This window comes from Lepus europaeus, chromosome Y (assembly GCF_033115175.1).
Source record: "Lepus europaeus isolate LE1 chromosome Y, mLepTim1.pri, whole genome shotgun sequence".
NCBI lineage: Eukaryota > Metazoa > Chordata > Mammalia > Lagomorpha > Leporidae > Lepus > Lepus europaeus.
Window position 1 is genome coordinate 17,612,882 of NC_084851.1, and position 72,089 is coordinate 17,684,970.

At 38.2% G+C, this 72,089-nt stretch overlaps 1 pseudogene; it reads left to right on the forward strand.

The window, feature by feature from the left end:
• Nucleotides 1-20,970: 20,970 nt before the first annotated feature.
• Nucleotides 20,971-55,414, forward strand: LOC133754124 (heat shock protein beta-1-like; annotated as a pseudogene).
• Nucleotides 55,415-72,089: the final 16,675 nt, after the last annotated feature.

Here is a 72,089-nt window from a genome sequence, read left to right on the forward strand (position 1 = left end):
GAAATAAATTATTTCTTTGTTCTGTAATTTTTCATTCTTGTTTTTTGTAATCTCTTACACAATATTAACAAAATTGCATCTTCAATTTTTTGTAAATATCCACACCTTTTTATGTAAAAGAATCATTTAGGGCCGGCGCCGCGGCTCACTAGGCTAATCCTCTGCCTTGAGGCACCGGCACATCGGGTTCTAGTCCCGGTCGGGGCACCGATCCTGTCCCGGTTGCCCCCTTCCAGGCCAGCTCTCTGCTGTGGCCAGGGAGTGCAGTGGAGGATGGCCCAAGTGCTTGGGCCCTGCACCCCATAGGAGACCAGGAGAAGCACCTGGCTCCTGCCATTGGAACAGCGCGGTGCGCCGGCCACAGCGCGCTACCGTGGCGGCCATTGGAGGGTGAACCATCGGCAAAGGGAAGACCTTTCTCTCTGTCTCTCTCTCACTGTCCACTCTGCCTGTCAAAAATAAAAAATTTAAAAAAAATAAAAAAAGAATCATTTAGGAAATAGTTTATGTGGTATTGTATATGGGAAAAGTACTTATGAAACTAAAATTCAGTAAAATAGCAAATTAAATTGTGTTAGTTTTTTTAAAATATATTTTTGACTATTGCTAGTCATAAGCAATCATCACCAAAGACAAAAACTAGACAAATTTGTTGTCATTCTTTATGAGATTTTGTATTATACTTGTTCCAAGTTGTTACTGAAAAAAAGAAACAGGAATATAGAAATTCGTTTTGTGCATCATTTTTTGAAATCCTAACCATCTTTTTTTTAATTTAAAGCTTTTATTTAATGAATATAAATTTCCAAAATACAGCTTATGGATTACAATGGCTTCTTACCCGCCCTGAATAACTTCCCTCCCACCCACAACCCTCCTCTTTCCTGCTCTCTTTCCCCTTCTAGTCACATCAAGATTCATTTTCAATATTCTTTATATACAGAATATCAGTTTAGTATATATAAAGTAAAGATTTCAAAAGTTTGCCCTCACATAGCAACACAAAGTGAAAAGTACTGTTGGAGTACTGTGACAGAGATCCTACATGACATTTTTTTTAAAAGTTGATTAATTTTCTATACAATTTCCAACTTAACACCAAGTTTTTTTTTTTCATTTTCAATTAACTTTATATACAGGAGATCAATTCAGTATATACTAAGTAAAGATTTCATCTGTTTGCACCCACACAGAAACACAAAGTGTAAAAATAATGTCTCAGTATTAGTCATAGCATTACTTCACATTAGACAACCCATTAAGGACAGATCCCACATGGTGCATAAGTACACAGTGACTCTTGATGTTGATTTAACAATTTAACACCCTTGTTTATGGCATCAGTAATCTCCTTAGGCTCTAGCAATGAGTTGCTGAGGCTATGTAAGCCTTTAGGGTTTGCCGACTTTGATCTTAATCCTACAAGTTCATAGTGAAAGTGGAAGTTCTCTCCTCCCTTCAGAGAAAGGTACCTCCATCTTTGATGGCCGCGTTCTTTCCACTGGAATCTCGCTCACTGAGATTTCATTTAGGTGTTTTTTTTTTTTTCCAGAGTGTTTTGGCCTCCATGCCTAAAATACTCTCAGAGGCTCTTCAGCCAGATCTGAATGCCCTAAGGGCTGATTCTGAGGCCACAGTGCTATTTAGGACATCTGCCATTCTATGAGTCTGCTGTGTCTCCCACTTACCATGTTGGATTGTTCTCTCCTTTTTTGATTTTATCAGTTAGTATTAGCAGACACTAGTCTTGTTTGTGTGATCCTTTTGACTCTTAGACCTATCAGTGTGATCAATTGTGAACTGAAATTCATCACATGGACTAGTGAGTTAGCATTGGTACATGCCACCTTGATGGGATTGTATTGGAATCCCCTGGCACGTTTCTAACTCCATCATTTGGGGCAAGTCCGATTGAGCATGTACCAAATTGTACATCTCCTCTCTCTCTTTTTCCCACTCTTATATTTAACAGGGATCACTTTTGAGTTAAAATTTAAACACCTAAGAATAATTGTGTGTTCATTACAGAGTTCAACCACTAGTACTAGAACAACAACAAAAATACTAAAAAGAGTAAAGTATTACATTGTACATCTAGAGTCAGGACAAGAGCTGATCAGGTCATCTTTTCTTATAGTGTCCATTTCACTTCAACAGGTTTACCCTTTGGTGCTCAGTTAATTGTTGCTGATCAGGGAGAACAAATGATATTTGTCTCTTTGGGACTGGCTTAATTCACTCAGCATGATGTTTTCCAAATTCCTCCATCTTATTGCAAATGACAGGGTTTCATTGTTTTTGACTGCTGTATAGCATTCTATAGAGTACATGTCCCATAATTTCTTTATCCAGTCTACACTTGATGGGCATTTGGGTTGGTTCCAGGTCTTAGCTATTGTGAATTGAGCTGCAATAAACATTAAGGTGCAGACAGCATTTTTGTTTGCCAATTTAATTTCCTTTGGGTAAATTCCAAGGAGTGGGATGGCTGGGTTGTATGGTAGGGTTATGTTCAGGTTTCTGAGGAATCTCCAGACTGACTTCCATAGTGGCTTAACCAGTTTGAATTCCCACCAACAGTGGGTTAGTGTCCCTTTTTCCCCATATCCTCTCCAGCATCTATTGTTGGTAGATTTCTGAATGTGAGCCATTCTCACCAGGTTGAGGTGAAACCTCATTGTGGTTTTCATTTGCATTTCCCTGATTGCTAGTGATCTTGAACATTTTTTCATGTGTCTGTTGGCCATTTGGATTTCCTCTTTGGAAATTAGTCTATTGAGGTCCTAGGTCCATCTCTTAAGTGGGTTGTTTGTTTTGTTGTTATAGAGTTTCTTGATTTCTTTGTAGAATCTGGTTATCAACCCTTTATCTGTAGCATAGTTTACAAATATTTTTTCCCATTCTGTCAGTTGCCTCTTCACTTTCCTGTTTCTTTTGAAGTACAGAAATTTCTCAATTTGATACAATCCCAAATGTTAATTTTGCTTTGACTGCCTGTGCTACTGGGGTCTTTTCCAAGAAGTCTTTGCCTGTGCCTATATCTTGCAGGGTATCTCCAATGCTCTCTAAGAATTTGATGGTTATATGTCACAGATTTAAGTCTTTAATCCATGTTGAGTGAATTTTTGTGTAAGGTGAAAGGTAGAGGTCTTGCTTCATGATGCTGCTCGTGGAAATCCAGTTTTCCCAGTACAATTTATTGAATAGGCTGTCCTTACTCCAGGGAATGGTTTTGGATCCGTGATCAAATATGAGTTGGCTGAAGATGTTTGGATTGATTTCTGGTGTTTCTATTCTGTTCCATTGGTCTATCCATCTGTTTCTGTACCAGTACCATGCTGTTTTGATAACTACTGCCCTGTAGTATGTCCTGAAATCTGGTATTGTGAGGCCTCCAGCTTTGTTTTTTTTTTTTTTTTTGTACAAGTTTGCTTTAGCTATTCGAGGTCTCCTGTGTCTCCATATGAATTTCAGCATCATTTTTTTCCAGATCTGAGAAGAATGCCTTTGGTTTTTTTTTTTTTTTTTTTTTTTGACAGTCAGAGTGGATAGTGAGAGAGAGACAGAGAGAAAGGTCTTCCTTTTGCCGTTGGTTCACCCTCCAATGGCCGCCGCGGTAGCGCGCTGCGGCCGGCGCACCGCGCTGATCCGATGGCAGGAGCCAGGTGCTTATCCTGGTCTCCCATGGGGTGCAGGGCCCAAGGACTTGGGCCATCCTCCACTGCACTCCCTGGCCACAGCAGAGAGCTGGCCTGGAAGAGGGGCAACCGGGACAGGATCGGTGCCCCGACCGGGACTAGAACCCGGTGTGCCGGCGCCACAAGGCGGAGGATTAGCCTAGTGAGCCACGGCGCCGGCGCCTTTGGTATTTTGATTGGTATTCCATTAAATCTGTAAATTGCTTTTGAGAGAATAGACATTTTGATGATATTGATTCTTCCAATCCATGAGCATGGAAGATTCCTCCATTTTTGGGAATCCTTTTCTATTTCTTTCTGTAAGGTTTTGATATTTCATCGTAGATATCTTTAATGTCCTTGGTTAAGTTCATTCCAAGGTATTTGATTATTTTTGCAGCTATTGTGAATGGGATTGATCTTAGAAGTTCTTCCACAGCGGTAGCATTGCCTGTGTATTCAAAGGCTGTTGATTTTTGTGCATTGATTTTATATCCTGTTACTTTGCCAAACTCTTCGATGAGTTCCAATAGCTCTTAGTAGAATTCTTTGGATCCCCTAAATAAAGAATCATATCTTCTGTAAAGAGGGATATTTTGACTTCTTCCTTCCCAATTTGTATCCATTTAATTTCTTTTTCTTGCCTTATAGCTCTAGATAAGACTTCCAGAACTATATTGAATAGCAGTGGTGAGAGTGGGCATCCCTGTCTGGTACCAGATCTCAGTGGAAATGCTTCTAACTTTTCCCCATTCAATAGGATGTTGGCTGTGGGTTTTTCATATATTGCTTTGATTGTATTGAGGAATGTTCTTCCCAGTTTGCTTAGGGTTTTCATCATGAAAGGGTGTTGTATTTTATCAAATGCTTTCTCTGTGTCTATTGAGAGAATCATATGGTTTTTCTTCTGCAGTCTGTTAATGTGGTGTATCACGTTTATTGTTTTGCGAACATTGAACCATCCCTGCATTCCAGGGATGAATCCCACTTGGTCTGGGTGGATGATCTTTCTGATGTGTTGTTGCATTCTATTGGCCAGAATTTTATTGAGGATTTTTGCATCTATGTTCATCAGGGATATTAGTCTGTAATTCTCTTTCAATGCTGCATTTTTTTTCTGGCTTAGGAATTAAAGTGATGCTGGCTTCATAGAATGTGGGAGGATTCCCTCTTTTTTCTATTGTTCTGAAAAGCTTTAGGAGAATTGGAGTTAATTCTTATTTAAATGTCTGGTAGAATTCGGCTGTGAATCCATCTGGTCCTGGGCTTTTCTTTTCTGGGAGGGCCTTTATTACTGTTTCAATTTCTGTGTCAGTTATGGGTCTGTTTAGATTTTCTATGTCTTCCTTGTTCAATTTAGGTAGGTTGTATGTGTCCAGGAATCTGTCCATTTCTGATAGATTTCCCTGTTTGTTGGCATATGAGTGCTTGTAGTAATTTCTGATGATTCTTTTTATTTCTGTTGTGTCTGTTGTTATGTTTCCATTTTCATCTCTGATCCTATTGATTTGGGTCTTTTCTCTTCTTTTTATATTTAGTTGGGCCAACGAGGTGTCAAATTTGTTTATTTAAAAAAAACCAGCTCCTCTTTGGCTGAATTTTTGTAATGTTTTTTTTGGATTCAATCCTGTTGATTTCTTCTCTGATTTTAATTATTACTCTTCTCCTACTAGCTTTGGGTTTGGTTTGCTTCTGATTTTCTAGATCCTTGAGATGAACTGAAAGCTCATGTATTTGGTGCCTTTCCAATTTCTTGATGTAGGCACCTATTGATATAAACTTTCCTCTTAACACTGCTTTTGTTGTATCCCATAGGTTTTGGTATGATATGCTGTTATCCTCATTTACTTCCAGAAAATTTTTGATTTCTCTTTTAATATCTTCTATGACCAATTGTTCATTCAGGATCATGTTGTTCAATCTCCATGTGTTTGCACGTGCTCTAGGGATTCCCGAGTTGCTAATTTCCAACTTCATTCCTTTATGGTCTGAGAGGCCCCATGGTATGATTCTAATTCTTTTGAATTTGCTGAGACTTGCTTTATGGCCTAGTATGTGGTCAATCCTAGAGAAGGTTCCATGTACTGCTGAGAAGAATGTAAATGCATTTCTGTGTAAGATGAAAAGTTCTGTAGATATCTGTTAGGTCCATTTGAGCTATAGTGTCATTTAAATCTACTGTCTCCTTGTTGATCTTCTGTCCTGTTGATATATCTCTGAGAGTGGAATATTGAAGTTTCCCAGTACTATTGTATTGGGGTCTAAGTCTCCCTTGAAGTCCCTTAACAAATCTTTTAAATAAACCGGTTCCCTGTAATTAGGTGCATATACATTTCTTACATCTTCCTGTTTATTTGATCCCTTAATCATTATATAGTGCCCCTCTTTTTCTCTACTAATAGTTTTTGTGATAAAATTTATATTATCTTATAAAATTAATTAATTTTAAAAAACATCATGTAGGATCTCTATCTTTAATATGCTGTACACTGTTATGCAATGCTATAACTAGTACTCCAACAGTATTTTTTCACTTTGTATTGCTATGTGGGGGCAAACTGTTGAAATCTTTACTTAATATATACTACACTGATTTTCTGCATAAAAAAAGAATTAAAAATGAATCTTGATGTGAATGGAAGGGGAGAGCGAGTAGGAAAGGTCAGGGTTGCAGGTGGGAGGGAAGTTATGGGGGGAAGCCATTGTAATCCATAGCTGTATTTTCGAAATTTATATTCATTAAATAAAAGTTAAAAAAATTATGTTAAATGATATCAACATGGCTACACCCACTCTTTTTCCTTTCTGTTCGCATGGTATATCTTTTTCCAGCCTTTTCATGTTCAGTCTGTGTGCATCTTTGCTAAAAAGATGTGTTTTTTAAGGAGCAAAAAATGGGTTTTGTTCCTTAACCCAATCAGCTAATCGGTGTCTTTTAACTGGACAGCTCAGGCCTTTAACGTTTAATGTGACTATCGATAAGTAGTAACTTTGCCCTACCATTTGCCAAAGATATTTTCCAATATATGCTTTGAATTTCCTGTGATCTTTTGCTGTGAGGTTTCCTTCCTTTACCTTCTTTCTTTTTTTATTTTTTTATTTTTGACAGGGAGAGTGGACAGTGAGAGAGAGACAGAGAGAAAGGTCTTCCTTTTGCCATTGGTTCACCCTCCAATGGCCACCACGGTAGGCATGCTCCGGCCGGCGCACCACACCGATCCAATGGCAGGAGCCAGGTGCTTCTCCAGGTCTCCCATGGGGTTCAGGACCTGAGCACTTGTGCCATCCTCCACTGCACTCCCTGGCCATAGCAGAGAGCTGGCCTGGAAGAGGAGCAACCGGGACAGGATCGGTGCCCTGACCAGGACTAAAACCCGGTGTGCCGGCGCCGCAAGGCAGAGCATTAGCCTAGTGAGCTGCAGCACCTGTGATCTTATGCTGTGAGGTTTCCTTCCTTTACCTTATTTCATATTGATGACTGTGTTTCTGTGTTTCTGTGTGTAACACATCTTTAAGCATCTGTGCAGGGCTGGATGAGTGGCGATGAATTCTTTCAATTTCTGTTTGCTGTGAAAGGTCTTTATTTCACCTTCATTCTCAAAGGAGAGCTTTATAGGATATAATATTCTGGGCTGGCAATTGTTCTCTCTTAGTACCTGGGCTATATCTCACCATTCCCTCCTCACTTGTAGGGGTTCTGATGAGAAGTCAATCTAATTGGAGATCCTCTGAGAGTAATCTGACATTTCCCTCTTGTACATTTTAAGATCTTTTCTTTATGTTTCACTGTGGTGAGTTTAATTACAATGTGTCATGGTGAGGATCTCTTTTGGTCATGTTTATTAGGGGTCCTATGAGCTTCCTGTACTAGGATGCCTCTGTCCTTCTCCAAACCTGGGAATTTGTCTGCTAGTATCTCACTGAATAGGCCTTCTAACTCTTTGTTCCTGCCCATACCTTCAGGAACTCCTAGGACAGGAATGTTAGGTTTTTAATAGTATCCTGTAGGTTACCAACAATATTTTTTAGATTTCTAATTTCCTCTTCTTTTCTTTGGTTTGCCTGTTTCCTTTCCTGTTCTCTGTCTTCTAAGTCCAATATTCTCTCTTCTGCTTCGCCCATTCTGTTTTTAATGCTCTCTAATGTGTTTGTCATTTGATCTGTTGAATTGTTCATTTCACTATGGTTTCTCATCACTATCACAGTTTCTTGTTCTACTAGTTGTTTCATTTCATTTTGATTCCTCCTTAATATTTCATTTTCGTGAGAGAGATTTTCTATCTTGTCCATTAAGGATTTCTGTAGTTCAAGAATTTTTTTTGGAGAACTTCTTAATGTTCTTATCAATTGTTTGAGATCCGCTTCTTGCATTTCTTCTATCTCATCATCTTCATAATCTTGAATTGGGGTGTCTTTTTCATTTGGGGGCATCGTAGTCTCTTCCTTGCTCTTGTTACCTTGATTTCTATGTTCGTTTGGCATCTTGGAGGTATTCTTTGTTTCCTTCACTGTGGTGTTTTTTCTCATTATGCTATGACTCTAGATTAAGTAGACTGCCTTTGATGGATCCTTAGACGCTATGATGGGTGTGGCCAGAGGGCTCTGTTTAGGTCTTCAGGGTTAAGGGTGTGCCCAAGATTGTTATCTGGCTAACTTGCTCTCTCTCTCTCTCTCTTTTTTTTAGACTCAGTTGGGAAGTAATTTGACACAGCTCACCAGGTTGCCTAGGTTACTGAGTTTGTTTTACATATGTGAAATGGTGCCTGCTCTTTATATTGCTTGGCTTTGTAAGGTGATTGGAGAGAGAGGCTAGAAACCCTGCTGGTTCCCCCTATTCATTCACTTTTTTTTTCTCTCCTCCAGTCAGTCTGGTGCACTTTCCCCAGTGGGACCTCAGGCCTCATTCTGTCTTTCCCCGCCAATGTCTCGGTTGCTGAGAGGTCCCTGTCTCACCTCTCATGCCAGCACTGGTGCTCAAATTCTGTGGCTGGGCTTCTGTGGCTGGGCTTCTGTGGCTGGGCTCCCTCAATTCCCTGCTCTCGCAGCTCCACTACTGAAGCATGGCTCGGCTTGGCAGTGGGCGACCTTGGTCTCCCCATAGGTCCTCTGTGTCACATCCACTAGATCTGGAAGAGTTTCCTCTGCAGTTTTTTTTTCTTCTGAGTCTTGTCCTGAGGCTACAGTAACTCCATTTTTGTTAAACTATCTTTTCCTGGACTGTTGGTGCATGCCCTAACTCTTCCACCATCTGCAGTAATCTTTCTATCACTAAGTATCTTAAACATCATTTTTAAAAACAATTTAGGTAGAGTATTAAAAACTTTAATATCATCTCCAAAAGTTTAGACATTGCTGAATAGTTTCCCACCTTGCCTGTCAGGTGCATCTTCTCCATTAAACCATGTGACCTTCCCCAGTCTAAATGGCTGAGCACTCTCCCTCAGATTCTGTCCCATCTGTTCTGATGCATGCCCTACCTCATTAAGTCTTGATACTTTGCTTACAGAAAAAGATATGATTTTTTGAAATGGTAATTTAAAGAGATGGATGAAAGAGGAAGGGAGGAAGGAAGGGGGAAGGGAGAGAAGTAGCAGGATTGAAAGTGAGAGAGAGAGAAAGATCGTCATCCACTGATTGACTTTCAAAATGGCTACAATGGCTGGGACCAGACCAGGAGCTTCAAGCACCTACCAGGTCTCTCACATGGGTGTAAGGGTCCCAAGCACTTGATCTGTCTTCCATTGATTTTCTTCCTGAATTAGCAGGGAACTGGATGAAAAGTGGAGCAGCCAGGACTCAAACCAGTGTTCACAGATACTAGTGTCACTTGTGGCATCTTGACTTGCAGCGCTGAAATTCTGGCCCCTTAACTAAATTATTGATTTAAATTTTTTATTAGTCATGCTATAGAAAGGATAAAAAATATGTCTGGTAACTAGAGAAATCCATATTTTAAAATTATTATTAAATTAAAAAGTGATAAGAAAATATACATTCAAAATAAGGGAATATATTACATATCTCAATAAATTACTGTTAACATATTCATCAATTAATTTAATTGAACAGTATTAAGTAAAATATTTCATTTTGTGAACTTTGAAAGTCAGTTATTCATCTAATTTTTAATTTGAAAACACACTTCATCACTCAATGAGTACGCATACAAGTAAGAAGAAAAACATAACTATCACAATATGCTACTTTTGTCTTTCATTATTTTCTATTTTCCTGAATGAAAGGAATAACATGAAATAATAAACTGCTTAGGAGTTCAGCAAAGAATTATATTTTTTCAGAAAAACAGAAATTGTCTCCATCCTATAGAAGATAAAGGATTTCCAAAAGTATTAAAAAGTAGTAAGGAAATATGACAAAATAGCCAATTCTAGACAATTTTCAATTTACTTATAAAATGGAGCATATTTTTGTGCATTTTAAAAATATTGGAGCTGATATAGACTCTAAAATGGCCTTATGTATAGAACATACATAAAAGCAAACATACATGAAATTTTAAAATTTATGTAAATAAGGGATATATGTGAATATATAATTACATAATATCAAAAGGCCAAGGTAATATTTGGTAGTGTGGATGGAATTTTTACCTAATGTAGGATCATAATCATACAAAAATACAAATAAATAAAAAGATCATTAAATTACATAAAATTTTTAAGACTTCTGTTTAACAAAATTAAAACATATTAAAAAAAACTAAGACAATGCATTTATTTAGGAAAACATTACATCTACACTATATTAATTTAAAACTTTCATGGAATTATGTAAACAAAAATGAATCATCCAATGACAATGGACATAGACTATAAAGACCTATTCTGTAAGAGGAAAGTTTAAGTGAGAAACAATTGGAGCTGTGGCATCTCCATAGCAGTTAGTGTACTACAAATTACAATACTGAGGTTTTTTTTTTTTTGGATTATTAAACAAAAATGTTTCTACTGTCAAAAGCATTGGCAAAAGTGTATATTACAGGGCTGGTGCCATGACATAACAGGTATATATGCCACTTGCAGTGCTGGCATCCCATATGGCCATTGGTTTGAGTCCCAACTGCTTCACATTTAATCCAGCTGTAGGGAAACCTGTAAGAAGCTCCTGGCTCCCAGCTTCAGATGGGCACAAGTCTGGCCATTGTGGCCATTTGAGGAGTGAACCAAAGGATGGAACATTTTTCTCTCTCTCTGTGTCATCCTCTCTGTAAATCTGTTTCCAAATAAATAAATAAATCTTTTTTTAAAAAAAAGTTTAGAAGTGTACATTACTTCTAGATGTGTAACTTGGGAGAGATTTTATGGAAAATCTAAGGAATATCTATTGGAATTTAAAATGTGTATTGTTCTTCACTAACAACCCCTCAAGTAGGAACTTTTCATATACAATAGTTCCTAGGTATATAAACCAGTCTACTGTTTACAGTGCTTCATGTGATAGGGAGAACATCATCAATAAAATGAAATGGGCAAATCAAAGTGATCTCTGTCCTTAATGTATTGTACCAGGTGAATTAATGGTAAAACAACTACTCAAACAGTACTATATACTTTGTGTATTTGTGTGGGTGCAGTGTTAAATCTTTACTTCATATATGCTTCTGTATATAAGATAATTGAAAATGAATCTTGATGAAGAATGGGGTGGGAGAGGGAGGGGGAGATGGCGTGGTTGATGTTGGGAGGGAGGTGATGGGGGGGGGAAGCTGTATAATCCAAAAGTTGTACTTTGGAAATTTATATTTATTAAATAAAAGTTGAAAAGAAATTAAAAATAAAGTGAATCAACAGGGGAACAGTTTATGTTGTATTTGTTTTACAAAGGATTGTTATATATTCATTTAAAACTGCAATAAAACATTAATGTATTGATGCTGCATTGTTCAATCTATAATGAAAGAAAGAAAGGCAGGGAGGAAGGGATGGAAGAGGAAAAGATTGTTCACATGTATAAATTCCTGAACCATGAAGGTAGGCGATTAGGAAGCACTCTGGAAAAATACATTATTAATATGTTAGCAATCATTAGAAAATCGTGGTGGACTTTGAGACCTTTTTCCTGGTGTTAAATGGATCTAACTTAATCAGAAGCATTTGCATTACAACTCTGTCTCTCAGTGTCTAACTCTGCCTGTCCAAAAAAAATAAAGAAAGAAAGAAAGAAGGAAGGAAGGAAGGAAGGAAGGAAGGAAGGAAGGAAGGAAGGAAGGAAGGAAGGAAGGAAAGAAAGGAAAGGAAAGGAAAGGAAAGGAAAGGAAAGGAAAGGAAAGGAAAGGAAAGGAAAGGAAAGGAAAGGAAAGGAAAAAGGAATGCATGACTGGAACCCAGACACTTAAAAATAGGATGAAGGTTTTTCTCTCTGTCTCTCTCTTTTAGTCTATATCTATCTGTCAAAAAAATATAGGATGCAGGCCTCCCATTTTCTCTATTGTCATGATGGCTGAAAAACAATCTTAAAGCTGCTGGAAATATTTTTAAAAGAACGATTAGCTGAGATGAATATTTTTATATATAATCTGACACACTGTGAATTTTCCATAGACCTTAGGTAATATAATGGTAATAAATAATTGTCATTTTCAAGGACTATTTGGCTCTTTTGCCCAGGGCAAACTGATTCTTTCAAGCAAATGTCAATTATGTCTGCTTCTAGAAGGTGCAATTTCTCCCTCAGCCATGTGGCCCTTAGGGTACAATTCAGAAGAGATTTTGTGGTGAAAATAAGTGATGGTCTTTAACAACTGTAATATTTTATACTGTTTGCCAGAAGTGTCCTCTGCATTTTCATTTGATCTCAGTTGCACAGAAGCATCTATCATAGTTCATTTGTCAGGGATTTCTAGGGTGACTTCTATATAGGAATATTAGTGAAGGAGAAAAAAAGTGCTCAGCAAGCTGAGTCGATGTGGGGTGTCTTATTTTGTAGTGACTGTTGCATATTTGAAATATATACATTGACCAGCTTTTCTTAAATTGTGTTATGCAAAACACTAGAAGTTCATGAGATATTAGGTAGTTGGTTAAAAAAATAGAGTGCATGGTTAAATAAATTTGGGGAACTTTGTGTTGACTTTGAATAGATTGCTTTCTTGTAGTGTTTCTCAGAACCTTTTATATACAACTGTGAACTGTGAGTCTTTAAGAAAAGCATTTAGTATATAGCATTGTCTAAATAGATTTGATCATAGCACTTTTTGTTAAAAACACCCAGAGTTATTTTTATTAAACTTTTATTTAATGAATATAAATTTCCAAAGTACAGCTTATGGGTTACAATGGCTTCCCCCCTCCCATAACTTCCCTCTCTCCCTCAACCCTCCCCTTTCCCACTCCCTTTCCCCTTCCATTCATGTAAAGATTCATTTTCAATTCTCTTTGTATACAGAAGATCAGTTTAGTATATATTAGGTAAAGATTTCAACATTTTGCCCATATAGCAACATAAAGTGAAAAAAAAAAACTACCATTGGATTACTAATTGTAGCATTAAATAGCAATGTACAGCACATTAAAGACAGAGAACCTACATAATTTTTTTCAAATTAATTTTCTATTCCATTTCCATTTTAACACCAGGTTTTTTTTTTTCATTTCCAATTCTCTTTATATACAGAAGATCAATTCAGTATATAATTAGTAAAGACCTCATCAGTTTGTGCCCACACAGAAATGCAAAGTATAAAAATACTGTTTCAGTACTAGTTATAGCATCACTTCGCTTTAGACAACACATTAGGGACAGATCCCACATGGGGTGTAAGTACACAGTGACTCCTGTTGCTGATTTAACAATTTGACACTCCTGTTCATGGCGTCAGTAATCTCCCTAGGCTCTAGTCATGAGTTGCCAGGGCTATGGAAGCCTTTAGAGTTCGCTGACTTTGATCTTATTCTGATAGGGTCATAGTCAAAGTGGAAGTTCTCTCCTCCCTTCGGAGAAGGGTACCTCCTTCTTTGATGGCCCCGTTCTTTCCACTGGGATCTCACTCACAGAGATCATTCATTTAGGTCTTTTTTTTTCCATGATATCTTGGCTTTCCATACCTGCTATACTCTCATGGGGTCTTCAGCCAGATATGAATGCCTTAAGGGCTGACTCTGAGGCCAGAGTGTTGTTTAGGACATCTGCCATTCTATGAGTCTGCTGTGTATCCCACTTCCCATGTTGGATCTTTCTCTCCCTTTTTGATTCTATCAGTTAGTATAAGCAGATACTTGTCTTGTGTGATCTCTTTGACTCTTAGACCTATCAGAGCTATCAATTGTGAGCTGAAATTGATCACTTGGACTAGTGAGATGGATTTGGTACATGCCATCTTGATGGGATTGTGTTGCAATCCCCTGGCACATTTCTAACTCCACCATTTGCGGCCAGTCCGATTGAGCATGTTCCAAATTGTTCATCTCCTCCCTCTCTTTTTCCACTCTTAGATTTAACAGGGATCACATTTCAGTTAAAATTTAAACACCTAAGAATAATTGTGTGTTAATTACTGAGTTCAACCAATAGTATTAGAACAACAACAACAACAACAAATACTAAAAAGGATAAAGTATTACATTATACATCTAAAGTCAGGACAGGAGCTGATCAGTTCATTGTTGCTTATAGTGTCCATTTCACTTAACAGGTTTCCCCTTTGGTGCTCAGTTGTCACCGATCAGGGAAAACAAATGGTATTTTTCTCTTTAGGACTGGCTTAATTCACTCAGCATGATGTTTTCCAAATTCCCCCATCTTGTTGCAAATGACTGGGTTTTGTTGTTTCTTACTGCTGTATAGTATTCTATGAAGTATATGTCCCATAATTTCTTTATCCAGTCTACTATTGATGGGAATTAGGGTTGGTTCCATGTCTTAGCTATTGTGAATTGAGCTGCAATAAACATTAAGGTGCAGACAGCATTTTTGTTTGCCAATTTAATTTCCTTTGGGTAAATTCCAAGGAGTGGGATGGCTGGGTTGTATGGTAGGGTTATATTCAGGTTTCTGAGGAATCTCCAGACTGACTTCCATAGTGGCTTAACCAGTTTGCATTCCCACCAACAGTGGCTTAGTGTCCCTTTTTCCCCACATCCTCTCCAGCATCTGTTGTTGGTAGATTTCTGAATGTGAGCCATTCTCACTGGGGTGATGTGAAACCTCATTGTGGTTTTCATTTGTATTTCTCTGATTGCTAGTGATCTTGAACATTTTTTCATGTATCTGTTGGCCATTTGGATTTCCTCTTTTGAAAAATGTCTATTGAGATCCTTGCCCCATCTCTTAAGTGGGTTGTTTGTTTTGTTGTTGTGGATTTTCTTGATTTCTTTGTAGATTCTGGTTATCAATCCTTTATCTGTAGTATAGTTTGCAAATATTTTTTCCCATTCTATTGGTTGTCTCTTCACTTTCCTGACTGTTTATTTTGAAGTACAGAAACTTCTCAATTTGATACAATCCCAAATGTTAATTTTGGTTTTGACTGCCTGTGCTGTTGGAGTATTTTCCAGGAAGTCTTGCCTGTGCCTATATCTTGCAGGTTTTCTCCAATGCTCTCTAATAATTTGATGGTTATGGGTTGTAGATTTAAGTCTTTAATCCATGTTGAGTGAATTTTTGTGTGAGGTGATAGGTATGGGTCTTGCTTCAAGCTTCTGCACATGGAAATCCAATTTTCCCAGCACCATTTATTGAATAGACTGTCCTTATTCCAGGGATTAGATTTGGATTTTTGGTCAAATATAAGTTGGCTGTAGATGTTTGGATTGATTTCTGGTGTTTCTATTCTGTTCCATTGGTCTATCCATCTGTTTCTGTACCAGTACCATGCTGTTTTGATAACTACTGCCCTGTAGTATGCCCTGAAATCTGGTATTGTGATGCCTCCGGCTTTGTTTTTGTTGTACAAGATTGCTTTGGCTATTCGAGGTCTCCTGTGTCTCCATATGAATTTCAGCATCATTTTTTCCAGATCTGAGAAGAAGGTCTTCGGAATCTTGATGGGTATTGCATTGAATGTATAAATTGCTTTTGGGAGAATAGACAATTTGATGATATTGATTCTTCCAATCCATGAGCATGGAAGATTCCTCCATTTTTGGGAATCCTTTTCTATTTCTTTCTGTAAGGTTTTGTAGTTTTCATCGTAGAGATCTTTAACATCTTTGGTTAAGTTTATTCCAAGGTATTTGATTGTTTTTGTCGCTATTATAAATGGGATTGATTTTAGAAGTTCTTTCTCAGCCGTGGCATTGCCTGTGTATACAAAGGCTGTTGATTTTTCTGCACTGATTTTATATCCTGCTACTTTGCCAAACTCTTCGATGAGTTCCAGCAGTCTTTTAGTAGAGTTCTTTGGGTCCCCTAAATAAAGAATCATATCATCTGCAAAGAGGGATAGTTTGAGTTCGTCCTACCCGATTTGAATCCCTTTAATTTCTTTTCTTGCCTAATAGCTCTGGCCAAAACTTCCAGAACTATATTGAATAGCAGTGGTGAGAGAGGGCATCCCTGTCTGGTACCAGATTTCAGTGGAAATGCTTCCAACTTTTACCCATTCAATAGGATGTTGGCCGTGGGTTTTTCATATATTGCTTTGATTGTATTAAGGAATGTTCCTTCCATACCCAGTTTGCTTAGAGTTTTCATCATGAAAGGGTGTTGTATTTTATCAAATGCTTTCTCTGTGTCTATTGAGAGAATCATATGGTTTTTCTTCTGCAGTCTGTTAATGTGGTGTATCACGTTTATTGTTTTGCGAACATTGAACCATCCCTGCATTCCAGGGATGAATCCCACTTGGTCTGGGTGGATGATCTTTCTGATGTGTTGTTGCATTCTATTGGCCAGAATTTTATTGAGGATTTTTGCATCTATGTTCATCAGGGATATTGGTCTGTAATTCTCTTTCAATGTTGCATCTCTTTCTGGCTTAGGAATTAAGGTGATGGTGGCTTCATAGAAAGAATTTGGGAGGATTCCCTCTTTTTCGATTGCTCTGAATAGTTTGAGAATTATTGGAGTTAGTTCTTCTCTAAATGTCTGGTAGAACTCAGCAGTGAATCCATCTGGCCCTGGGCTTTTCTTTGTTGGGAGGGCCTTTATTAATATTTCAATTTCTGTGTCAGTTATTGGTCTGTTTAGGTTTTCTATGTCTTCCTGGCTCAATTTAGGTAGGTTGTATGTGTCCCAGAATCTGTCCATTTCTGATAGATTTCCCTGTTTGCTGGCATACAAGTCCTTGTAGTAATTTCTGATGATTCTTTTTATTTCTGTTGTGTCTGTTGTTATGTTTCCCATTTCATCTCTGATCCTATTGATTTGGGTCTTTTCTCTTCTTTTTTTAGTTAGTTGGGCCAATGGGGTGTCAATTTTATTTTTTCAAAAAACGAGCTCCTCGTTTGGCTGAATTTTTGTAATGTTTTTTTGGATTCAATCCTGTTGATTTCTTCTCTGATTTTAAGTATTTCTCTTCTCCTACTGGGTTTGGGTTTGGTTTGCTGCAGATTTTCTAGATTTTTGAGATGACTTGAAAGCTCATGTATTTGGTGCCTTTCCAATTTCTTGATGTAGGCACCTATTCATATAAACTTTCCTCTTAACACTGCTTTTGTTGTATCCCATAGGTTTTGGTATGTTGTGCTGTTATCCTCATTTACTTCCAGAAAATTTTTGATTTCTCTTTAAATTTCTTCTATGACCCATTGTTCATTCAGGAGCATGTTGTTCAATCTCCATGTGTTTGCACGTGCTCTAGGGATTCCCGAGTTCCAATTTCCAATTTCATTCCTTTGTGGTCTGAGAAGCTGCATGGTATGATTCTAATTCTTTTGAATTTGCTGAGACTTGCTTTATGGCCTAGTATGTGGTCAATCCTAGAGAGGTTCCATGTACTGCTCAGAAGAATGTAAAGTCCTTAGATGTAGGATGAAATGTTCTGTAGATATCTATTAGATCCATATGGGCTATAATGTCATTTAAATCTACTGTCTCCTTGTTGATCTTCTGTTCTGTTGATCTGTCTATCTCGGAGAGTGGAGTGTTGAAGTTTCCCAGTACTATTGTATTGGGGTCTAAGTCTCCCTTTAAGTCCCTTAACAAGTCTTTTAAATAAGGTGTGCCCTGTAATTAGGTGCATATACATTGATAATCGTTATATCTTCCTGTTGAATGGATCCCTTAATCGTTATATAGTGCCCCTCTTTGTCTCTCCTAACAGTTTTTGTGGTAAAGTTTATGTTGTCCAATATTAAGATGGCTACGCCCGCTCTCTTTTCATTTCTGTTGGCATGGTATATCTTTTCCAGCCTTTCACTCTCAGCCTGTATGGATCATTGTTGGATAGATGGGTTTCTTGTAAGCAGCAAAAGGATGGGTTTTGTTCCTTAACCCAATCAGCCAATCGGTGTCTTTTAAGTGGACAGTTCAAGCCATTAACATTCAATGTGACTATTGAGAAGGAATAACTTTGCCCTGCCATTAGCCAAAGATACTTTCTAATATATGGTTTGAGATTCCTGTGACCTTTTGGTGTGAGGTTTCCTACCTTTACCTTCTTTCATATTGGTGACCGTGTTTCTGTGTTTCTGTATGTAACACATCTTTAAGCATCTTTTGCAGGGCTGGACGAGTGGCGACAAATTCTAGCAATTTCTGTTTGCTGTGAAAGGTCTTTATTTCACCTTCATTCATAAATGAGAGCTTTGCAGGAAAAACACCCAGAGTTCTTGTCTTTCCTCAGAATTATGAGGATGTCCTTTCATCTGGAAACTAGAGTTTGAGCTTTTGGAGGTTTCCAACCTCAGTCTTCTCCCCACTCGCTCACACTCCACAATGAGCATCTTGTCTGTCACCATGTTTCCCAGCCACCTCCAGGTATGTATCTCCTAGTAGTTATCACTCCAGTCCTGACTAGGCTCATGCACAGGCCAGGAAGCTGGAGCCTTGCATCTTACTTTCCCTGTACAGTATTTGATCAGTCCTAACAGATCTGTCCCTTAACATCTCTAATCAGTCCTTTACTCCATCCATATTGCAGATCTTTCCCATTTCCTACCTTGAAAATTGAAACAGGTTTCTATTTTCTTAATTTCCAGACAAGCTCCTTTCTGGAACATTTTGAATTTCCTCTCTTTATAACCCTGCAACATCTACCAAAATAAAGCCAACATCATGACAGGACAAAAAGCTTTTCAACTTCATCTCCTCTCACTCACTTTCTCTAAGAGTTTGACAGAATTGTGCTGGAGCACTTTGTAGTTTGCCAAGTCACCTCTTTCTTTCCAGCCCTTGTGCTGGTCTGAAATGCCTTTCACCACTTTGTCAGAGGCCACCTGTTAGTCCTTCAGGTGACATGCCTATAACCTAGTTTTGTAGATATTATCTGTGGCATGTATTATAGTAATTTTGTGTTTTATTACAAAAGTTTGAATTCTGAATGTGGAAATCATATCTCATGAATCTTTGTATCCCCAATTGCAATAGCAACAGAAAAAATAAAGTACATGAGTATAAGAAAGATAAGAAATATGTGTTATTAAAAAATTTGCATATAATCTAAAGTCTCAAAGACATGAACAAAATTATGTTTTTTCATGGGAAAATTTAATATCATGAAAAATTTCCCTAGGTTAAGTTATCCATTTAACATGATCCCCAATATAATAATATAGATTTTTTATTTTTTAAAATAATTAGACAAACTGAATCTATCAGTCAAATAAAAATAATAGATTGAAAATATTGGAAAATGAGGATAATATATGGGGGAAGAAGAATATCCTGGCTTTGTGTTTTTAAGTAATATAAAACTTTGACTACAGTGTAAGGGTAGGAAGAAAAATAAATTAGGGTCTGGCACTGTGGTTACCTGCAGTGCTGGCATCCCATTTGGGTGCCAGTTTGAGACCCAGCTGCTCTACTTCCAATCCATCTCTCTACTATGGCCTGGGAAAGCAGTAGAAGATGGCCCAAGTCCTTGGGCACCTGCACCCACATGGGAAACCTAGAAGAAGCTCCTGGCTCCTGGATTTGGATAGGTCCAACTCCAGCCATTGCAACCATTTGGGGAGTGAACCAGTGGATGGAAGATCTCTCTCCTCTGCCTCTGTTTCTGTCTCTCTGTAACTCTGCCTTCACATAAATAAATAAATCTTTAAAAAAAAGAAAGAAGAAAAGAAATTAGTGGAACAAAATAGAATCATGACAGAGACTGGGACAGATGTGAGGATTGAGTACATGTTTAAAGTGGCATCTTATATCTGCAGGGACCAATAACTGGTATAGGGTCCACTGGTCTACTTTGAAAAATATTTTGTTTTACCATATAAGTGGCAATTAATGAAATGTTTCCATATGGAGAATAAAAGTATTAAAGAAATACTTTAGTAAGCCATAGGAGAATGTTTTAATAGTTGGAGTAGGAAAAAGGTCTAATGGAATAAAAAAAAATAAGCCATAGAAAGAAAAGTGATAAATTTGACTACAATAAACAAGAATTTCTGTATGCAGATATCAACATAAATTCAGGAAATAATGGGCAAAACAGGGAGGAATTTTTTCAACTCCTATCACAGATGTAGCGTTGATCCACCTATTATATAAGAAGTTATCACTAGAAAAGGCCAATTAACTAGTAAAAAGTAAAAAAAAATGATGAGATAGTTGTCAGAAAACAAATTCTAAGTGCTTCTTCAACACAGATAAAGAGACATTGGACAGCAACTGTGAGAGCTGAAGTTCTTGAGGGCTCAAGTGGGGGATGGGGCTCCAGGCTTCATCATTCCCCCTCTCTTCCCCCATATTGACAGCATTTGGGGAGTGAACCAGCCAATAGGGGTGCTTTCTCTCTCTCTCCCTCCGCTCTCTTTAAAAAAGAAAAAAGAGACAAAATGATTCCATTCATAGAAATTGGAAAAATTGGCCAGCGCCGTGGCTTAATAGGCTAATCCTCCTCCTTGTGGCACTGGCACACCAGGTTCTAGTGCCTGTCAGAGCGCCGGATTCTATCCTGGTTGCCCCTCTTCCAGGCCAGCTCTCTGCTATGGCCTGGGAAGGCAATGGAGGATGGCCCAAGTCCTTGGGCCCTGCACCTGCATGGGAGACTAGGAGAAGCACCTGGCTCCTGGCTTCAGATCAGTGAGATGTGCTGGCCGCAGCAGCCATTGGAGGGTGAACCTACGGCAAGAAGGAAGATGTTTCTCTCTGTCTCTCTCTCTCTCTCGCTATCCATTCTGCCTGTCAAAATGAAAAAAAAAAACACATTAACTAAAAACATCTCCCCACATGGGACATGAGTTCTGGCTTCCGCACATGGTGGCTGGGCCTGGAGGAGGCCCACCCGGCAGAGTTCACGGCCATGTTAACAGGGCTGCATGGAAGTCACCCAGGGTCCATGTCTCCAAGCGCAGGACGCAGGGTCCACACTGGTCCTGCTGGGCCGCGGAGCTCAGTGAGGGAAGGGGGTCGCCACGGCCACGGGAATGTGAGTGGGAGAATGAGTGCATGACTCACAGCTCAAAAAAACAAAGAAATTGGAAAAATTGAGACACACTGACATACTCATATCTTCTAGATTAGCAAATATAAAAAGTCTTGATGATCAGTTTTGTTAGAAAGTGTGGGGAAGAATATTTTCTCATAGATTTTTGATAGGAGTTTAAATGGGTGTCACTTTTATGGAGGGCCATTTGGCAGTATCTATCAAAATTACAAATAAGCACACCCTTTTATCCACTAATTTTACATTTAGCAATTTAATTTACAGACATATTTGGCATTGTTTTCATATATTTTCATTTTCCAATAGCACTACAATCTTAAATTAACACAAAAATGAACTTTTATTTCTCCATATTTTGCTGTACTGCTCTTTTCTCTCTCCCTTCCACTACTTCTTCACTAGGGTCATCTGTTCTTCCCACATTTTGTTTCAAATATGTCAAACTTTGTCATGAATCTGATCATGAACCTCACAAATGTGTTTCCCCAAACTAACTTTCCTTTTTTAAAAAATTTATTTATTTATTTATTTGAATGGCAGAGTTACAGAGAAGCAGAGGAAGAGAGAGAGAGAGAGAGAGAGAGAGAGAGAGAGAGAGAAGTGACTTCCATCCGCTGGTTCACTCCCCAGATGGCCACAATATCCAGAGCTGTGCCGATCCAAAGCCAGGAGCCAGGAGCTTCTTCTGGGTCTCCCATGTTGGTGTAGGGGCTCAAGGACTTGGTCCATCTTTTACTGCTTTCCCAGGCCATAGTAGAGAGCTGGATCAGAAGTGAGTGGCCAGGACTCAAACCAGTGCCCCTATGTGTTGCTGGCACTGCAAGCGGAAGCTTTACCTGCTATACCACAGCACTGGTCTTTATTTTATTTATTTATTTATTTTTGTCAGAGTGTCTTGGCTTTCCATGCTTGAAATACTCTCATGGGCTCTTCAGCCAGATCCGAACGCCTTAAGGGCTGATTGTGAAGCCTGAGGCCAGAGTGCTCTTTAGGACATCTGCCATTCTATGAGTCTACTGTGTCTCCCACTTTCCATTTTGGATCATTCTCTACATTTTTATTCTATCAGTTGGTATTCAGACACTAGTCTTGTTTGTGTGATCCCTTTGACTCTTAGACCTATCAGTGTGATCAATTGTGAACTGAAATTGATCACTTGGACTAGTGAGATGTCATTGGTACATGCCACCTTGATGGAATTGTATTGGAATCCCCTGGCACATTTCTAACTCCACCATTTGGGGCCAGTCAGCTTGAGCATGTACTCTTATCTTTTAAGAATAACATAGATTCAGCTTGGATTAGCGCTTGCACAAAGAATGGACAACTGACTCTGTTGCTTAAAGTATCAATCACAACTGAAAAATTTAAAATCAGCAAGAAATCTATATAAGACATAAGTTATTCATTGCCCCTGACAATAACTCTATGTTTAACTAACATTGGTAAGCATCATTAAAAGCATTACAAGGATACATTGAATTATTTCTAGCTGAACTATTACTAAATGTGTTACCTCAAGTTTTCCAAAGTTCATTTTTATTGTGTTTTGTTATTTTATTTTGAGCTTCCACATAAATACACTCAAATAAATACATGGTAATTCTTACCAAGATTATTCTATATAAACATGTCTATTTATCTATATATCATCTACATCTATATTTACATCCAGATTTATCCATGTATCTAAAGCAGATTTTTATATCACAGATATTTTTCTAGCACTTGTTATTATTCATTCAAATTAAGATTTATGTGCTGGGGTCATTGATAACTTTTTCTAAGTAATATTGGAAGAAATATATGTGCCCTTTTATGATATTCAATACATATGGACATATTGAATTAGTTTATTCAAATGAAAATAAATATATTGTTAAGGAGGCAATATATCAACAAAGCATAATTTTGCCATCTGCTATATTCCAGTATGAGCCCTGCCTTCAAATGTCCGAAACATTGTTCACACTAGAATGTGATAGGATGAAACTAAGCACAGCCATGTTCACTACACAAGAAACCCAGAATCATTTCCATTTTGTCAAAAGGAGGATGAGATACACAAATGACAGGGATTACTCCAAGGATTCTAAGTTTCTGCAGGATGAGAAAGGTGGGTGATCACACAGCAATACTGAATACTTAGCCACTATGCAGATGATGAAAAGGGCTGGATAAGCTGAGGAGTTTAAGAAGAGAAATTGTTCTACCCAATGTAGTTTATTTCTGAGGATGTGCTGCCCATGTGTGAATTCTCTTGTCATATCTTATGTCATTCAATAAATTCTGCAGATTTAACAAATTAAATTTTTTCAGAGAGCCAATGAATCCTGATAATAATATCATCTGAGATCCTCACTGGGGTATTAGGATTAAATGAAATAGTACAAGTATCACTCTTGCCGCACAGAATATAAAAATTCATTAAAAATTACTGCAAAATCAGAAAATGTGCTAGCAGTTAAAATAATGGGTTAGAATAATCAGTAACTATATGAAATTTAGAAATTTGAGCAAGTAGGCAGCTTGTTTGAAGGAAAAAATTAAGAACAGTTTGCATGACTTTAAGACAAAGGATTGTTATGAGTTAGGAATAGACCAAAGGGTAGGTGGAAAAGGATATATGAACCAGTGAGTGGTTCAAGATCTTTAATTCCTCACCTCTTGGTAGATTGCAAGTATCCTTACTAGTATTTGTTCCTTGCCAAGACAGTCAAAACAGAGATAGTCTGGGCTTCCCAAGGGTTTTTATGTATTTGGAAGCTCTATGTCCCAGATGAATTGAAATTGCAATCACACCATCTATCATTTTACATTCTCTGACAAAATTGCAGATGGGCCAAATCCACCAAGTAAAAAAGTGAAAATTAAGACAGAATCCTCTTTTTGAAAAGGTTTATTTATTTATTTGAAAGTAAGAGTTACACACAGAGAGGAGAGGCAGAGTGAGGGAGAGAGGTCTTCCATTTGCTGGTTCACTCCTCAATTATCCGCAATAGCCAGAGCTGTATCAATCTGAGGCCAGGAGCCTCTTCCAGGTCTCCCACATGAGTGCAGGAGCCCAAGGACTTGGGCCATTTTCCACTGCTTTCCTGGGCCATAGCAGAGAGCTGGATTGGAAGTGGACCTGCCGGATTTGAACTGGTGCCCATATGGGATGCTGGCACTGCAGGCGGAGGCTTTTCCTTCTACATCAGAGCACCAGCCCTGATAGAATCTTGTTAATAGTCAAGATAAACTTGGCCAGTGCCAACAGGCTAATCCTCTGCCTAGCGGTGCTGGCACACCAGGTTCTAGTCCCGGTCGGGGTGCTGGATTCTGTCCCGGTTGCCCCTCTTCCAAACCAGCTCTCTGCTATGGCCCAGGAGTGCAGAGGATGATGGCCCAAGTGCTTGAGCCCTGCACTCCATGGGAGACCAGGATAAGCACCTGGCTCCTGCCTTTGGATCAGCATGGTGCGGCAGCCATTGGGAGGGTGAATCAATGGCAAAGGAAGATCTTTCTCTCTCTCTCACTGTCCACTCTGCCTGTCAAAAATAAAAAAAAAATAAAAAGATAAACTCATGCTGGACACTGAGCTTTGGATTGAATCTGCATAAAAATCTCTCATTCCATCTCAGAGCTGCTTCAGGGACTAGGAAGCAGCTGGTGAGAATCAAATCAACACAATATGAGGGCAGAGGGAATGCAGGGATTGAATACCTGCAAGATCTCCCAGTGTAGAATTGAAACTATGAATAGGATAGAGGCAATGAATGTTGAAATGCTTTCAAGATGTCAGAGTCATCCATTTCTTCCTATCAGCCAGATGCATGTCTATGAGCTAGGCCACAGGGATAAAATAATACATTTCCTAAGTCGTTTGCAGGTTTGCTTAGTACAAACACACTAATATTCAAAATGGAGTTGCATTAAGGCATCTGGAATTCCTGAAGAAAGGGAACTTGACTCTCCTTTTTACTATCAAATTGCCTCTTATAAAAATGAAAATGAAAGTGTTAACAGCAATCAGTTGATCCCTGTTGAAACTTGAAGGATGACAAGAAGACCCATACTTTCTGATTTCCACTATTAATTGCTCCATTGTTTTTCTTTATCCAGAACTACCTTACATTAAGAAAACTCACTAGCCATAGAGCCATTAAATCTTACTAAAAGATTTCACATTAGTTCAAAGAATTGAAGCATTCATTTTAATTCATGCCATGTATGGGTTTCTTTATTTCTTTAATTTGTGAATTTGCTTCTCATTGCTTCTGAGTAATTATGATTAATGTTTTGAATTCCATTTCAGTCATGTCATCAATCTCTTCATCCTCACATTCTAATATTGAAGTGTGTTTCTTTGCTGGTGGTGCACAAGGGAATGCATATTGTCTTACTTGGTCTTGTTTCTTGAATTTCTGCATTTATTTTTAAGCGTTTGTGAAAATACTTTTCTTTTTTCCTCTGATGGCTTTTACCTTTGAACTATGCCTCTGTGACCTTGTGGATTCTCTGCTCTTCCAGTCAATACCCAGAGGTTTGTGCAGCATGTGGCCAGGTAATTCTCATCAGTGCTCCAGGGTGGGGCAAGTATCCAGGGTGACATCTAAGATGGGCATGGTGGGTCTCCTCTTTTTAGCCAAAAAAGAGAGTATGATCACCTCTGTGGGTGTAATAATACCCTCACCTCTCTTCCAAGGTGATCAATGTGAGAGGTATGATTACACCCACAGAGGGTGCAATAGTCATCTGTGCTGCCATATGAACCACACAATGGATCTATGCAGTCCTTAGTGTGAGCATGGATCCCACTGTGATGATCCACAACAGACAATTAGGGGGCTCTGAGCATGTGGAGCCACTCACATTGATTTCCCAGAGACCCAGCTACACCCTGTGCCCTCTTGTGCGGAGTTCCCAAAGTCTTAGCACACATGGTTCTCACAGTCACAGGGTGCAGGGAATCCACTTCACCCAGCTTGCCTCTCCCATCCACAGGGAGGCAGAGTTGTTCTCAGAGCCAACTGTCCGGGGTGCTCTGCCTAGGCAGTTTGAGCATTGGAGCCCATATTTTGAGAGGCTGGGAATGCATCCTAGTCATCATTGGATGCCTAGTCCCCTGTCAATCCTCCCAGCAGACTCAAAGTCAGTGAGGAATGCAGATCTTCACTTCTGCTAGAATCTCTGAGTCACATACATGCACAAGAGCCGTCAGCCAAAAGTTGTCTTCTCCCTGTCAGGTCCAGATGTGTTAACTTGAGTTGCTGGCACCAGTACTCACTCTTGAAGGCTGGTGCTTTCTTTGCTTTTAGCTGCTGGGGTTGTGTATTGTGTCCATGTTTACGGTACGCTTCCTCACCTTCCACACCAACGCACAATGCTCCTCTTTCTTCCACAGAATTCCCACTGTGGTTTTCTCACTAACTGTCCCTGAGAATATACTTCCTACACTTTTTTTTACTAAATACCCCTTTCCTAGAGCAGAATGCCATTCCATATTCTACCATTTTGGAATCTCCAGTCTATAGTTTTTCATTTGAAAAACAGAGAGGGGTCCATTTGCTAGTTTACTAATTTTGAACTCTAGACACTGTGGGCTTCATTGAATTAGTTGAAGTGTCTCATCTCTTTCAATTTTGGGAAACAGCCTGAAAAGGACTGGTGTTATTTCTTTAGGAAAATGGGAGAATTTAGTAGTGAAGACATCTCTAACTGAGCTTTCATTTGGAGCCTTTTTATTCCTGATTTCTTCTTGTTTCTTACTGTTCTATGCAGGTTTACCATGACTTCCCAGTTCAACTTTTTTTTATATATATCCAAAAGTTAAACATTTTCTTTAGGTTTTCCAAGTTTTGGTATATAGCTACTCTTGATAGGCTTCTCTTGATAACTATTAGTGATCCATTGTATCTCTGTGAGGTTGGTTTCAGTTTCTCAATTTTGTTTACTTGATTCTTCTCTTTTGTCTTAGCATACCTAATGGATTATTAAGTTTGTTTTTCTTTTCATAAAACCAACCCTCCATTTAATTGGTATTTAATACTATTGAAGTTTTTTTTATCATTTATTTTTGTTCTAATCTTTATTCTTCATTTCCTTCTATTGCTCATGTATTTGACTTATTCTTGTTTTTTTAAGTTCCTTGAAATGGGTAGCAGTTAGGGTTTTTACTTTATATCGTGCTTTTTTAGATGATTGTCTTCCTGAAGCCATAGTTTTTATTTTCTATATTTCTCAGATAATAGTGAGATCTTCCACTTGGATTAATGATATTTTGATAGAGAACAAATTGTACTAGTTTCCTAGGGTTGCCATATAGTATAGAGCTTAAATCACTGGGATTTATTTTTCATTATTCTAGAAATTTTAAGTCAAAGTAACAGCAGATTTATTTTTCCTAAGCCCTTAATACAATGACCATCTTACTCTGTCTACACAAGGTGTTTCTCTGTGTGTACCTGTTCTTCTGTCTATGGGTCATTCTTACAAGGACATATTTTCAATTATGGTCTTACTCTTTATTATACCAGTTGACTTTATTTACCTGCTTAAAGGTCCTTCCTTCAAACAGAGTCACATTGGTGCTTGACATTTCAAAGTATAAGTTTTATGGAGACACACTTTAGTCAATAACACTGATAATATTCACAGTTGTTGGCCTTAGAGTCAGTCATCTTTAAAGAGGACTTGCCTTTTAAAGAGTGTTAAGGTTTCTCATCACATTATTTTCAATACTGTCTGTGGCAAAGTTGGTTGATGAATGCGCACATATATACACTCACTGGAATGGAAAGTTATGATGCCTATATGCAGGTAAAATAAATGCAGTAAAAAAACAGAATACTGGCAAACATTGAAATGATGAAAAGTAGAAATAGCAACATCTTCAGTTACAAAGAATACATATGATACCCCATAGTTATAGTTTCTAAAACTTAACACTGAAGCATGAACAATAAAAACCTCATTTTATAATACTACAGACCAGTATATAAGGGGGGTGTTTTCCTAAGACCTTGTACATTTTAAATTGTTACTATTCAAAATTAACACTTAGGATTATGTAGTATGTTGAAAGGGTACTTTTTCCAAAGCATAACTCCAGTATCATTGTAGAAAAAATCTTAATTATTGCTAATTATTTTCCCAGAAGTATTTACTAACTTAGAAAATTATTGAAATATTTTGGGATTTCCAACACTTTGACAACCATTTTTAACAATTAATAAATTTTCAAATTTATCAACATGTGTGTTATCAAGACATGCAATGACATTAACAGTTTAGTGAACATGGGTATGGTCACTTAAGTATTTAAAACAGATTCTTACATTATATTGATACAGGTCATACAAGCATTTACAAACCTACAAGCACATAAATAATAATGTGAGCCATTTATAAGAGACTGATATTTTATAGAATTTAATTCATTTTAGCCAATGTCTAATTACTCTGTGGCACTTACAAATAGTAATTTACTTGGATGCAAGCATTAACACTTATATTTCCTTAGAATGTTGGCATAACTCTGAGTGTGTAGACCCTCATTCCACTAGAACTGATGAAAACACTTAAAGCAAAGCAAAAGAAAAAAAAAAACTTGTAAAATATCAAGAACTACTCTTATATTGAACAGGGATCACTTTTCAGTTAAAATTTAAACACCTAAGAATAATTGTTTGGATACACAGCAGGATACACAGCAGACTCATAGAATGGCAGATGTCCTAAACAACGTTCTGGCCTCAGAATCATTCCTTAAGGCATTCGGATCTGGCTGAAGAGCCCATGAGAGTATTGTAGGCATGGAAAGACAAGACACCCTGGGGAAAATAAAAGAAGACCTAAATGAAAGATCTCTGTGAGTGAGATCCCAGTAGGAAGAACGGGGCCATCAAAGATGGAGGTACATTTCTCCAAAGGGAGGAGAGAACTTCCACTTTGACTATGACCCTATCGGAATAAGATCAAAGTCGGTGAACTCTAAAGGCTTCCATAGCCTTGGCAACTCATGACTAGAGCCTAGGGAGATTACTGACACCATAAACAAGAGTGTCAAATTGTTAAGTCAGCAACAGGAGTCACTGTATACTTACATCTCATGTGGGATCTGTCCTTAATGTGTTGTGTAATGTGAAGTGATGCTATAACTAGTACTGAAACAGTATTTTTATACTTTGTGTTTCTGTGTGGGTGCAAACTGATGAAATCTTTACTGAGTATATGTAGAATCGATCTGTAAATAAAGATAATTGGAAATGAAAAAAAAAACCTGGTGTTAAATTGGAAATGGCATAGAAAATTTATTAATTTTTTAAAAATATCATGAAGGATCTCTGTGCTGTACACTGTTTAATGTGCTGTACACTGTTATTTAATGCTATGATTAGTATTCCAACAGTATTTTTTCACTTTGTGTTGCTATGTTGAAATCTTTACTTAATATATACTGAACTGATCATCTGTATATAAAGAGAATTGAAAATGAATCTTGATGTGATTGGAAGGGAAGAGGGAGTGGGAAAGGGGAGGGTTGTGGGGGGGGAGGGAATTTATGGGAGGGGGGAAGCCATTATAATTCATAAGCTCTACTTTGGAAATTTATATGTATTAAATAACAGCTAAAAAATCTAGAACTAGTACCTAAGACATACAACCAACAAAAGAATATTAACCGAAGAAAATGTAAGATTTTAGAAGAACAGAGAATATCAGTGCTTTTTGAATCCAGGCCTGATACTTCCTCCCCTTTCTTGAAGGAGTGATATGGAAATTCCATTCATCCAAGTGCAAGTGAGAACACGGGGCTCCCTTTGCTTCCACCTGCAATGAAGTGTGAAAAATACCCTCATTTCTGTGTACCCAGTTATCTGCTGCCTGGATTATGTCCTGGATGAATACAGCTGAGAGGTGGGGCTTTGACATCACTTGAGTAACTGAGGCTGTGTAGTGGGCAAGAGAACATGTGGAATTCTATTACATGCAACATTAACAAGATACAAGTGGATAGACAGAACATTTGTGGTGGCTTTGAGTTAAAAGTACAAGGATGTGGAGACAGTAAAAGAGTACTAAATTTATTTTAATTCATTTTTTTAAATTTTAGAAACAAGAGCAGAGCACACAGAGAAAAAAAGGACTTCCTTATGTTAGTTCACTATGCAAATACTCATATCAGGTGAAGCTGATCTGAGATAAAAGTGGAAGCTGGTGAGGCAGGCATGATAGCACAGGCAGTTAAGCCATTATTTGGGATGCTACCTCCCCTGTTAGAGTGTCTTCTCAGGTCCTGGTTACTTTTGGTCTAATCCAGCTTTCTACAAATGTGTGTGAGAGACAGAAGGTCAAGTTCCACATATGTGGGTTTCTGCTATCCATAGGGGAGACCTGGATGGAATTCCTTGATTCTTCTTTTGGGCTTACCCAGCCCTATCTGTTATGATCATATGTAAAGTGAATCACCAGATGAAAGAAATTGCCCCCCTCTTTAAAATTACTTAATTTATTTTCAAAAAATTTAAAAATTGGGGCTTGGGAACATAGTATAAATCTCTGTCTTGGTTCAAATTTTTCCAACTTCTTGAGCCTTTGCTTTCTGGGTTTTATGGTTCCAGGATGGGCCTTACCAGGAAACTGGATTACTATCAGGAGTATAGCTGGGACTCAAAACCAAATATTCTTGGATGTGTTTATCCCAAGAAGTATCTTATCAACTAGGCACTCCCACCTCTTTTGAGGTTATAAAAATGTTCCAAAATTGATAAATATGATGGTTACATATAACTGAGAAACAGAATTCTATGTTACACTTAATTGATGAATTACATGGTATGGGTCTTATGTTCATATCTCAGTTTTTGCTACTTATGAAAATGGTGTGATTTCTTGTAAAGATATATTGAGAATTTTCACACTTTTATGTGATATTTTATATTGTAGTCTTCCTAATTCAAATCCACATAAAATGTGATTTGCCTCTGTAGGCTGTTGCATATTTATATGTTGATATGGATTTAAATGCATGAGAAACTGGTCAAGCCTGTAAAGATACAAATGACAATTATTGATGACTCAGGATGAAGATATTGTGGGGAGAGGTGTCATTAATCTTGTCTGCATATCTTTCTGAAGAATATAATTATGAACTAAATTAATAAATTAATAAATAAAATTAATAAATGAATATCATCACACACAAGTACTTGAGTAAATATTTGTACAAGTGTTGAATCAGGAAAGATCAACCTTACTGCCTGGCATTATGGCCAATCAGTTTGTCATTGCTTTTGATGCTGGCATCCTGTAGCAGATGGTTAATTTGAGGCCCTGGCTACTCTGCTTCTGGTTCAGATTTCTGAATATGTGTCTGGCAAGACAGTGAAAAATGGCCCAAATACTTGCTACCTGCCATCCAAGTCAAAGAACCAGATGGAATTGTCTTGCATACAGATCTGCTGTTGTGGCCATTCAGAAACTGAATGACTAAAAGGAAAATATCTCTGTCTCTTGATTTTTCTCTATATCTCACTGTATTTTAGCTCTCACTCCTGATCTCTCTCTTGGTCTTGCTCTTTCAAATAAATATTGAGAAAGAAAAAAACACTAACTTCACATATAAATCCTTATGGAAGTCTTAATTAATCAGTGACATTCTCTGGACATAATATCCTTTATCTGTACCACATATCTTTCCACTGTATTCAGTACAAATTAATCACTAGAAACCCTCTCCCTGATTCCAATAATTACATAGAAATGATACTTGAGAGACAGAAAAATTAATTAAGATTAATCAACTATCAGTGAGTATGGTCTTTTTTTTTCACATGCGAAGTGTACATTGAGAGAGAGAGAGAGAAAGGTCTTCCTTTTCCGTTGGTTCACATCCCAGTGGCCCCTGCGGCTGGTGCACTGTGGCCGGCGCACCACGCTGATCCAAAACCAGGAGCCAGGTGCTTCTCCTGGTCTCCCATGTGGTGCAGGGCTGAAGGACTTGGGCTATCCTCCACTGCACTCCTGGGCCACAGCAGAGAGCTGGAATGGAAGAGGAGCAACTGGGACAGAATCCAGTGCCTCTCCCGTGACTAGAACCTGGGGTGCCAGTGCCTCTGGTGGAGGATTAGCCTAGTTATCCATGGCAGCAACCAAGTATGGTCTTTTTACTTTTCTCATCTCAAGTCCCCTCATGCAATCTACAACTTCATTGCCAGTAGGAAAAGCATCTGGTGGAGGTATATGAAGACAAAGAGGAAAAATTCCAGGAAAGGATATGAGGACCCAAAATTCATGGTGCCAAGCTAGTTTTTGATCCCTGTGAATTCATGTTCATTTCAAAAATATGATTTTGAGACATATTTCATGGCACAATTGTGTTTTTGATATGTGGTGGAGTTACCTAGGCTTCGAAGCTCAGCACTGAGGTTTGCAAATTTGCAGAATAGTCACTAAAGGGCAAAAGCAGGAGTAGAAAATACTCAGGAGTGGAGAGAGTGGCAAGATGGTGGAATAGGAAGGGAGCACACTGATAGTACGGAAAGAGATAGTTTAATAAAAGTGGATATACTGCAGGTTCAAGGAAGAGTAGGGGAAGAAACAGCAGAGGAAACACTTCCGGAACTAGAGATTCACAGTGGACCTGCGTGGAGAGTGTGGGAGCCCAAGTTCGGGACACCAGCGACAGAATCAACACACCAGCACTGGAATGTGAGGTGAGCCGAACCTCAATAGCCTGAGACACCAGCGAGAAAGCAGAAAGAGGAGACTAGAGGGAATGAGGCTTGAAACTCTGTGGGGAAAAGTTCACCAGGCTAACTAGAACAGAGAGAGAGAAAAAAAAAGTGTCTGATACGGACACGAGTTTCTCTCTCTCCGCTCACCTCTCAAAGGTGAGCAAGACAAAGAGCAGGCACCAATTTGGAAATACGTCATAAGCAGGGAGACCTCAGGTCTGCACTGGCCTTGAGCCTAGCAGAAAAAGCTGACTCTGGGGGAGGGGTGAAATAACAGGAGATTAGGATCTAACTTGGCAACCAAGTGGGAGACTGCAGGAGAATTGGAGCCCACACTGAGGGCAGCACAGATTCCCTGTGTGGTCCTTGGGAAAGAGCTTCCGAACTCTGGCTCCTGTGGGTATATCATTTGCCTGCTAACTACCTCCAATTACATTCAGCTGTGTGGAATTACTTCCATTTTGAATAATAAAAAAAAAAAGAATGAGAGATTTACCATGCCTAACCTGGAAGTGTCACATTTGGAACACTCGCAACCCTGAGGAACCAAACAGAGCTCTCAGGCCACACTCATCTCAACCTCTAAGCCTCCATCAAAAGCAGACAGTCCATTTAATAGAGAGACATAGAATAACAAGAAAAAACACCACAGTGAAGAAACCAAATATCTCCAACATGCCAAACAACAAACACAAAAACCAAGCTAACAAGAACAATGAAGACACTATGATGCCCCAAAATGAAGAAAGACACCACAATTCAAGATTATGAAGATGATGAGATAGAAGAAATGCAAGAAGCGGATCTCAAACAATTGATAAGAACATTAAGAAGTTCTCAAAAACAAATTCTTAAACTACAGAAATCTTTAATGGACAAGATAGAAAATCTCTCTCATCAAAATGAAAGAGTAAGGAGGAATCAAAATGAAATGAAACAACTAGCAGAACAAGAAACAGTGATAGTGACAAGAAATCATAATGAAATGAAGAATTCAATAGATCAAATGACAAACATATTAGAGAGCCTTAAAAACAGAATGGGTGAATCAGAAGAGAGAATATTGGACATAGAAGACAGAGAACAGGAAAGGAAACAGGCAGACAAAAGAAAAGAAGAGGAAATTATAAATCTAAAAAATATTGTCTGGAATCTGCAGGATACTATTAAATAATCTAACATTCAGGTTCGAGGAGTTCCTGAAGGCATGGATAGGGAGAAAGGATTAGAAGGCCTTTTTAGTGAGATAATAGCAGAAAATTTCTCAGGTTTGGAGAAGGACAGAGGCATCTTAGTACAGGAAGCTTATAGCATCCCTAATAAACATGACCAAAAGAGATCCTCACCACGACACGTTGTAATCAAACTCACCACAGTGAAACATAAAGAAAAGATCCTAAAATGTGCAAGAGAGAAACGTCAGATTACTTAGAGATTTTCCAATTAGACTCACAGCTGACTTCTCATCAGAAACCCTGCAAGCTAGGACGCAATGGTGAGATATAGCCCAGGTACTAAGAGAGAAAAACTCTCAGCCCAGAATATTATATACTGCAAAGCTCTCATTTGTGATTGAAGGTGAAATAAAGACCTTGCACAGCAAACAGAAATTGAAAGAATTTGTTGCCACACATCGTGCCCTGCAAAAGATGCTTAAAGATGTGATACACACAGAAACACAGAAACACATTCATCAGTATGAAAGAAGGTAAAGGAAGGAAACCTCACAGCAAAAGATCACAGGAAGCTCAATTACTCTTTGACATAGAATTAAACTCTGATGCTCTGTTAAAGCAATGTGTTAAAGTAATCTATTATGTTCTCTTGATGTCTGTTAAATTCTAATTGTTCAAAAATAGCTGAATTTTTATTAAGAGCTATGGGTTATTTAAATATGTGCTTATTTTCAAAGATTTGAATAATCACCTTGTAACAATGATCAAATTTATTCTATGTTATGTCATGATTTTCAGGATTCTTATTTCAGTGAGATACTTTAGATTTTGAGCCTTCTTGGCATTCTTGACAGGCATTCAAAAAGTCAAAGTTCCAAACAATCTGGACTCTAAAATTTCCAGTAAATCTTGGACATTGGTTTTTCCAGTTTGGGCCCAACTGAAAAAATCAAAGGACCTATGTCTCTCATCTTATAGAGACACCAACTAATCAGGCTATTTGGATTATATTAAAAGTACTTTCAAGTTGTGACATGGTACTAAATTTTAAGTTTCTATAATGGAAAATGCTATCAATACAAATGTTTGAGAATTAGAAAGTCTAATGACCTTGTGTTACTAGACATGATAGTTATCTTAATGAGAAAGCCCCAGAGGCCTAAAGGGTTAAATACTTGTAAAATCCTACAGGTGCTTTCAAAAGTACTGTGAAGTAAGCAAGTGTCTCTTTGTTGGTTGATGAGATTATAATTTTGAACATGGCAACTTAATGTCTTTTGTCATCCACAATTATATATGATTTGCTGCTCATAAAAGTGAAGCATTGTTGGTTCTGTGTTTAGCTGTCCTCCTATAGGTTCCTATGGACTTTGTCCAGCCACTTCTATTGTATTCAGTACTTTGGGATGGCTCTGTAAACAGATGAAGCCAATAATGTATTAACAGTACCAACTGAGAGAAAGAATGCTTAACTGAGGTTACGAAAAACAAAAAGTAATTCAAATCAATTCACAATCTACAAAAAGAGTTAAAGATTTTAAAATCTATTATTAAAATTGCTATATTGGTCTATTATGTTATATGTGTGTACATATTGTATGTCCACATTGGAAAATTTTATTAAGAATTTTATTTTAATTGGCTTATATAAGATTGTCCATAAATTTAAGCTGGTAAAATTAATCAGATACATTTTAATTTGTGTAACCTGAATTTCTGCATCATATGTTTTATACTTGTTGGTGGAAACAAACTAAAAACATTTTATATGGTTGTGCTTAAGTTTACTGTTAAACAAACTACACCATGTTAGATTTTTTTTATTTATTAAACTTTTATTTAATGAATATAAATTTCCAAAGTACAGCTTATGGGTTACAATGGCTTCCACCCTCCCATAACTTCCCTCCCACCCGCAACCCTCCCCTTTCCTGCTCCCTTTCCCCTTCCATTCATGTAAAGATTCATTTTCAATTCTCTCTATATACAGAAGATCAGTTCAGTATATATTAAGTAAAGATTTCAACAGTTTGCCCCATATAGCAACACAAAGTGAAAAAACTACCGTTGGAGTACTAGTTATAGCATTAAATAACAGTGTACAGCACATTAAAGACAGAGATCCTACATGATATTTTTAAACAATTAATAAATTTTCTATGCCATTTTCAATTTAACACCAGGTTTTTTTTTCATTTCCAATTATCTTTACATACAGAAGATCGATTCAGTAAATAATTAGTAAAGACCTCATCAGTTTGTACCTACGCAGAAACACAAAGTGTAAAAATACTGTTTCAGTACTAGTTATAGCATCACTGCACATTAGACAACACATTAAGGACAGATCCCACATGGGATGTAAGTACACAGTGACTCCTGTTGCTGACTTAACAATTTGACACTCCTGTTCATGGCATCAGTAATCTCCCTAGGTTCTAGTCATGAGTTGCCAGGGCTATGGAAGCCTTTAGAGTTTGCTGACTTTGATCTTATTCCAATAGGGTCATAGTCAAAGTGGAAGTTCTCTCCTCCCTTCAGAGAAAGGTACCTCCTTCTTTGATGGCCCCATTCTTCCCACTGGGATCTCACTTGCAGAGATCTTTGATTTAGGTCTTTTTTTCCCCATGGTATCTTGGCTTTCCATGCCTACAATACTCTCATGGGCTCTTCAGCCAGATCCAAATGCCTTAAGGGCTGACTCTGAGGCCAGAGTGTTGTTTAGGACATCTGCCATTCTATGAGTCTACTGTGTATCCCACTTCCCATGTTGTATCCTTCTCTCCCTATTTGATTCTATCAGTTAGTATTAGCAGACACTTTTCAGGCTGGAGAGGATGTGGGGGAAAAGGGACACTAACCCACTGTTGGTGGGAATGCAAACTGGTTAAGCCACTATGGATGTCAGTCTGGAGATTCCTCAGAAACCTGAACATAACCCTACCATACAACCCAGCCATCCCACTCCTTGGAATTTACCCAAAGGAAATTAATTTGGCAAATAAAAAAGCCATCTGCACATTAATGTTTATTGCAGCTCAATTCACAATAGCTAAGACCTGGAACCAACCCAAATGCCCGCCAAGTGTAGACTGGATAAAGAAATTATGGGACATGTACTCTATAGAATGCTATACAGCAGTAAGAAACAACAAAACCCGGTCATTTGCAACAAGATGGAGGAATCTGGAAAACACCATGCTGAGTGAATTAAGCCAGTCCAAAAGAGACAAATATCATTTGTTCTCCCTGATTGGTGACAATTAACTGAGCACCAAAGGGTAAACCTGTTGAAGTGAAATGGACACTATAAGAAACAATGACCTGATCAGCTTTTTCCTGACTCTAGATGTACAATGTAATACTTTATCCTTTTTAGTATTTGTTGTTGTTGTTCTAATACTAGTGGTTGAACTCTGTAATTAACACACAATTATTCTTAGGTGTTTAAATTTTAACCCAAAGGTGATACCTGTTAAATTTAAGAGTGGAAAAAGAGAGGGAGGAGATGTACAATTTGGGACATGCTCAATCGGACTTGCCGCAAATGGTGGAGTTAGAAATGTGCCAGGGGATTCTAACACAACCCCCCCCCATCAAGGTGGCATGTACCAATGCAATCTCACTAGTCCAAGTGATCAATTTCAGCTCAAAATTGATGGCTCTGGTAGGTCTAAGAGTCAAAGGGATAACACAAACCATGTTAAATATTTAAGAGGTGTTTCCAAATACATGATTCTTAAAACTTATAGAAGGCATTGGACCTTCTGGTAAATGTTTTATTAAGTCGTTATCTAATGGTTAAATCTGTATGCTCAGTATTCATGTACTATTGCTACTGTTAGCAAGCGATCTAGGACTTGCTCCCTAATTTCTCTATTGTAAGCCCAACTTGTTCTTTCATTTCTCTATTCTCTTCAAGGTAGGTAACTAATTCTATTATAAAGGAATCTGTAGGGTGCACAATTTAATCTTTAGACCTTATAAAAGAGATGGCTAACATTTTTCTGTAATAGCATAGCCAAAATAAGAGCTTAAATAATAATCTCATAGCTAGATTTACCTCACCATCAGTGAAGTAAACAGTAAGTAGAAAAAACCTCCCTTTCAGACCAAAGGGAAAGAAAGTTTTTAAGGGAGAATATGATTTTCCTCATGGGCATTCTCTATCTTAGAAAAACTACTACAGAACATGCCTGTGACTATAGACTTGTAGTTCAGGCCACCGAAGATTAGAGATGGGACATGGGCACTCCCTTGACTTGCATCCTCTGGTCTGCTTTAACACAAACCAGGAGGAAAAGAAAGCTAGGCATCAGAAGCAATGGGTGGCAGGCCTATTAATGGCTGATCTGTACAGTGATCTGCCCTCAAGGAAACCCAACAGGCCAGTCCATTGCAGTGGCTTTCAATGTGGTAAGCCTGGGCTTCAGCAGAATTCAGCTTGTGAAGAGCCCAGGCAGCTCTGCCAAGAGTTGGGTCACTGGAAATGGACCTGTCCTGGACTTGAAGGATGCCCAGGTCAGAGCCACAGATCTTATTGGCTCCAAGCTGAAAAGCCCTTCACTCAGCCCAACCTCCAAATTGACCACTGCAGCTGTGGGGATGGCCAAGTAGGGTCAGCAACATTGCAGGCAGAACTATAAATTTCTTGTTAGAAATGCCACCTGCCTTAACCTGGCCAGCTCTCCTCCCAGCCCAGCCAAGTAATGAAAGTCAACAGAGTGCCTTCCCCTAGGAGGTTCACACCTCCCTTAGGATGTACCCCATGTGAAGAGATAGATAGGTCTGGGCCTCTTAACTTATAAGTTCTAAAGCCCAACAGATTATTATCAAGCCCCTTCTATCAGGTTCTATTTGCCTCTCAATCAGAAAACTTAATTGTAGCTTAGACAGCACCTTTCTTAGCTCCTCTAATAATGACTCTGTCCTTTGTTCTGGACCCTGTCTAGTGCACTTGGGCCTCGTTCCTTCATAATCATAACCTCTACTCTACCACCAATGGCTCTACTCCCAACCTGTGTGTACTGATGGTCTTCTTCCCCAGTTAATGCTGTATAAGTGTTCAGACCTGGAAAATGCCACTCTTAGGATCCATGGTTACTATCCTCACCCTGTCTTTTATGACCTTGTCTAAATATGATCAGTTGGCGAACTTGGAAGCCTTCCATAACCTTGGAACTCATGATGAGAGCCTAGGGTGGTTACTGCCACCATAAACAAGAGTGTCAATTTGTTGGGTCAACAACAGGAGTCACTGTGCACTTGCTCCTCATGTGGGATCTCTGTCCTTAATGTGCTGTACATTTTGATTTAATGCTATAACTAGTACTCAAACCATATGTTTCACTTTGTGTTTCTATGTGGGTGCAAACTGTTGAAATCTTTACTTAATATATACTAAATTGATCTTCTGTATATAGAGAGAATTGCAAATGAATCTTGATGTGAATGGAAGGGGAGAGCACTTTTGTGTACTAGGCACACATTTGTTTACCCAACACTTTAACTCACAGCAGACTCCCAACACCATTCTCAGTGTGATGCCACTACTATATCCATTTTCTAGATAAGGAAATCCAGAGTGTCAGCCTAGGTCCCTCTACTGTAGAGGGAGGAATCTAAACCCTAACTGTCCAACCACTTAAGACTTAACAGTTGAGCCCCAGTGTAGACTACCTCAACATAGACTACCCCATGCATAATCACATAACTAATGAAATCCAACAACTTTCAGAAAGATCATTCAACTAGACCAAGTGGGAATTATCCATGCTATGCAGGGATGGTGCAACATTTGCAAATGATAAATGTGATAACATCACATTCACAAACTGATGAACAAATAACATAGATTATCTCAACAGATACAGAGAAAACATTTGATAAGATACAATACTCTTTCATGATAAAAACTTTTATAAAGCTAGGTATAGAAGGAATATTCTTCAACAAAATCAAGGTAATTTATGACAAACCCATAGCCAACATCCTATTGAATGAGGAAAAGTTATAAGCATCCCCACTAAGTCCAAAACCAGACAAGCATCACCATTCCTGTTCAATATAGTCCTGTATGTGTTAGCCAAGGACATTAGACTAGAAAAAGAAATCCGAAGGACACAAATTGAAAAAGAGGAAATAAAGTATCCCTATTTGCAGATGACATGATTGTACATAACAGAGATCCAAAAGACTGCACTGAGAGACTACTAAAACTCATAAAAAGAGTTTCATAAAGTGGTGGGATATAAAACTAACACACAAAAAGCAATAGCCATTGTATACACAAACAATGCATTGGCTGAGAAGAAGTTTTTAAGATCAATTCCATTCACAATAGCTATAAGGAATTAAATACCTTGGAATAAGTTTATCCAAGGATGTGAAAGATCCTTACAATAAAAATTACAAAACACTAAACAAAGAAATATAAGACACAAAAGTTGGAAAATGTTCAATTTTCACAGATTGGAAGAATTAATATCATAAAAATGTTCATACTACCAAAAGCGTTTTACAGATTTGATGCAATCCCAATCAAAATACCAATGACATTCTTCTCAGATCTAGAGAAAATGATGAAGAAATTCATATAGAGACACAAGAGACCCCAAGTAGCTAAATCAATGTTATATAATAAATCAAGCAAAAAAAAATCAAAGCTGGAAGCATCACAATATCAGATTTCAAGACATATTACAGTGCAATTATAAGCAGAACAACCTGGTACTAGCACAAAAACAGACATGCAGAGAAAAATGTAACAGAATAGAAACTCCAGGAATCAATCCACACATTTACAACCAACTTATCCTTGACAAAGGAGCTAAAACCAATCCCTGGAGCAGGGACAGTCTCTTCAAAAATGGTGCTGGGAGAACTGGGTTTCTGCATGCAGCGATATGAAACAAGACCTCCACCTTATACCTTACATAATAATCCACTCAAAATGTATCAAAAACCTAAATCTGCTGGCGCCGTGGCTCACTAGGCTAATCCTCCGCCTTGCAGCGCCAGCACACCGGGTTCTAGTCCCGGTCAGGGCACCAATCCTGTCCTGGTTGCCCCTCTTCCAGGCCAGCTCTCTGCTGTGGCCAGGGAGTGCAGTGGAGGATGGCCCAAGTGTTTGGGCTCTGCACCCCATGGAAGACCAGGAGAAGCACCTGGCTCCTGCCATCAGAACAGCACGGTGCGCTGGCCACAGCCGCGCTACCGCGGCGGCCATTGGAGGGTGAACCAACGGCAAAAAGGAAGACCTTTCTCTCTGTCTCTCTCTCACTGTCCACTCTGCCTTTCAAAAAAACAAACAAACAAACAAACAAAAAAACCTAAATCTATGACCCAATACCATCCAATTACTAAAGAACATTGAGGAAACTCTATAACACATTGGCATAGGCAAAGTCGTTTAAAAAAAAAAAAACATGGAAGCACAGGAATTCAAATGAAAAAATTAGCAAATGGGATTACATTCAGTTGAGAAGTTTCCGCACTGCAAAAGAAACACTCACCAAAGTGTAGAGGCAATTGACATGATGGGAAAAATGTTTACAAACTATGCAGATGATAAATGATTAATAAACAAAATCTATAAAGAGCTAAAGAAATTTAACAACAACAAAACAAACATTCCAGTTTTAACAACAACAGAACAAACATTCCAGTTAAGAAATGGGTGAAGGACTTGAACTGGCATTTTTTATGAGAGGTAGTTCAAATGGCCATCAGATACTGGAAAAAAGGCTCAAAGGGAGTGGCAGACAGGTAAAGCCACTGCCTACAGTGCTGGCATCCCCCATGGTGCCAGTTTGAGTCCTGGCTGCTCCACTTCCAATCCAGCTCTCTGCTATGGCCTGGGAAACTCGTAGAAGATGACCCAAGAGCTTGGGCTCCTACACCTGTGTGGGAAGAAGCTCCTGGCTCCTGGGTTCAGATTGGCCCAGCTCTGACTGTTGCAGCCATTTGGGTAGTGAACCAATGGATGGAAGCTTGCACTCTCTCTCGCTCTCTTTCTCTTCCTCTCTGTAACTCTGCCTTTCAAATAAATTGATACATCTTTTAATAAAGGTAAAGAAAATAAGCTCAGGGTAATTAGCAATTATAGGAAATGCAAATAAAACCACAATGGAATATCACTTCAACCTAGTTCAAATGGCTCTCACACAGAAATCTATAAACAACAAATGCTGGTGAGGATGCAGCATAAAAAATGTACCCTAACCCAGTGTTCACGGGAAGGTAAAGTGGTCCAGCCACTGTGGAAGACTGTATGTATATACTTCATAAATCTGAATACAAATCTACCACATGATGAGGCCATCCTTCTCCTGGGAATTTACCCAAAATAAAATTAAGCAGTATTTAAAAGTGTTATCTGTACCTACATGTTAATCACAGCTCAATTCATAAATAGCTAAGACATGGAATCAACCCAGATGTGCAGCAGCTGTTTATTGGATAAAGAAATTATAGTATAGAGTATAGTTCAGATGTAAAAAAAAAGAAACCCTGTCTTTAGCAACAAAGCAGATGCAACTGGAAGTCATTATACTTCATGAAATAAGCCAGTGCCAAAAAGACAGATATATTGTGTTTTCTATGAATTGTGGTAACTAATACAGTACCTGTAATATAATCCACTGGAATGACATGGTTATTTTGAGATTTGCTGATTGTTTACAGCCCTCATGTGTTTTGTTGAGGAAGGTTTTTCTTTACACCAATTGTTGAACTCGTTATTTTATGTAGGATTAAACTTATGAGTATAAGATAAACTTAAAAGGGATCCTGTAAAAATTATGAGTGGGAATAGTAGAGGTAGGAAGGAAAAGGGTTGGGGTATTGGGGAAACAGAGGATAATGTGGGTGTATCACTAACTTTCTAAACCTGTATAGGAAATGCATGAAACTTTGGTAACTTAAATAAGATTTTTTTAAAAAATACAAAAAAAAAATGTGTAGGCTTTTGTGGTGAAGGTCCTTATGGAGCAGCTGAAGCAACAAGAAACCATGGACTCCACCAGGGTCAGCAAGAGGCTGCTCACAGGCTCTGCATAGCAGATGCTTTCAGAGACCCACTGATGACAAAGGTCCCAAGGAACAAGCAGCAATAGGCATTGTTGGCTGAGGAAGGTGGAAATAGTTCTGCTTCCCAGGAAAATGCCTCCAGGACTTCCAAACTGAAATCAAAGATGGATGGTGATAGTTGTAATGACAAAGAAAAAGGAAATGGTTCACCTTACTCCCAAGGATCCATGGACAAGCCATTAGGGAACTGGGGACAGTGAAGAGATATATCTTCCATCTGCTCGTTCAATCCCCAGATGGCTGCAATGTTCCAGGGATGGGCCGGGCCAAAGCAATTAACCAGGATCCCCTTCAGGCACACTAGTAGGGAGCTGGATTGTGAGTGCCACAGCCACAGCTCAAACTCCCATATGAGATCTCAGTACTGCAGATGGTGCCTTAACCAACTATGTCATAGCACTGGCCTCATAGAACTACATTTTAACTCTGTTTCCTCACAGCAAATACTGGCAAGCCATAGGGGCTGCATGTTGGGCAAGCTAGTGAGCCTACAGAGAGGGTGTTCCAATGATGAAGTGGGCCCAGATACCTTCAACTAACCATGCTTTTCCTAACAATGATGCTTTGAATAGATGTGTACAGTGTGTGTTCACTTTCTAAAGTCAACAAGCCCAAAATCTTTAGAACTTCCCATGAGAAACAGCAAAATCAGTCTGCAGCTCATCCTATAATACTTGGGCTATGGATTATCCTGAGGTTTCCTCTTTTTATAGATTTACTAGTTGTGACTTATTTAAGAATTTGGAAGAAAAGAATTAAAATAAAAATTATCCAATACACAATCTCACTGTACTTTAGAGCCCCCAAACACAGCACATTGTAAAGGATCATTGTTTTTCCTTATAATCTCATGGTGGGTGGGGAGCTGGCCTTGCTGTCATTGCCCAGAACTACAAGAGAGTATCATAGCACAGATTGCTATACTAAGAAAAGAACAAAATTAAAAATTTTATGTATGGCTTCTATTGCATATAAATAACTTTTTTTCACCATCATAAAGTGGGAAAATCCTTAAGCATCATAAGGTAAGAACTGTCTGTATTGCATTTTGTATCTTTTCTTAGATGTCTTAGTCCTCCAAATAAAATCAGTGGAAATATCATACCATGCATCTTGAAAATATTCTCCCTATATTGTAAAGATTTTGGCTCATCTGTAGTCCTTATTTCACCAATGTGAGTAATTTCCTACCACCCTAAATAATCTTAACCACCTTACTAAATTTTTGTTTTGATTTAAGCTTTCCCTTCTGTAATAATGTTAATAAATCCATCTTTTAGCCCAAAAAATATCAAAACGTAGAAATTGTATATTAGTATGCCTTTCTCTAACATAGAGTCACTCAGTAAGTTTCATGAAATATTTCTAATATATTGTGAGTGAAGTCAGGATCTCTATTTCTCTCATGCTACCTGACTGATTCAAGATATCATTACTCTCTCTTGCAGAACTTCTACTGTCTCCTTTCTGTGTCTTAGCATTTACCGTTTCTATCCTACCATCCAGTCTCAAGAACAAGTGATCTCTTCAAAATATGTGTAACAAATAAAAACACCAGCTGAAAACCTTCCAATAAACATTTCATTTTTTAAAAAATTTTCATGTACTTATTTGAAAACTAAATTATACTTTTGATTTTTAAAAATTAAAATAGAAGCATATAAGTTCATATATACATATGATGAACAATGAGGATTTAAAAATTTTTGTGGAGAATGAAACTGATATGTAAGTTTATTTTGGTGCTAGGAAACTGGAAACTTATGCATAGAATAATTTTTCAAATGTTCATGGAATGTGTATTTTTAAAAAACTCTACATTTATTTCAAGATTTTGTATAGAACATAATATATTTGCAGGCACCGTAGCCACTTTGCAGACCTGTAAATGGTAGCTGATATGGTGTAGCTGCCTGCTCTTCAAGCTGTAAAGAATTTGTCTCTAATGTTTGAAGCATTGATTTACCAATCACAAACAGATGTGCTTCAAGCACAAGAATGGAAATACATGTAGCATGTGATGGCTACAGTCATATAGGAATGGTGACACTGGGAGGTGGCCAGGCTCTGCGCATATAGAGATTGGGAATTTATGAGGGAATAAATAGGCTGCAGATAAATCAATGCTTAGAGGAAATTTATAGCCTTATATGAATGTTAGAATAAAAAACTATAAATCAATCATTGTAGCTTCTTAATCAACAATTAAAAAGAAAAAGGAAATTGAAAGTAAATAGAAGAAAGGCATTCAAAATGATAACAAATATAAATGATATGTTTTTGAGTACCACAAAGCAGGATATATTTGTAAATGTTAACAAAATTAACATAGAAGTAAAGTAATTATAAATACAAATGGAAAAGTAACATATCAAATTTTAAGAATTAAAATAATTCTTTATAGATAATTTATCCTTCTCAAGATGCTAGAAGAAATGTGTGATAGTCTTAGGAGTAAAATTTGAATAGAAGTCAAAATTCATTATATATTGAAAACCAAATTCCCAACGACAGAAATATAACATGAAATAGGAAAACTCCTACTTAGAACAAACAAGTTGAATCACAACTTGAAAACTAGCAACCAACCAATAAAAAAGTTATAGAAGAAAAATTTCAAATCCAGAATTACAAAATTTTCCAAATATTTAAGAAAGAAATAAACACATCTACATTTCCCACACATATCCGTAATGGAAATAAGCAGAGAATATTTTAAAATTTCTTTTGGAAAGCCAGCATAACATTGATGAGGATGCAAGTTGACCAGAAACTTGAAATACAAATGAAGTATTAGTTAAATAAAGGAAATCATGTATGAAAACATAATTAATAACAAGTGAGATATAATAAAATTTCAAGAGCTGTTAACTTTGGTAAACAAGCCATGTAAATTTTCCAGATAGCTAATAAATTTAAGAAAATTGCATGATCATTTATATGAAATATTGAAAATTATTTTAATAATTCAACATCTAGTTAAAAGAAAACCTTCTAGCAGTAAAGCAATGGTTTCCTTGCTAATCAAGATTCTTTAAAAGATCCTATAACAAACAACACAATTAATACAGGATCACAGAAATCTTTTTTCCTGGAAGTAATTAGAACACACTTTTTCCACTATCTCCAACTTCTTACCAGAAAAGTAGTCGGGGGGGGGGGGGCAACAACAAAGATTAATTTCTAAGCAATATATGGTCGATATATTGGAGATATTAAAATAGATTGTCCATAAAATCTAAAAACAATACAACTGCTGAATAAATTTATTAGATTGCTGGAAAGATTAATATATAAAATCCAATAGATCACCAAGTACAAACAAGAAACAAATAGACAATACGCAAAATCAACAGGCAGAGTAGAAAACAAATACTGACAGAAGAAAAGGGGGGAAAAAAGGATTAAATGCGCTACTTCAAGCATTTTAAATCAATATTTAAAAAGTAACACAAATGAGCAAACAGAAAAATGAGCAAAAACTACGAGGGAGAAGAAAGGCCCATAAGCCAACAGACAACATTCTAGCTCACCTAAAGCAGGTTACCGCAAGCTCCAGAAAAAATATGGCAGGGAACACAGGGGGACACCAGCAGTGGCAGCAGGGAGGTGAGAGGCCCTCCTGCAGCAGGGATGTGAGAAGCCCTCCTACAGCACGGAGCAGGGCCCAGGAGGGGCAGTTTCCCACCTGACCCAGGCCTCCACTCCTGCTGTTTCCTTCCACTCAACCTGAGCTCAGGGCGTCCCAGCTGTGGAGGATGCTGATTGGCTGCGTCGTTTGTGACGTGTCATGCAAACTGTCCAATCAGGAAGGTGACATCCAGGACTCTTGACATCATAGTCTTCTGTCCTACAGTACTGCGGGTGCACCAGGTCCTAGGAGACAGCGCCTCTGCCGCGAGGCTCCCAAGCCAATCAGAATCCGCCGCTTTCCACCTTCACTGACGGTGTGGGGCTGTGAGGGCAGCGACGCTGGACACCTAGGAAGCTGACCACCACGACATGGTGAGTGTGTGGGCCCGAGTGTCCTGGGGGAAGCGGAGCCAGTGGAGCTGCTGAAGGGCCAGGAAGACACGGGCCGCCCAGAGGTCATCTCTGGGCTCTGTGGGCACCACACTGCCACAGGTGCAGCACTTTCCTTGATCCCCTCTGACCCCAGGTTGGGGGAGACTGGCGCCGGAGACCCCCAGCACCCTGGGCCTTCCCTGCTCGCAGCGACTTCCCATCCCTGGAGCCATCCCTGGGCAGCTGTGGTAGCGGCAGCGGCGCCGTCTCCCCAGGTGTGCAGTGGGGCCTGAGCTGTCACTAGGGAGATTGTGGGTTCTATGTATTGGGTTCACGCAGGCCTGGAGCTGTCTTAATGCGGCCCTTGGTTCCTCCTTCCTTCCCTGTGAGGACTTGATTCCCCCCAGTTTTCTAAATACGTGTGCAGCAGGGTCTTGTCCACGATGCTGACCTCTTTCCTTAGCTGTTCCTAGAGGGGTCTCTTCTGTTTCCAGTAATGTAATAACACAGATTAGGTAAAATAAAAACAGAAGTATTGTGTGACTCTGGGTTTTCATCCAGATTTTAGAGAGGCAGGAGGAACTGTAATTTGATACTTGGGTATCATCTTAGTACTTACAGGCTCCCTTGACAGGCTGTCGACTGTATTAACACTTTCAAAATAAAGATTTTGGCTACTTAAATTTATGAGTGTTTTAAAAATTTTGTTCCAAAAAAAGCCTTTCCAATCCCAAAGATATGTCTAGTTTACTGTTATTTTGAATTTATGTTTTCATATAGGAGCCCATTTCTTTTTTGATTGTTTTAATGTTTTCAAGATTCTTAGAATATACTTGACAGAATTTGTGTATGTTCAAGATATGAAACCTGATGTTTTATATGTGAGGGGATTTTCAAAAGTTATGGAAAATTTAAATTATCTCCTAATCTTATTTTTTCATAAAATTTTTTGGAATCCTCTTGTGCATATACACGAATCATGATGAAATGATCAGGACATATCCATCACCTTGCATTGTTACATTTTTAAAGAATACATAAGATATTAGCAAGTTGTGAGTATGTAATAGAGTATTCTTTTAAATACTGTGTGGAATATTTTAAATACTATGTTTAAGACCTTGAATTAATTTATCTCATAACTGCAAATGTTTTCCCATTTCCTTTGCTCTGATCCCCTGACAACCACCACTTTTTTCTGTGATTGTGATTTTCTTAGATTCCACACACAATTGAGATTGTGTGGCATTTGTCTTTTAGGGCTGCAACAGCTGGAGCTGGTCCTATCTGAATCCAGGATCCAGGAGCTTCTTCAGGTCTCCCCTCTGGGTGCAGAAGCCCAAGCACTTGGGCCATCTTCCACTGCCTTCCCAGGCCATTATTCAGAGAGCTTGATCAGAAGAGGGGCAGCTGGGATTTGAACTAGTGCCCATGTTGGTGCTGCAGCCAGAGGCTTAATCTACTACTCCACAGCATAGGGCCCTTTCTCATAAGTAAATTGATCTTTACAAAAAAAATGAAGCTTTCTCATGAAAACAAAAAACAACTAATGCCTTATCCTGGGCTGGCATTCTGGCATAGCATGTGAAGCTTCTGCTTTCAATACAGCATCCTTATCAGAGTGCCAATTCAAACCCCAGATGCTCTGCTTTTGATCCAGTTTTCTGCTGATGTACCTTGGAAAGTAGCAGAATATGGCTTTGTATTTTAATAATTGCCACTGATGTGGAAGACTTTGTTGAAAATCTGCTCCTGTCTCCAGGCTGGCCCAGCCCTAGCTATTACTGTGATTCAGGGAATGAATAACTGTGTGGAGCTCTCTCTCTCTCTCTCTCTCTCTCTCTCTCTGTGTGTGTGTGTTTTCCTCCCTTTCAAATAATAATTATTTTAAAAAAGCAAAACCCAACCTATCTGCTTCCCCAGAGTTGCACTTCATCCTGAATTAGGCATGTGTCCTCATAATTACTGTGCATGTTTAATTTTACTAAATAGGTATAACTCACTTGTATTAGTTATTTATTGCTGTGTAGCGGTCTTCCCCAAAACATAGCAGCTGTTTGCCACCCTACACTGTTTCTGAGAGTTAGGGATGGATGAGTGGCTGGGATGGTTGCATGGTTGACTCTGGCCCTGGGTCTATAGAGGTCACTTCTATTTACTAGCTTACTGGCTGACAGAAATGCCCCATCCCTCATCAAGTTATCATCAGCACAACTGCCTGGATATCTTCAAAACAGGGTACTTGGTCATCCCATAACAAGTCATCTGAGAGACAGTGCAACTGAGCACCAAAGATAGAAGATATCATTTTATTATACCAAATCCTGAAGTGACAGGCAAATATTTTGCATGTGGGAAGGAACTAGAAAACCTAAACACCAGCAAGGAGGGCTATTTGGGAGTCACTGTGTAGCTGTTGATTTTGTTATTAGAATCAAATTTTCTAAATATATGTTTCTATGAAATCAAGATAATTTGTTTTTACTGCTGTGTCATATCCTATTGTATGAATAGACCTAGATTAGGCATTCTGTCTGTATTGATTGATTTGACAGTGGTTTCTAATATTTGCAGTTATAAATAGTATTGTAATAAACAGATGTGTGTTGTGAAAGGAATCTTCTAGAATTGAAAATTTTAAGTGTTTTAGTATGCCAGTTTTCAACATTACAACAACTATCAAATTTTACTTCAGAAAAGCTAAATCACCAAAATTATATATGGATTTCAGTTCCTTCAAACTATTACCATATTTGAATTTATTCCTACACTTTGCCAACCAATGTGTGATAGAGTGTCCTATTTCAGGTGGTATTTTCAAGATCACATATCTTGGAATATGTTTATGGTATGCTGATCTTGTTCTCTGAAGTTGAGGGTTTTTGTTAGTCTCATGTATGTTTTCTACTTTTTTTACTGGTATGGATGGGTTCCTTGGGATATTAATTTTTCCATGTTGTATCTACTAATTACTCTGATTTTTCTGTTTATCTGTTTTTGGTATTTTTACTTACATCTTTCTAAATTTAGTATAATCAATCCCATCGTTCTTTCATGACTTGTATTGTATGCCTTAAGAAATTGTCTGAATCTGAGAAAATATAGATATTTTTCTTCTATAGATACTCCATACTTTTTTCTTATTTTCTCCTAACATGTGAACAAGGAATATAATTTTCTAATAACACTTGATTTTCTCAGAAATATTTGTTGAGTTTATAATGTTTCCCCTTTATTTTTCCAATATTTTATTATGAAAATTTAATATATAGAAACCAAATATCTTTATATACAGAAGATCGATTCAGTATATAATTAGTAAAGATCTCATCAGTTTGTATCCACGCAGAAACACAAAGTGTAAAAGTACTGTTTCAGTACTAATTATAGCATCACTGCACATTAGACAACACATTAAGGACAGATCCCACATGAGATGTAAGTACACAGTGACTCCTGTTGCTGATTTAACAATTTGACCCTCCTGTTCATGGCATCAGTAATCTCCCTAGGCTCTAGTCATGAGTTGCCAGGGCTATGGAAGCCCTTAGAGTTCGTTGACTTTGATCTTATTCCAATAGGGTCATAGTCAAAGTGGAAGTTCTCTCCTCCCTTCAGAGACAGGTACCTCCTTCTTTGATGGCCTCGTTCTTTCCACTGGGTTCTCACTAATGGAGATCATTTAGATCTTCTTCTTCTTTTTTTTTTTTCTTTTCCATGGTATCGTGGCTTTCCATGCCTACAATACTCTCATGGGCTCTTCAGCCAGATCTGAATGCCTTAAGGGCTGATTGTGAGGCCAGAGTGTTGTTTAGGACATCTGCCATTCTATGAGTCTGCTGTGTATCCCACTTCCCATGTTGGATTGTTTTCTCCCTTTTTGATTCTATCAGTTAGTATTAGCAGACACTTGTTTGTGTGATCCCTTTGATGCTTAGACCTATCAGAGCCATCAATTGTGAGCTGAAATTGATCACTTGGACTAATGAGATGGCATTGGTACATGCCACCTTGATGGGATTGTATTGGAATTCCCTGGCACATTTCTAACGCCATCATTTGGGGCAAGTCCGATTGAGCATGTCCCAAATTGTACATCTCCTCCCTCTCTTTTTCCACTCTTAAATTTAACAGGGATCATTTTCAGTTAAAATTTAAACACCTAAGAATAATTGTGTGTTAACTACAGAGTTCAACCACTAGTACTAGAATTTCTGTATATAAAGATAATTGGAAATAAAAAAAAAAACCCTAGTGTTAAGTTGGAAATGGCATAGAAAATTAATTAAAAAAATATTATGTAGGATCTCTGTCTTTAATGTGCTGTACACTCTTATTTAATGCTATAACTAGTACTACAACAGTATTTTTTTTCACTTTGTTTTGCTATATGGGGGCAAGCTGTTGAAATCTTTACCTAATATATACTAAACTGATCTTGTGTATATAAAGAGAATTGAAAATGAATCTTGATGTGATTGGAAGGGGAGAGGGAGCGGGAAAGGAGAGGGTTGTGGGTGGCAGGGAAGTTTTGGGAGGGGGGAAGCCATTGTAACCCATAAGCTCTACTTTGGAAATTTATATTCATTAAATAAAAGTTTAATAATAATAATAAAAGAAAAAAAAGAAACCAAATATCATACAGTGACATTCTGCATATAAGCCATGTAGATTTAGTAATTTCTAACATTTTGTTGTGCATCAATTGGTGTGTGGGTACATTTTTTACTGAACTATTTGCAAATAAAATGCAAGCATCATGGCATGTCACTCCTCAGTATATCATTATGCATATTAAAAATATGGAAGTCTCTTATATGAACACAATATTGTTATTACACCTGAAACACTAGAAGTAATTTACAAACAGATTTTCCCCACTGTCACAAAAATGTTGTTTTAATTATTTTAAGGGCCAAAATTGATGCCTTTGTAGAATGTATCACATTGAGTTTTGCCTGAATATTTCCTAATGTTATCAATTAATGATAGGTTAACCTCATATTTCCTGAAAATTTTGAAGTTATATCTAGAGGCTTAGTTTCAAGTAAAATATATTTTGGCTCAGTCCCCACTGAAAGTTTAATAGCCTCTTTGTCATGTACCACGTCCCTGTATGTACCTGGGCTCTTTCCGAGCGAGCATCCTATTCTGTCTCAGGAAAGAGTTCTGTAACCCCACACTACACCACATAGCCCTAATTTCTGTAATGATGCTACAACAGGGGTCTGTAAGACCTTGATCTTTGTCCTTATACTTATTGTCCTGCTTAGTTTTGCAGTTTTAATGAGCTTATCAACATATTTCAGAAATCCTTGTGGTATTCTAAGTAGAATTACATTAAATTTATTGAGTATAGATTAATTAATTGCTGCATTATCTTTTCCGCATGAATGTACTAAATTTCTCCATTTGTTTCCATCTTCTTTTATTTCCTACTGAAATGGTTTGTAATGATATTTTTCAAAAAGATTTTCTCATAAATTTCTTATGAATTACCTCATAATTCTTATTGTTACTGTAAGCAGGATTATATTAAATTGTATTTCCTAGCTGATTGTTGTATAGGCATATAACTGTTTTGTATATTAACCTTATTTGTATATTAATCTGCAAATAATATACTTTTTATAATTTCTAATCTTTGTATCATATACTATTCTTTTTGTAAAGCTTTTTGAGGCAATATTGTAAAATATTATGATAGTGATCATTTTTGTCTATGTCTTTCCTTTAAAAGGAAAATGTGAGGCTTTCAAAAAGTTCATGTAAAGTGCATGCTATGCAAATATTATTGATAGATTTCAAGAAATGTTAGCACCAGATCAACAGATATTTTAATTCTGTTTTCCCATAAAGTGCTTTGAAGTGCCTCATATGTCCCATGCTTCATTACTGAGTGTGATGCACAGGGCAGGTGTTGTATTTCCCTTCCTATTCCTAAATGTAGAGATCCTCAGTTATTGTTAGTTGATTAGCATAAAGAAAAAAAACTCTTTGGCAGTTTCTAGTAACATTAAACACAGGCTTACTTCATGAGACTCCTAGGTGTATGCAGAGAAGTAGAGGTCTGAGTCTACTTAAAGACCTAACTGGAAGGTTCATAGCTTATTCATAATTGTAGAACTACTTAAAACTACCATTTTTTTTCAAAATAGAAACAACCTAAAAGATCACTGAGGGAGAATAGATAAACAAAGTATTAAGTCCTTGGAACATGGCAAAACAAATTTCATTGTCCTGAACAATGCAATTCAATGTTTCTTTTGTATAAGTACATGAAAGATAAATTTCATCTATAGAATCCTAATTTCCATGTGTGTAATTCTGGATGACCCATAGCCTTAACATGTGAAGATGCCAACTCTGGTCCTCTGGCTACAGTCCTTGAAGAGAAAAGACCCCAAGTGGTGTGAGCTGATGTACATAGGGTGATTTCTGTCCTCTATTTACTGTTGACACTGCTTAAATTTTAAGTTTTTGGTGTTCTGAGGTTTCAGTACAATGTGCCTAGGTGTAGATTATTTTTGCATCCTACTTGAGCTAATTTGTGCTCTCTGAATGTGATAATCCTACATCCATCATCAATTCTAGATCATCCTCAGCTGTCACCTCAGCCACTGCTGCCTAGTGTCTCCTTATGCATCTCCAGTAAGATTAACTTTAGATTTCTTGTTATTTACTTCAGGTCCCTGAACAATTTGTTTATATTTTTTTCTCTTTATCTTTGGTGTATTCTATATAATTTCTTCAGATGCATCTTGTACTGGCCCAATTCTCTGTTCAGCTCTGTGTACTGTCCTATTTAATCTATTCAATATTTTTCTATTTAATTGACTATATTTCATCTCTAGGAATTTTGTTCTATTTCTTTAAAATGTACAAGCTTGCTTTTCTATGGTGTCATGTAATAATTTTATTGTGGCTTGTACTTCCTTTATTTATGTAATTAAAAGGCAATAAAATTTCCAAAAGTTATAATACATGGTGCGCATGCCCTCAGAGTATCATTGCCTGAAGTGCTTCCTCATTTTTTTTTGAAACTCAAGGTCTATCATACAGATGTTTAAGTTTTTAACTAGCTGCTTAATCCAACCTTTTATTTTTAGAACAATACATGCTATAATAGACACACTTGATATATGCCCATTCACAGAGGTGAAGTAAGCCTCCAGATTAAATTACTAGAACTAAAATTGCTGAGTTAAAGAGCATAGGCATTCACAATTCTGATACATAAAGTCATACTGCCTTTTGTAGATGTGATCATTGGAATTGGCTACTCCAGTTTGCTGGGTTTGCTTACAATGGTTTGTTTCTCCAGTCAGCCCTGCCAACATGATCTTTTCAGACTTTTAGGAAATTTACCAATATGACAAGTAAAAATGATGATTGCTACTTTTTTGGTTTTTTATTTCTGCAAATGAGATTGACCTGTTCATAAATCTAAAGATATTTGTCCTTTTCTTTAAACAGTCATACATATGATGTATATACATATTCTTGTCCATTTTTTCTGTTTGGGGTTTAGATTTTTACATTGATTTGTAGCAGTTTCTTATGTAATGAAGTAAGTCACCCATTATCTAGAGGATAAACTGTATGATTAATATCTTATAAGATATTAAGATTTTTTTTTTGCAGCTGCTTTGAACTTTAGTTGCAAAAACCAGAAGCTTAACAGTATCAAAAGGGCACACAGGGTGGTCTCTTCGACCAGGCCTTGGGCTGCAGCTGCTGCCAGAGGAGTGGGCTCAGTGGTTCAGCGCCAGTGGCGGGCCGGGCTACCTGAGGCCCCTGCCCTCTGCCGAGCCCCACACCATGGCCGCGCCCCCCCACAGCCCTGAACTCAGTCAGTAGCTCAGCAGCGGCGTCTCGGAGATCTGGCACATGGCCGACCGCTGGCGCGTGTCCCTGGATGGGAACCACTTCAAACCCCCCCCCCCCCCCCCCCCCCCCCCCCCCGGGAACTGAAGGTCAAGACCGAGGACAGCGTGGTGGAGATCACGGGCAAAAACGAAGAGCGACAGGAGCACGGCTACCTCGCCCGCTCTTCCACCCGGAAGTACACGCTGCCCCCAGCGTGGACCCCACACTGGTCTCCTCCTCCGGATCCCCTGAGGGAAGCGCTGCTGCCCAAGCCGGATACACAGTCACAGAGATCGCCATCCCGGTCACCTTCGAGGCCCGCGCCCAGATCGGCACCCAGAAGCCGGGAAGTTGCAGCAGCCTGTGGCCAAGTAGAGCTGCCTCCTGTGTCGCCCAGCCCCCAGCATCCCCCTGTGCGCCCTTTTGACACTGTTAAGCTTCTGCTGTTCACAAATAAAGATCTAAATGTTCAAACCTGGTAAATGCCACTCTTAGGATCATTGGCTACTATCCTCACTCTGTCTTTTATGACCTTGTCTAAATATGATCAGAATCGGAAAACTTGAAAGGCTTCCATAGCCTTGGCAACTCATGACCACAGCCTAGGGTGGTTACTGGCGCCATAAACTAGAGTGTCAATTTGTTGGGTCAACAACAGGAGCCACTGTGCACTTGCACCTCATGTGGGATCTCTGTCCTTAATGTGCTGTACATTTTGATTTAATGCTATAACTAGTACTCAAACAGTATGTTTCACTTTGTGTTTCTATGTGGGTGCAAACTGTTGAAATCTTTATACTAAATTGGTCTTCTGTATATAAAGAGAATTTTAAATGAATCTTGATGTGAATGAAAGGGGAGAGGGAGCGAGAGAGGGGAGGCTTGTGGGTGGGAGGGAAGTTATGGTAGGGGCAAGCCATTGTAATCCATAAGCTGTACACTGGAAATTTATATTCATTAAATAAAAGTTAAAAAAAAAAAAGAACCAGCATGCCAGGACAATAGATGAACCAGTCAAAAAAAATTCCTTATGATGCATTGTGTGTTAAAATGTTTACTTCTGTGAATTTAAATATTTCAGTCTTTGAGTCTGTTGGATTTACTGGCACATTTGAAGTGGCTTTACCTCACTGAAACATAGTATTTTATGATTTATTCAAGCTGTGTGTTATTTTACCTGCCTCAATTGTGTGGTTTAAACACCTCCTCCCTCTAGGTGGCTAGTCCATTTCCTTTAACATTTCTTGAAAGCCATCTCAATTAATTTGAAATCCCACAACTATTGTACACCAAATTCTAGTAAACATTTTAGAGACTTTTATTTAAGTATGTATTTTCTATTCTAATTCAGCAATACATATTTCAGCATTAGTTCCCATTTTTCCCAAGAATCACTGCTGTGCATTTTTAATTGTCCTTTTTGAACACTTGATCACTGACTTCAGCTTGTTTAGTTCCTTAAAATCTTCTCATTATGTTAGTGAGTGTGTAATCTGTCCATTCACGGCCATGATATGATCATTTGAAAAATTTTTATTAAAATAAAGAGAGCAGACTTCATGTATTTCAGGTACCAGGTTGTTTTGATTGTAACTGTCCTGTAGAATGTCTGGTCTTGTGATGCCTCTAGCTTTGTTTTTGCTGTTTAAGATTGTGTTTGGTATTTGGTGTCTCTTTGCTTACATATGGATTTTAGCATTACTTTTATAGATATGAGAAAATGTCCTTGGTATTTTTATTGGAATCTCATTGAATATGTAAACTTCTTTTTGTAGTATGGATATCTTGATGACATTAATTCTTCCATTCCAAGAACATAGGTGGTTTTTCCAATTTTCCTTCTTCCTCTATTTCTTTCTTAAAAATTTTATAAATTTCACATCCTTGGTTAAATTTATTCAAAGGTGTATAGATTTGTAATAGCTGCTCTGAATGGTAGTGATATTTATGTTCTTTCTCAGCTGTGGCATTATTTGTGTATTCAAAGGCAATTGATTTTGAGTGCTGATTTTATATCCTGCAGCTTTACCAAGCTCTCCTATGAGTTCCAATAGTCTCTTAGTGTAATGTTTTTTGTTCCTCTCTATATAGAATCATGTTTCCTGTAATGAGGGATAGTTTGAACTCCTCCGTTCCAAGTTGTATCCCTGTGATTTTTACTTCATGCCTAATGGCTCTGGGTAAAATCTCCAGAATTACATTAGATAGCAATTGTGAAAGTAAGCATTATCTGGTTTCAGATTTTAGTGGAAATGATTCCATAATTCTCAAAATCAATATGATGTTGATTGTGGGTTTATCATAGGTGGCCTTGATTCTCATGAGGTATGTTCTTTCTGTACCCAATTTTCTTAAGGCTTTTATCATGAAAGGATGTTATATTTTATCAAATGCTCACTTTGTATGTATTGAGATAATCACGCGATTTTCATTCTCAACTTGTTAATGTGATGTATCCTATTTATTGATTTGCATATGTTTAACCATCCCATATGTTCCATATAAATGATCTCTCTGATTTGTTGTTGCATTAGATTAGCTAGTATTATATTGAGAATTTTTGCATATATTTTCATCAGGAATATTGAAGTATACTTCTCTTTCTCATGTTTTTTCCTTGTTTGGGAATTAAGGTGATGCTTCCTTTTTTTTTTATTTTCACATCCCTGAAGCATTTTAAGTTAGTGTGGCTACATTTTTTCAGCCATGTTGAATCCAATCAGGAGTATGGAATTCTTAAGTAGAAATTTGAACAAACAAGATTTTTACAAATAAAATCATTATGTTTTCTTTTCATGAAGCATCTTCATGTAAAAGCTCAGTTTCTCCTTGATATGTATCTATCTCCTAGAGTGTGGTAGGCTATCACTGAACTAATTAAAATCATAGTTTATTACTTGTTCTGTAGAGGAAATATGGCTGCAACCAGAGACAAAGAAAGAAAAATGGACCTCCCCTCCCAACACAAACTTTGAATAGTGGCTGCTCACAATTAACTAGTGAAACAGCTACCTAGTGTTACCTTGTCTAGGGAGGGAAGATGTACTAAGTTCTGCTTTTGTAATTCCATTCACAAATCTGTCCTAATAAATCTGTCCCTGGTATCTCTTTTACAAACAAACAAGACCCCCCAATCATTGAAACTGTGGTCCTAAGTCAGGTAAGCTGCAATTTAACCCTACCAATGCTATAACAGGTAAAGCATGATGCTTCTGAACCTATAAATATTGTAATAAACTGGGGATTATTGCTCAGTTTTCAGGAAATGATTCCAGCTGAGCCTACTGGCATTATAAACTGCTTGGATTCTCTACTGTCTCTGATGCTTGTTTGAGGGGTGTTTCCCAGCCCAGATTTCTGTAACAGTACATATTTCAAGTTATGAGAGCTGGGCTTAGTAACCAGAATCATAAATCTCCTCCTTCTGAAGATCCATGTTTCTCTTGAAAACAGGAAATGAAGTGGGTTGCCACTTTCTTTGAAGATGAAAAATGGTGACCAAAAAGAAATAGCATGAAATCCTTACATGATTTCCTGATAGAGTCGATAAGATGTATTTCTTCACTGAAAACAACTTTCAGAGGGTTTCTGACTGCAGCAGGCTCAGAAAGCAGCAGCTGCACTGACCCTCTGGTGTCACTGACTGTCAGGCATCTGATCCAAATCACCTGATGCAGGCTTCCATAGGAACAGTTCACTAACAGCTAAACACTCTCTGAAGAGGAATAAGTGTGACAAAAAGCACCTACTGCCTGAAATAGAATCAAAATAACAAATCTGAGTCTTATGCTAGAAAGATTTTTTATGTCATGGTTCTAAAATGAGAAAAGTTACAAAAATAGTTATAGAAATCATAAATTATTTATGTATTATTGATAACAATGATTATAACAACTGATATTCTGAATATCAGAATAAATATAGTAGAAGGATTAATTTACATGAAGGCGGTTTGAGTGATCTTCTGGGATGCTATTTTAAAAGAGTAAATTAAAAAAAATAGCCTCCAAAAGTAAAACTTGCATCAGGAAAAAAAGTGAGTGACTAGATGATATTTCTAGAGCTGGATCAAAGAACTCTGAAAATTCTGTGGCATAAAATGACTTGTTCTATGTTGAAAGCATTCACATGATATCCTCAGTGTCTGGATAATTTGGGATAAGTTAATTTTGCCCTTTACACACCCATCTGCTACCCAATCTGGAACTTGGATTTGAACTGGAGAAGATGCAGCAAGATCAGCTTTTTAATCCTCTGCTCACTACTCATCCTGAGTCCGGAGAGTTTTTGATGCATGCTTACTGCTGCAGAAATGTTTCTACATGCTTCCCCCATTCCTTTCCTGTATCTGTGCTCAATTGAGCAGTGCTCTGCCTCTCAGTATCACCTTAGCTTGTGGTCTTTTCTCATTATGTGTATGCACTTGTATTTATCCCTTCTATTCATCTCCCATATTTATTTCATTGCCTTTCTGGAAAAAGAAAAACACCAAACAGTGATGCAATAAACTATTAGAGGACTTGATAGTGCCTGATCATGACACAAGACAGTCTACTGTTACAAAATGAAGGCAACAAATAGAACTGTTTGATTTATATGTCAGCAATTCAGAAGTGGTAAAATGCATAATTTTGGAAAATAAATCTTTGGGGAAAATTTTCTCAACTATATCTGAAAATTAACCATGACATAAATTATTACAGTTGTATAACTCTGATGATTGTGTTCCCGAATTTACCATGGGAATAATGAAAATTATACAGAAAAAAAGAATATAAAACACTGTAGTATACTGTCATAGTACACTGTATATTCCTAGGAAATATGCTAAACTATATGAATTTACTGTTTGATGGAGATCCTCAGTTTGATTGTAGAGAGACAGGAAGAGAGAGAGAGAGAGAGAGAGAGAGAGAGAGAGAGAGAGAGAGACAATATCTTTCTTCTGTAGATTCACTCCCCAGATGGTGGCAATGATTGGCACTGAGCTAATCTAAAGCCAGGAGCCAGGAGCTTCTTCTGGGACTTCCACATGGGTGGTAGGGGGCTCAAGGATTTGGGCATCTTCTGCTGCTTTCTAAGGCACATTAGCAGTCAGCTGGACCAGAAATGGAGCATTCAGACACAAAACAGCACCCACATGTGGTGCCCAAGTCACAAGGAACAGCTTTATGCACTATACCACAATGCTAACCCTAAGATTCTCATTTTTAACTTTTCCATAAAGAAAATTAACTTCAAAGATTACTTGAGTGTTTAAATAAAAAATACACTTAACAATGTAGCTTAATTTCTCTTAGACTTTTTAATAAGAATATCATTAATGAAAGTTTGAAGTTATTGATGAAACAGTTTAATGAAAACACCCTAATTTTTAAAAAACACATAAAATCTGCCCATGAATAATTTTATAGTTGTCCACTTACCATTTCATCTCATTTCTAAAATATTATAGATATGTAAGTGTTTTGATGAACTTGAAGTTACCACACTATAATTAAATGAGCATAAAAATGCAAATCTGTACTTAAATTTTTTGACATTTCTTTTTTTTTATTAGTTAGTGTTTATAAACTTATATTAAATGGCACTGCCCTATAGATCCTCTGCATTTTCTTTCTTTTTTTTATTTAGTGAATATAAATTTCCAAAGTACAGCTCATGGATTACAAAGGCTCCCTCCCCACAACTTCCCCCTCACCCACAACCCTCCCCCCTCCCACTCATTCTCCCCTTCCATTCCCATCAAGATTCATTTTCAAATCTCTTTATATATAGAAAATCAGTTTAGTATATATATATATATAGATTTCAACAGTTTGTCCTCCCATAGCAACACAAAGTGAAAAAATACTGTTGGAGTACTAGTTATAGCATTAAATAACAGTGTACATCACATTAATGACAGAGATTCTGCAAGATATTTTTTTAAAAAGATTGATTATTTTTCTATGTAATTTCCAATTTAAAAGCAAGGGTTTTTTTTTTTCATTTTCAATTATCTTTATATACAGAAGATCACTTCAGTATATACTAAGCAAAGATTTCATCAGTTTGCACCCACACATAACCACAAAGTGTAAAAATACTGTTTCAGTACTGGCTATATCATTACTTCACCTTTGACAACCTATTAAGGACAGGTCCTACATGGGATGCAAGTACACAGTGACTCCTGATGTTGATTTAACAATTTAACACTCTTGTTTATGGCATCAGTAATCTCCCTAGGCTCTAGCCATGAGTTGCCAAGGTTATGGAAGCCTTTAGGGTTCGCTGACTTCGATCCTATTCTGACAAGGTCATAGTCAAAGTGGAAGTTCTCTCCTCCCTTCAGAGAAAGTTACCTCCTACTTTGATGGCCCCGTTCTTTCCAATGGGATCACACTTGCTGAGATCCTTCATTTAGGTCTTTTTCTTCTTCTTCATCTTTTTAATTTTTTTTCTCCCCAGCGTGTCTTGGCTTTCCATGGCTAAAATACTCTCATAGGCTCTTCAGCCAGATCCAATTGCCTTAAGGGCTGATTCTGAGGCCAGAGTGCTATTTAGGACATCTGTCATTCTATAAGTCTGCTGTGTATCCTGCTTCCCATGTTGGATCCTTCTCTCCCTTTTTTTTTAATCAGTTAGTATTAGCAGACATTAATCTTGTTTGTGTGATTCCTTTGAATCTTAGGCCTATCAGTGTGATCAGTTGTGAACTGAAATTGATCACCTGGGCTGGTGAGATGGCATTGGTACATGCCACCTTGACGGGATTGTATCGGAATCCCCTGTAACTTTTCTAACCTCATAATTTGGGGCAAATCCAATTGAGCATGTCCCCTATTATACATCTCCTCCCTCTCTTTTTCTCATTCTTATATTTAACCGGGATCACTTTTCAGTTAAGATTTAGACACCTCAGAATTATTGTGTGTTAATTACAAAATTTACAAAAAAATACTAAAATGGATAAAGTGTTACATTGTACATCAACAGTCAGCATGATAGCTGATCAAGTCACTATTTCTCATAGTGTCCATTAAACTTCCACAGGTTACCCTTTGGTGCTCAGTTAGTTGTCACCGATCAGGGAAAACAAATGATATTTGTCTCTTTGGGACTGGCTTAATTCACATAGCATGAAGCTTTCCAGATGGCTCCATTTTGTTACAAATGACAGGGTTTCATTGTTTTTGACTGCTGTAGGTATTCCATAGAGTACATGTCCCATAGTTTCTTTATCCAGTCTACTGTTGATGGGCATTTGGGTTGGTTCCATGTCTTAGCTATTGTGAATTGAGCTGCAATAAACCTTAATGTGAAGATGGCTTTTTTGTTTGCCAATTTAATTTCTTTTGGGTAAATTCCAAGGAGTGGGATGGCTGGGTTGAATGGTAGGGTTATATTCAGGTTTCTGAGGAATCTCCAGACTGACTTCCATAGTGGCTTAACCAGTTTACATTCCCACCAACAGTGGGTTAGTGTCCCTTTTTCCCCACATCCTCTCCAGCATCTATTGGTTTATTTCTGAATGTGGGCCATTCTAACCGGGGTGAGGTGAAACCTCATTGTGGTTTTGATTTGCATTTCCCTGATTGCTAGTGATGCTGAACATTTTTTGATGTGCCTGTTGGCCATTTGGATTTCATCTTTTGAAAAATGTCTGTTGAGGTCCTTGGCCCATTGCTTAAGTGGATTGTTTGTTTTGATGTTGTGGAGTTTCTTGATTTCTTATAGATTCTGGTTATCAACCCTTTATCTGTTGCATAGTTTGCAAATATTTTTCCCATTGTGTTGGTTTCCTATTCACTTTCCTGACTATTTCTTTTGAAGTACAGAAACTTCTCAGTTTGATACAATCCCAAATGTTAATTTTGGCTTTGACTGCCTCTGCTCCTGGGGTCTTTTCCAAGAAGTCTTTACCTGTGCCTATATGTTGCAGGGTTTCTCCAATGCTCTCTAATAATTTGATGGTGTCTGGTCGTAGATTTATTTTTGATCCAAGTTGAGTGAATTTTTGTGTAAGGTGAAAGGTATGGATCTTGCTTCATGATTCTGCACGTGGAAATCCAATTTTCCCAGCACCATTTATTGAATAGACTGTCCTTACTCCAGGGATTGGTTTTGGATCCTTGATCAAATGAGTTGGCTGAAGATGTTTGGGTTCATTTCTGGTGTTTCTATTCTGTTCCATTGGTCTATCCATCTGTTTCTGTACCAGTACCATGTTCTTTTGATAACAACTGCCCTGTAGTATGTCCTGAAATCAGGTATTGTTATGCCTCCCGCTTTGTTTTTGTTGTAGAAGATTGCTTTAGCTATTCAAGGCCTCCTGTGTCTCCATATGAATTTCAGCATCATTTTTTCCATACCTGAGAAGAATGTCTTTGGTATTTTGATTGGTATTGTATGAATGTACAAATTGCTATTGGGAGAATGGACATTTTGATGATGTTGATTCTTCCAATCCATGAGCATGGAAGATTTCTTCATTTTTGGTATCCTCTTCTATTTCTTTCTTTAAGATTTTGTAATTTTCATCGTAGAGATCTTTAACATCTTTGGTTAAGTTTATTCCAAGGTATTTGATTATTTTTGTAGCTATTGAGAATGGGATTGAATTTAGAAGTTCTTCCTCAGCCGTGGCATTGTCTGTGTATACAAAGGCTGTTGATTTTTGTGAATTGATTTTATATCCTGCTACTTTGCCAAACTCTTCGAAGAGTTTCAATAGTCTCTTAGTAGAGTTCTTTGGGTCCCCTAAATAAAGAATCATATCGTCTGCAAAGAAGGATAGTTTGAGTTCTTCCTTCCCAATTTGTATCCCTTTAATTTCTTTTTCTTGCCTAATAGCTCTGGCTAAGACTTCCAGAATTATATTGAAGAGCAGTGGTGAGAGTGAGCATCCCTGTCTGGTACCCGATCTCAGTGGAAATGCTTCCAACGTTTCCCCATTCAATAGGATGTTGGCCGTAGGTTTTTCATAAATTGCTTTGATTGTATTGAGGAATGTTCCTTTTATACCCAGTTTGCCTAGGGTTTTCATATTGAAAGGGTGTTGTATTTTATCAAATGCTTTCTCTGTGTCTATTGAGAGAATCATATGGTTTTTCTTCTGCAGTCTGTTAATGTGGTGTATCACGTTGATTGATTTGTGAACATTGAACCATCCCTGCATACCAGGGAGAAATCCCACTTTGTCTGGGTGGATGATCTTTCTAATGTGATGTTGCATTCTATTGGCCAGTATTTTATTGAGGATTTTTGCATCTATGTTCATCAGGGATATTGGTCTGTAATTCTCTTTCAATGCTGCATCTTTTTCTGGCTTAGGAATTAAGGTGATGCTGGCTTCATGGAAAGAGTTTGGGAGGATTCCCTCTTTTTTGATTGCCCTGAATAGTTTCAGGAGAATTGGGGTTAGTTCTTCTTTAAATGTCTGGTAGAATTCGGCTGTGAATCCATCTGGTCCTGGGCTTTTCTTTTCTGGGAGGGCCTTTATTACTGTTTCAATTTCTGTCTCAGTTATGGGTCTATTTAGGTTTTCTATGTCTTCCTGGTTCAATTTAGGTAGGTTGTATGTGTCCAGGAATCTATCCATTTCTGATAGATTTCCCTGTTTGTTGGCATACAAATCTTTGTAGTAATTTCTGATGATTCTTTTTATTTCTGTGGTGTCTGTTGTTACGTTCCCTTTTTCATCTCTAATTGTATTGATTTGGGTCTTTTCTTTTATTAGTTAGTTGAGCTAGTGGGGTGTCAATTTTGTTTATTTTTTCAAAAAACTAGCTCCTCGTTTGGCTGATTTTTTGTAATGTTTTTTTTTGGATTCAATCCTGTTTATTTCTTCTCTGATTTTAATTATTTCTCTTCTCCTACTAGCTTTGGGTCTGGTTTGCTGCTCATTTTCTAGATCCTTGAGATGAGTTGAAAGTTCATCTAATTGGTGCCTTTCCAATTTCTTGATGTAGGCACCTATTGATATAAAATTTCCTCTTAACACTGCTTTTGCTGTATCCCATAGGTTTTGGTATGATGTGCTGTTATCCTCATTTACTTCCTGAAAATTTTTTATTTCTATTTGATTTCTTCTATGACCCATTGTTCATTCAGGATCATGTTGTTCAGTCTCCATGTTGTTTGCACATGTTCTAGGGATTCCCAATTTGCTAATTTCCAACTTCATTCCTTTATGGTCTGAGAAGCTGCATGGTATGATTCTAATTCTTTTGAATTTGCTGAGACTTGCTTTATGGCCTATCATGTGGTCAACCCTATAGAAGGTTCCATGTACTGCTGAGAAGAATGTAAAGTCTTTCTGTGTAAGATAAAGAGTTCTGTAGATATCTGTTAGGTCCATTTGAGCTATAGTGTCATTTAAATCTACTGTCTCCTTGTTGGTCTTCTGTCCTGATGATCTGTCTATCTCTGAGAGTGGAGTATTGAAGTCCCCCAGAACTATTGTATTGGTGTCTAAGTCTCCCTTTAAGTCCCTTAACAAGTCTTTTAAATAAGCTGGTGCCCTGTAATTAGGTGCATATACATTGATAATCATTATATCTTCCTGTTGAATGGATCCCTTAATCATTATATAGTGCCCCCATGTTCTCTCCTAATAGTTTTTGTGGTAAAATTTATGTTATCTGATATTAAGATGGCTACTCCCGCTCTATTTTCATTTCTGTTGGCATGGTATATCTTTTTCCAGCCTTTCACTTTCAATCTGTGTGCATCTTTGTTAGAAAGATGTGTTTCTTGTAAGCAACAGATAGATGGGTTTTGTTCTTTAACCCAATCAGCCAATCGGTGTCTTTTAACTGCATTGTTCAGGCCTTTAACGTTAATTTGACTATTGATAAGTAGTAACTTTGCCGTATCATTTTTTGGTTTCCTGTGATCTTTTACTGTGAGGTTTCCTTCCTTTACCTTCTTTCATATTGGTGATCACGTTTCTGTGTTTCTACATGTATCATGTCTTTAAGCATCTTTTGCAGGGCTGGACGAGTGGCAACAAATTCTTTCAATTTCTGTTTGCTGTGAAAGGTCTTTCTTTCACCTTCATTCACAAATGAGAGTTTTGCAGGATATAATATTCTGGGCTGGCAGTTTTTCTCTCTTAGTACCTGGCTTATGTCTTGCAATTCCCTCCTTGCTTGTAAGTTTTCTGATGAGAAGTCTGCTGTGAGTCTAATTGGGGATCCTCTGAGAGTGGTCTGATGTTTCTCTCTTGTACATTTTAAGATCTTTTCTTTATGTTTCACTGTGGTGAGTTTAATTACAATGTGTCATGGTGAGGATCTCTTTTGGTCATGTTTATGAGGGGTTCAATGAGCTTCCTGTACCAAGATGCCTCTGTACTTCTCCAAACCTGGGAAATTTTCTGCTAGTATCTCACTAAAAAGGCCTTCTAATCCTTTCTCCCTCTCCATGCCTTCAGGAACTCCTAGGACAGGAATGTTAGGTTTTTTAATATTATCCTGTAGGTTACCAACAATATTTTTTAGATTTCTAATTTCCTCTTCTTCTCTTTGGTTTGCCTGTTTCCTTTCCTGTTCTCTGTCTTCTAAGTCCGATATTCTCTCTTCTGCTTCGCCCATTCTGTTTTTAAGGCTCTCTAATGTGTTTGTTATTTGATCTATTGAATTTTTCATTTCATTATGGTTTCTCGTCACTATCACTGTTTCTTATTCTACTAGTTGTTTCATTTCATTTTGATTCCTCCTTAATATTTCATTTTCGCGAGAGATTTTCTATCTTGTCCATTAAGGCTTTCTGTAGTTCAAGAATTTGTTTTTGAAAGCTTCTTAATGTTCTTATCAATTTTTTGAGTTCTGCTTCTTTCATTTCTTCTGTCTCATCATATTCATAATCTTGAATTGGGGTGTCTTTTTCATTTGGGGGCATTATAGTGTCTTCCTTGCTCTTGTTGCCTTGGTTTCTACATTTGTTTGGCATCTTGGAGGTGTTGCCAAAGAGCTCTGATTCTTCAGTGTTGCCTAGGCTAAGGAGTTTGTTTTACTTATGTAAAGTAAGTGGTCCCTGCTCTTTGTCTTTCTGGGGTTTTTAAGGAGATTGCAGAGAGAGGCTAGTGTCCCAGCTGGTTTCCCCCTCCCCTTTTTTTTCTTCCAGTCAGCCTGGCGTAGCTCCTCCTCCCCACCGCGTGAGCTCGGACCATGGTCTAACCTTCGTGGCCAATGTATCTGGTTACCTTTGCTTCCAGTGCTGGTGCTCAAATTCTGTGGGTGGGCCGTGTCCGTGGCATGCCTCCGTGCGGGTCGGGTCGGGATGGGTCGGATCGGTGTGGTGTGGCGCAGCTGGGCACTGCTAGGTGTGGCTCAGTGCGGCTCCATGCAGCTCAGCAGGGCTCAGCGTGGCGCGGCAGTGGGTCACCTTACTCTCCCAGTGGGACTTCCGTGTCGCATCCACTAGATCCGGAAGAGTTTCCTCTGCAATTTTTTTCTCTGAGACTCTTCTTCAGGGTACAGTAACTCCACCCTTGTTTAAATTTCTTTTCCCAAACTGTTGCATGCGCCCTCACTCTTCTGCCATCTTGGATCCCAGGACAGTAGTTCTCTGACATTTCTTAACATTAGTGCATCCCATAGTATAAGGTTCAACTCTTTCAAATTGTTGACATTTTATATTCAAAAGAGAGAATTGGCTCTCAGAAGAGGTTTTGGCTTTTTAATGAATATAAATTTGTAGAATGGACACCACCATTTCAGGCTCCAGTGTTCAGAAGGCCTGGAAATTCTAGGCATGCTTACAGGGTCTGGTTTTCCAATTAACAGAGACAGAAAGAAAGGTCTTCCTTTGCCGTTGGTTCACCCTCCAATAGCCACCTTGGCCAGCGTGCTGCGGCTGGCGCACCACACTGATCCGATGGCAGGAGCCAGGTGCTTACCCTGGTCTCCCATGGGGTGCAGGGCCCAAGCACTTGGGGCATCCTCCACTGCCTTCCCGGGCCACAGCAGAGAGCTGGACTGGAACCAGGACTAGAACCTGGTGCCCCAACCAGGACTAGAACCCAGAGTGCTGGTGCCACGGCTGGAGGATTAGCCAAGTGAGGCACAGTGCCTGCCTAAAACCTATATCATTCTACTCACCATTGTTTTCATATTTTTTCAATCTATATAAACTGCTTTTTGAAATTTAATTATTGTTAGCTAATTTGTAATATGTAAATCTAATGCTGCACAAATATCATGTTTTTATATCACCTATATTTTTCAAAGTGTACATTAATTTTTAAACTCCTATTCTCAACAATTGTGAAATCTGTACCTATCCAGATGCTCTACACATAAACCCAGAGTGCCCAACTTTACTAATTGGATTGCAGTCTATACTGAGATGCATCCATTGGCAGATGTTACCTCCTAGTGAAATTTGTACTTAAAACATAGCAAAAGAAATACCAGCACTGTTTGCAGACATGAGATATATTGTAAAATAAACAATATATAAACTTCCATGTGCAGCAGTCTATAGTGTCTTACTGTGCCAGATATCTAATAGAGAATAAATAATAAAAATCTTAAAGATTTTATTTATTGTATTTGAGAGGTAGAGTTACAGACAGTGAGAGGGAAAGGCAGAGAGAAAGGTCTCCCTTCCATTGGTTCACTCCACAAATGGCCGCAATGGCCAGAGCTGTGCACATCAGAAGCCAGGAGCCAGGCACTTCTTCCTGCTTTCTCACATGGGTGCAGGGACCCAAGGACTTGGGCTATCTTCTCCTGCTTCCCCAGGCTGTAACAGATAGTTGGAGTGGAAGAGAGGCAGCCAGGACTAGAACCAACACCCATATGGGATGCCATGCCACAGGTGGAGGATTAACCTACTGCACCACAGCACCAGCCCTGGAATGATCAAACCCTTTAACTTCCACTCAGTTAAGTTTCTGATTTAAATTTCCCAAATTTGTATTGGCAATGTGATATGATGATAAAGCTGCAACCTGTGGTGCCAGCATCACACAGGGATGTTAGTTTGAATCCCAGCTGCTCCACTTTTGATACAGCTCCCTGCTAATTCACCTGGGAAAGCAGTGAAAGCTGCTCCAAATACTTGGACACCTGCATTCACATGGGAGACCCAAAAGAAGCTGCTGACTCCTGGCATAAGATTGGCCTGTCTCAGGCCATTAAGGGGAGTGAACCAGGGGATGGAAGATATTCTCTCTCTCTCTCACTCAACTCTGCCTTTCAGATAAATAAATCTTTAAAAACAGAAATGTACACAATTTAACAACTGCAGGTGTGATAGTTTAATTCTTTTTAGTAATAATGTACAAACATAGAAAAAGTAAGCTAAGAATTGCTTTGAATACTAGGTGATAAAAAAAGCATCGTGGGATTCACAGAAGATTGAATAACTTATATGCACAAGGGCACATTGGACTATCTCATATGGGATGCTAGCACTGCAGGTGCCCTACAAAGCATTATTATAATAAATTTTTTGCGACAGTATCTTGGTTTTCCATGCCTGAAATACTCTCATGGGCTTTTTAGCCAGATTTGAATGCCTTAAGGCTGATTCTGAGGCCAGAGTGCTGTTTAGGACATCTGCCATTCTGAGTCTGCTGTCCATCCTGCTTCCAATGTAGTATCACTCTCTCCTTTTTAATTCTATCAGTATTAACAGACACTAGTTTTGTTTGTGTGATCCCTTTTACTCTTAATCCTAGATAAACATTAGAGATCAATGCAAACATTAGTTTCTGTACCAGTACCATGCTGTTTGATTATAACTGCCCTATAATATGTCTTGAAATCTTGTATTGTGATGCCTCTGGCTTTGTTTTTGTTGTACAAGAATGCTTTAGCTATTTGAAGTCTCCTGTACCTCCATATGAATTTCAACATCATTTTTTTCTAGGTCTGAGTAGAATGTCTTTGGTATTTTGATTGGTATCACATTGAATCTATAAATTGCTTTTGGGAGAATGGACATTTTGATGATATTGATTCTTCCAATCCATGATCAGAGAAAATTTTCCATTTTTCTATTTCTTTCTTTAAGATTTTGTAATTCTCATCATAGAGATCTTTGACATCCTTGGATAAGTTTATTCCAAGGTATTTGATTATTTTTGTAGCTACTGTGAATGGACTTGAACTTAGAAGTTCTTCTTCAGCCATGACGTTGCCTGTGTATACAAGGGCTCTTGATTTTTGTGCATCGACTTTATATTCTGCTACTTTGACAAACTCTTCTATGAATTCCAATTGACTCTTAGTGGAATTCTGTGGATTCCCTAAAGAATCATATCATCTACAAATAGGGATAGTTTGACTTCTTCCTTCCCAACTGTACCCCTTTAATTTTTTTTTCTTGCTTAATGGCTCTAAAACTTCCAATATTAAATTGAATAGCAATGGTGAGAGTGGGCATCCCTGTCTGGTACCAGATCTCAGTGGAAATGCTTCCAACTTTTACAAATTCAGTAGAGCACTGGCTATGGGTTTTTCATAAATTGCCTTGATTGTATTGATGATTGTTCTTTCTATACCCAATTTTCTTAGAGGTTTCATCATGAAAGAGTGTTGCATTTTATCAAATGCTTTCTCTGCATCTATTGAGATAATCATATGGTTTTTCTTCTGCAGTTTGTTAATGTGGTGTATCACATTGATTGATTTGCAAATGTTGAACCATCCCAGCATACTAGGGATAAATCACACTTGGTCTGGGTGGATGATCTTTCTGATGTGTTGTTGCGTTCTATTGGCCAGAATTTTATTGAAGATTTTTGTGTCTGTTCATCAGGGAAATTGATCTGTAATAATCTTTCTTTGCTACATCTTTTTCAGGTTTAAGAATTAAGGTGATGCTGGCTTCATAGAAAGAATTTGGGAGGATTCTCTCTTTTTTCAATTGTTCTGAATAGTTTGAGAAGAATTGGAGTCAGTTCTTCTTTAAATGTCTGGTAGAATTCAACAGTGAATCCATCCGGTCCTGGGCTTTTCTTTGTTGGGAGGGACTTTATTACTGTTTCAATTTCTGACCCGGTTATGGGTCTGTTTAGGTTTTCTATGTTTTTATGGTTCAATTTAGGTAGTTTGTATGTTTCCAGTAATATTTCCATTTCTGATAGATTTCCCTGTTTGCTGACATACAACTCTTTGTAATAATTTCTGATGATTCTTATTTCTGTGGTGTTTGTTGTTACATTCCCATTTTCATCTCTGATTTTACTGATTTGGGTCTTTTCACAGGGAATGGGTATGTGCATCCAGTCAGCTACACCACCCCAGTGACTTCTGGCCCTGGGTTGTTCAGAGGAAGATAGGAATGGTGAAAGAAGGTGCAGGGCTGGGGAAGTACAGGAGCAAACTGGAGAGTAGAGTCTTCCTCACCAAGATAGATCCCAAAGTGAGGGCAAAGGGTCCATTGTAATCCTTAACTGGCTAGTGTTGCACAGTTGGAAATGTGTTGTTGTTGATTTCTCCACAATGTTGCAGTGGGTTTGTTTCTGAGAAGAGCAGCGTGGTGGGGGCAAGAGGCGCGGAGTCAACACACAGACCCCGGGAGTCCGGTGAGAGCAGGCTTGAGGCGAGCAGCCTGCAGACTCGTTTATTACAGTTGGTACAACAGCTTATATAGCCAAGACCAGCCAATCTGGTCAAGGGGTGGTCCATACCCCAACCAATCACAGCCTGTTGCCAGGCAGTTTCAAATCCATCCAATCACAGCCTGTCGCCAGGCAGTTTCAAATCCATCCAATCACAGCCTGTTGCCAGGCAGTTTCCAGAGCCATCCAATCACAGCCTGTTGCTAGGCAGTTTCAAATCCATCCAATCACAGCCTGTCGCCAGGCAGTTTCCAGAGCCATCCAATCACAGCCTGTTGCTAGGCAGTTTCAAAACCATTCCTGACTAACTGACGCTCGCTTGCCAGTGGCCACCTTGGCATGGCCTTTCATTCCACTACATTTCCCCCTTTTCGTTTATTTTTGAGCAACGGGAGGCATGATTCTTGGCCATACCATTGTTGACCCCGTTTCCATGTGGTCTCCGTACGCAGCTGTGCCTGTCTTAGGTTGTCCCCCAGGGGATCT